We start from the raw sequence: 72,089 nt of genomic DNA on the forward strand, positions 1-72,089 counted from the left end.
AAATATCCTTGTTAATTTTCCATCTTGTTGATCTGTCTGATATTGACAGTGGGGTGTTAAAGTCTCCCACTATTACTGTGTGGGAGCCTAACCCTCTTTGTAGGTCTCTAAGAACTTGTTTTATAAGTTTGAGTGCTCCTGTATTGGGTGCATATATATTTAGGATAATTAGCTCTTCCTGTTTAATTGATCCCTTTACCATTACGTAATGCCCTTCTTCATCTTTTTTGATCTTTATAAGTTTAAAGTCTGTTTTATCAGAGACTAGGTGTGCAACCCCTGCTTTTTATCTATCTATCTATCTATCTATCTATCTATCTATCTATCTATCTATCTATCTATCTATCTATTTATGTTTTTGCTTTCATTTGCTTGGTAAATTTTCCTCAATCTCTCTATTTTGAGCCTACGTGTGTCTTGGAATGTGAGATGGGTCTCCTGAATATGGTACACCTATGGGTCTTGACTCTTCATCCAATTTGCCAGTCTGTGTCTTTTAAATGGAACATTTAGCTCATTTATATTCAAAGTTAGCATTGTTAGGTGTAAATCTGTTCCTGTCATCATGATGCTATCTGTTTTGTTTGTTTCACACTGGTTGATGGAGTTTCTTCATAGCGTCATTGGTCTTTATACTCTGATGCATTTTTGCAGTGGCTGGTACCAGCTTTTCCTTTCCATATTTAGCATTTCTTTCAGGAGCTCTTTCAAGGCAGGCCTGGTAGTAACGAAATCCCTCAGCATTTGCTTGTCTGGAAAGGATTTTATTTCTCCTTTGCTTATGAAGCTTAGTTTGGCTGGATGTGAAATTCTAGGCCGAAAATTCTTTCCTTTAAGAACATTGAATATTGGCCCCCAATCTCTTCTGGCTTGTAGAGTTTCTGCTGAGATGTTCACTGTTAGTTTGTTGGGCTTCTCTTTATAGGTGACCTGGCTTTTCTCTCTGGCTGCCCCCAACATGTTTTTTTCCTTCATTTTGATCTTAGAGAATCTGATGATTATGTGTCTCAGGGTTGATCTTCTTGTGGAGTATCTTAGTGGTGTTCCCTGTATTTCCTGAATTTGTATGTTGGCCTGTCTTGCTAGGTTAGGGAACTTCTCCTGGATGATATCCCGAAGTGTGTTTTTCACTTTGTTTCCATTCTCCCCGTCTCCTCCAGGTACTCCAATCAATCGTCAGTTTGGTATTTTTACTAAGTCCCATATTTCTTGGAGGCTTTGTTCATTCCTTTTCATTCTTTTTTCTCTAATCTTGTCTGCATGCCTTATTTCAGCAAGGTGGTCTTCAAACTCTGATATTCTTTCTTCTGCTTGGTTGATTCGGCTATTGATACTTGTGTATGTTTCACAAAATTCTCCTGCTGTGTTTTTCAGCTTCTTCAGGTTATTTATGTTCCTGTCTAAACTGGTTGTTCTAGTTAGCAGCTCCTCTAACATTTTATCAAGGTTCTTAGCTTCTTTGCATTGGATTAGAACATGCTCCTTTATCTCAGCATAGTTTTTAATTACCCGTCTTCTGAAGCCTACTTCTTTCAATTCATCTATCTCATCCTCCATCCACCTCTGAGCCCTTGCTGGACAGATGTGATCATCTGGAAAAGAAGCACTCTGGCCTTTGGGTGTTCAGTGTTTCTTCATTTATTCTTTCTCATCTTCGTGAGTTTGTCTAGTTTCGATCTTTGAGGCTGCCGACCCTTGGATGGGGTTGTTGTGGGGACTTTTTGTTGTTGTCAATGCTGTTGTTGTTGCTTTCTGTTTGTTTGTTTTTCTTTCAATAGTCATGTCCCTCTTCTGTAGGGCTATTGCAGTTTGCTAGGAATTCACTTCAGGCCCTATTTATCTGGTTAGCTTCCATGCCTGGAGATGTTACTCAAGGAGGATGGAGAAAATCAAAGATCTGTGCCTGCTCCTCCTTCTGGGATCTCTGACCTCGAGTGGCACAAACCTGATGCCAGTAGGATCGCTCCTGTATAGGGTATCTGATAACTACTGTGAAAGAGTCTCATCCCGTTGAATAGCACAAGGAACAGGACCCGTTTAATGAAGCACTTTGTCCTTTGGTGGAGGAGCTGTGGTTCACTGGGGGGAAACCCACTTGTCTGGGCTGCCTAGATTCCTCAGAATTACCAGGAAGAAAGGCTAAGGCTGCTGGTTCACAGATACTGTGGCCTCTCCTCCCTCTAGGGCCTCAGGCCCAGGGAGATCTGGGTTCTGTCCCTGAGCCTCTGGCTGGAGTTGTTGCAGTTCCTGCAGGGAATTCCCTCCAGTGAGGAAGGATGAGTCAGGGTCAGGCCTGAAGAGGCGCTCTGGCTGCAGTCTGCCACAGCCAGTGTGTTGAGTTGTGAGGGACACTTTTTGGGACCAAGCCGTCCTGCCTCCCCAGCTCCAGCAGGGGAAAAGTGTGGCCTGGAGCTATAAAGATGGATGCCACTCTTCCCCTGCCCAGTGAGCTTAGCGTGTTAGGCAGTTGTGAGACCCAGTGCTGGCTGCTGCCCCTCCCCCAAGGATCTCAACTGACTTAGACAGCAGGCAGTCACAGCTGTGTTGCTGATCGCCCTCCCCTTGGGAGCTCTGCAGGCTTAAGCAGATTCTAGCTGAGAGGCTGATGAGAATGTGCGCAGCTCCGAGGTTGGAGCCCTAGGCCCCAGTGATGTGGGATCACCAGTGGGATCTCCCACTCTGTGGGTTGAGCAGTTCCATGAAAAAGCATGATTTCCCTGGCTGGGTAGCACGCTCAGTCTCCACCTCTCCTGCCCCATATCACTCTCAGGTGGGTCGCTGCACCACTCTGCTCTTTCTTCCTCTCCGTGGATCACACCAGCCGCCTAGTCAGTTCCAATGAAAGAACCTGGATAGCTTGGTTGCTGGGGAAGAATTCACACCCTAATGATGGTTCTTTGATCACTGCTGTTTCTAGTCAGCCATCTTGACCCCACCCCAATAGGTCCATTCTTCTAAAGCATTTATTCTCAAACTCTAGTCTATCTTCAGAATCACCTAGAATCATCTACAGAGTTTCTGATTCAGTAGATCTGGTGTGGGGACTGACAATTTTACATGTATAACAAGTTTTCAGGTGATGCTCTTGCTGCTGGTTTGTGACAAAACTTCGAGTAACCCATGTTTTGAGCATATACCAGGTCTTACTGTACAAAGATAACCAGGACTCACCTCCTATCTGTAGTGTGAGCTCATTTTTCAGTCAATCTGGCAGACTTCCTTCTGTCTGCTGAAAGAACTACCTATATATGCCAACTAGGTCTATTTCTGAAAGAGACATTAAGGCTTCATTGGGTAGAGGGGTTTTCTTTATTAGCCATATTCCTGATGAGTAAATGAATGGAGTATAGAAAAAGTATAAGTAACCTAACCCTTGCCCGAGTTTTAAAAGAATAGTTAAATTTAGGATGAACACTAAAGAATAGAAGAATTCTGAGAGACAGAAATGGAGATAAAGTGAGTGACCTAGTAAGATCACTCTTTTGTTGTCCATTGCAGAACATTCTTGACCTCCAGATTAAAAAGGAGAAAGAGAAGGAGAAGAAGGAGGAGAAGGAGAAGGAGAGGAAGAGGAGGAGGAGGAGGAGGAGGACGAGGAGGAGGATGAGGAGGAGGAGGAGGAGGAGGAGGAGGAGGAGGAGGAGGAGAAACCTAAAAGACCAATTAACACCATGGAAAGCACTTCGGAATTGCTTTCTAAACTTGCTATAATGAAAACAAATGAACGTTTTGATTAAATGGATATCATTAGGATGGCATGTTATGATCTCAACCCCTGGTTTAATGATCTTATTAAGACCAAGAAAAATTCATTATGGACTCTCAGTTAAAATAATTCATTTTACAGAGCTAAGGAAAAAAGACTACCTGTTTGCTCAGGAGAGAAAGACTGTCTTGAATGTAAGAAAAAAAAAAAAAAGAAATTCAGCACTGAATAGTGTATATAACTATCTTTATTTCCAAGTGGGGAAAAGTGTAGTCAAAGACAACAACAGTGAAAAGCACAGACTGGGGTGGAAAAAATGTAGGTCATGGAGGAGCTTTTGCTTCCAATCATTCTTTGCCATATTTTGCCTCAGCTCATCCACCCCAAAAGGAGGAACTGTGTGATGATGTGATAGGGTAGACAAACTGGGATAATCACAACCTCATCATTTTTACTTGGATTAAGGAAGAGGATTAAGACAAAATTGTCAAGGAGTGTAACGAAGGCACATTACAGACAGGAAATCAGGAGAAGCAGTGATGAGTGACTGGAAGAGAATAGCCTGAGAACCAAAATAGGAGAAGGAAGTGGAAATGGAATGGATCAAAATTAAATCAGGGAGCATCCATGAGATTCATAAAGAATGCTACATGTCAGCAGGAGACAGTGTTTGCCCCCAAAATGCTATCATTGAGACCTGTACTATAAGGACTAGTTACATTGAGAAAGATGATGGAATGTCTTTTGGCTGAAGTCTTCACCTAAATATTTGAAGAAAAAAAAAAAATCCTATTAGACTACTGAGGAACTCCCACTTGAAAGTGTTTAAGATCAATTCACTTAAAACCTTAAGGACAAAAATTTAACAACACAGCCTGTGGCCTTGCCAATGGCAATCTATTTTCTGTGTCTTGTCAGGGGACACTGAAGGGAGGTTATAGCTAACTGCTGGCAGTCTTCTTTCATGTCTCTCTCAAACACAATACTGCAACCCAAACCATTTTGACATTGCTTTATCTGTTCAGACTTGACTACATACAACATTAAGACCTCAGCCACATGAACAGAGAAGGGAAAAGATAGAGGTTGAATCAGGCAAGACAATGGATAGAAAAATTAGACTAACTGTAAAGCAGCGCCTTTAGAGTAGTCAACTACTGTGCCAACTTTGTAAATTCTGCTTGATTAGATTAAGAATTAACGTCTGAGAATGTTCAATGCTGAGTGAGGTCCATCCAGTAAATTATGCTCAAACTCAAATCAATGGGATGCTACACATTTTTATTATGAGTGGAAACAATGGCTTAGGTTAGAGAGCAGGGGATGATAAAATACAACTAGAGGATAAAAAATGAGCACAATGTCAAAACTCTACCCTTTGAATAGAGCAATAAATGAGGATAATAGCTCAATCAAAATAACTGGGCCACATGACAGAGGAGTATATAAAGTTTGTGACCTTACATACTGACAGATGCTAAGGTTTTCCCCTCTGGCACAATGGAATGGTGATAGGTTCGCTATCTAGAGAACTGAGCCTGTTGATATCTTTTTGCCCATTTCCCATCTAGTTGAGATGGAAAAAGCATCCATGGCTAATGGGAAAGGCAGTAGTTGACAGAACACACTACCACATTTGATATAGGTCATTGCCTCTGCTTCTTTCTGCTGATGGGACTTCTTCTCTGCTAAACTAGACAGTCCCATGTGTTGTGTAATTACTTCTTCCAGTCACTTGTATATTACCTTGTTACCATTTCCTTCACAGCCAGGTTGCAGAGGGATCTTCTGTCTTTCCTGAAGACTGAATTTCATAACAATCTTCCCAGGAGACCTTGTGGAACAGTAGGGAAAGCACAAGTTTTAGAGCCCAGCAGAAATTGTATTTAAATTACATAAATGCTATTTGGGTTCTGTGTTTAACCTAAGGCTCAGCTCCTCATCTGTGAATGGATATAGTATTGTCTATCTTAGTGTGTTATTGAGATAATTAAATGAGAAAGAAAACATTTAAAATCTCTAGCTCACTGGCTGACACTCAACAAGTGTGAATTTCCTCCACTCCACCCTATATCATCTTTGCCCTTCTCTTACATAGGGTTTCATGGGACTAACCTTCTGCCGGTTAATGTACTCCATCTTTGTGGTCCTCCATGGCATCTTACCTTCAAGCACAACACATGCCATTGGGTATTGTTTTACTCAAGGATGGCCAGGTGTGTGCCTCTAATGGCTCATGGGGAAAAACAATCTCTCTGTTTAATCAAGGGTGTCATTACCAACCAGATGGTTGAATATCTAGAATTAATCAGTTATTTGGTACCTGTAGAACTTAAAAAACAGAAGGCTGCCAAGTTAAGACAGCCTTGACAACTTGTATATACCTTGAAATTTTGTATACACATTGGCAGATGTAATATAAACTTTACATCATTTCCATCTTATTATAGAGTTGATACTAATTGGATCTCACTAAGCCTTGACTCTCGTTAAATGATGCAAATATAACCTATTTTCTTTCCCTTGCCAAGGTTTTTTTTTTTTTTTTTCCTGTTGTTGTTGTTGTTTGTTTTGAGGTGTTTTATATTATTTTGTATTATTTGATTTTGCCATATGATGGTTACAAAGAGAAGAGGCTAAAATATTCTTGAAAATGAATCAATAAATAATTTCTGTTGTCTCTTAATCAAATAACATGAGTCAGGATGTTTGCATTTAGAATGTTACTGTGGCATTGTTAAAAATAATATAAATTTGCTGACTGGTAGCTGTGTCTCAGGGAATATGCCAAGTCTGAGAAGAAGTAACCTTTACAAACATTTAGGACTATGTAAAACCCTGAGTAATGCTTGAGAAGTAGTCACAGAGCTGGGCTAGTCAATTTAAATCAAAATATATAAAGGAGGTCCCAGAACTTCTTTTGATAGCAGAGATAAAATAGTTTACCTACAGAAGTAGGTGTGTTCAGTTTCAATGGAAATATGGTAAGAAGCATTCAGAGAACCTAAATCCTTACTAGAAGAAAAACTAGAAAATAATTATATTGTGAGATAATAGTAAGACATATGGGTATCTAATGAGGAAGCCTATTGAACTGCATACCAAAGAAACCAGCCTCTCATGGTGATGGGGCCCTCAGAATAAAATGAAGAGGAAGCTCCTAGGTAGGAATATCATCAAGTTGGAGAAATCGGCATGGAGCCCTAGTTGTCTTACAAGCAGGGCTTGAGCTTTCTGAGAGTATTGTTTCATTGTTTTTCCCGTTGAAAGTTTAATGCAGTATCTCTGGAGTTTCACATTGACTCAGAGAACCCGCAAAACCTCCTGGACTCCAGGGTGGGGCCAGGATGAGACTTTTCAGCAGGAGTGAGCCTCTGAAATTGAAAGGGTATCAGGGGACTATGTAGGAGTTTAGGGGTAAAGCTACTGGGATGATTTCAGGGTTCCTCTTCTCTAGAAGTTTTAGGAGAAATGCAAGCGAAAAAATATTTCTTGAGTTATTGACATAACACCTAGGGACAAACAGTGTCACATACCCTCTGAACATAATATTTATGAAATTCCCCTTCACATTGTATAGTGATCCACTGATAAGGAGGAAAATTATTATATGTCTCTTCATAAAGTGGGTTGAGTGGTAAAGAATAAACATGAGTGTCTTATTTCTACAAAATATGTGGGCTATTTCTGGATGTAAAAAATCTAGTTTTTCTAAGGTAGCACTATCTCATAGAAATATAACACATGGCCCATATGAAATTTTAAATTTTCTAGTAGTAACATCAAAAATGAAAAAATAAACAGGTACAAATTTTAGTTAATATTTGACTTAGAGATAATAGCAAATTCATATGCAGTTGTAAGAAATAATATATTAAGATCCCTGTACCCTATATCCAGTTTCCCCCACAGATATCTTAGTACAATATCACAACCAGGATATTAATATTGATACAATCCATGAATTTTATTCTCATTTCCCCAGTTTTACTTGTACTCATTTATGTGTGAGTGAGTGTGTGTGTGTGTGAATTAGTTTTATGCAGTTTTATCACATTGGTTCATGAGTCCACCACTGCAGTCAATACACAACAGTTCCTTCACCAGAAGCATCCTTCCTGCTATCCTGTTGTAACCACAACCACCTCCCACTACCTCTCCTGTCTCACATTCCTAACCTCTGGCAACCACTAGCCAGTACTTCATGCCTATAATTTTGCCTGGTACAGTTAATTAATTTTAATAACACAATTTATTTAACCTAGTATATCCAAACTATTACCATTTTAACATGTATCATTATAGAAATATTAAGATATTTTATAACCTTTATATAATACCAAGTATTTAAAACTGAGCTGTATTTTTATAGTACATATCAATTTAGTGATAATTTGAGTGCTCAATGGCTACATGTGTCTTATGGCTACTGTATTTAGTTCAGATCTAGGAGATGGATTTTTGCCCTAAATCTACCATGTCATCCAATTTAGAGGTGTAAAATCTAGGGAAATGTAGAAATCAGGGAATGTTGGAGAGCTGAAAACAATCTTAATGTTTAGCATTAGGAATCTTACGTAAAAGGTTGTACAATACCCTAAAAACATTAAAATTATGTTTACAAAGAAGACAAAATAACCTGATACAGGGTGACTACATATTTCAGTTTGCCTGGGACTAAGGAGTTCCTTGAGACATGGGCTTTTCACTGCTATATAACCCCATGGGAACCCTAATGCTAACTTGATGGGAAAATCCTTGTAATGGTTAATATACATATGTACATATGTAATATATATCAATATATGCACATAGATATGAATGATTTATATATGTTCTATACACAAGAGATCAGCAAAAATATTCATAGAGAAGTATTTTAGAAATCAATGTAGTAAATAGGGAATCATTTTTAAAAGTAAAGCTGAGGTATCACATTAAAATAATTGGCCTATGCAAAGCAGGCATAGAACAATAGGGACTTGGGAGGGCTCTCAATTTTTTCATTGTAGAATTACAAATGGGACTAGAAAATCTTAACATCTCCTCCACTTTTAAAATTCTGCAATGATAATTCCAAATAAGCCTTTGTACAGCCCATAATTACTACCGAAATCAGGAAGCAATTTCAATATTCATGAAAATGTTCATAGACTATCTGTGAAGCAAATATGACTTTGAAAGACAGGTGAATTTGGTCTATGCGAATGGAAAAAGGGAGGTAATTCCCAGAAAATGAACAATAAGGAACTCAACAAGACACAGAAATGAAACAATTGAGCTAAAGTCTTTCTAGGAAACACTTCAAACATGAAAAAAAATTATTCTAAAAGAATTTTATTGATCACCCTTAAATAATTTCTCTCTGTATTAACAACTGAAGTTTACATTTGCCAAATATTTTATAAACACAAGGTATGAGTTTAAGGGAAATGGTCACTTGTTTTAAAATTTATTTTGGTTTAGATCACATATCATTCAAAGTCTTTATCTATGTAGATAATTAATAATAAATAGCTTTTGATGCTGGTGGGAGATGTGGGAAAGGGAAACTTGCCTTTCATTATTACGTCAGTTCCAAAAAGTTAATTTTTCTAGTACACCATTGTTCAAGTTCATGTTTTTATCTACAAAGACTTTGATAACAGTCATAACAAAAGTTTCACCGGTACCCGGACAAGTCATTCCTTCACTGTTTCTGTGAAATAATTGTACCCAGTTACTTTTTCAAAACATATAAAGATATTGAATCTTCCTATCCATGATCACAGAATGTTTTTCCACTTACATGTGTCCTCTCTTATTTCTCTGAGCAGTGGTTTGTAGTTCTCCTTGAAGAGGTCCTTCAGAAGCAATGTGGAAAGGATTCTCTATTTAATAAATTGTGTTGAGAAAACTAGCCATAGTTTTCTCAGAAAACTGAAACTGGACCCCTTCCTTATGCCTTATTTAAAAATAAACTCAAGGTGGATTAAAGACTTAAACATAAGACCTAAAACCATAAAAACCCTAGAAGAAAACCTAGGCAAAACCACTCAGGACATAGGCATGGGCAAAGACTTCATGACTAAAACACCAAAAGCAATGGCAACAAAAGCCAAAATTGACAAATGGAATCTAATTAAACTGAAGAGCTTCTGCACAGCAAAAGAAACTATCATCATAGTGAACAGGCAACCTAGAGAATGGGAGAAAATTTTTGCAATCTATCTGTTTGACAAAGGGCTAATAATCAGAATCTCCAAGGAACTTAAACAAATTTAAAAAAAAAAAAAAAACAAGAAAAAAAAACCTATCAAAAAGTAGCTGAAGGATATGAGCAGACATTTCTCTAAAGAAGACATTTATGCAGCCAACAAACATATGAAAAAAAAAAACTCATCATCACTGGTCATTAGAGAAATGTAAATCAAAACCACAATGAGATACTATCTCATGCTAGTTAGAATGGCGATCATTAAAAAGTCAGGAAACAACAGATGCTGGAGAGGATGTGGAGAAACAGGAACGCTTTTACACAGTTGTTGGGTAAGTTCAGTGTAAATAAGTTCAACAAAAGACAGTGTGGCAATTCCTCAAGGATCTAGAACCAGAAATACCATCTGACCCAGCAATCCCATTACTGGGTATATATCCAAAGGATTATAAATCATTCTACTACAAAGACACATGCACACATATGTTTATTGTGATACTGTTCACAATAGCAAAGACTTGGAGCCAACCCAAATGCCCATCAATGAAAGACTGGATAAAGAAAATGTGGTACATATACACCATGGAATACCATGCAGCTATAACAAAGGATGAGTTCATGTCCTTTGCAGGGACAGGGATGAAGCTAGAAACCATCATTCTCAGCAAACTAACACAGGAAGAGAAAACCAAACAGTGCATATTCTCACTCATAAGTGGGAGTTGAACAATGAGAACATATGAGCAGAGAGAGGGGAACATCACACACTGTGACCTGTCAGGGGGTGGGGGGCTAGGGGAGGGATAGCAGTAAGAGGAATATCTAATGTAGATGATGGGTGCAGCAAACCACCATGACACGTGTATACCTATGTAACAAACCTGCACGTTCTACACATGTATTCCAGAACTTAAGAGTATAATAAAAAAAGAGGAAGAAAAAAAAGTATAAAGAGAAACAGACAGAGACAGAGACATAAACAGAGACAGAGATAGGAAGAGCAAACCTTGAAATGAAGCAATTTAGTTAGGTTCTAAATTGTGAGCAAGAGAAGAAAAGAAAGATGAGGAGTGATGATCAAGGTCCTAAATTTAGAATGAGATTCATATGTGGGAAGTGAAAAGACTGGCTTCTCTAAGTAAAAGATTCTTTAGAGAGTTGGAATGATAGAATAGGACCAGATTGAGGAAGGTCACATCAATCTGAATAGTTTGGAATTTATCTTCTAGGTAGTAACAAAGTACATGAATTGTACATGAAGTGACATCATGGGAGTGGCATTTACTCTCAGGCTGGTTTAATGCACTGCTTATTTCTCAAATCAGAAAAATTCTTTTCATTGACATTCTTTAAAATTATTTAAGAAGAGCCAATGCTGATAAAACAAACTCCTTTGGCCATCATTTTATCCTTGGATGAGAGTTTTTTACTCAATACATGCCTCAGTTTTAGAAAAATGGCTCCATTCATGGTAAGACATTTTCACTTCATTAATTTTGTTGCAATATTTTGGCAAATTTGAACACCTTAAAGCATTAGAGTATATTTTGATATATCACAGGAAACAATGTATTCTTAACGTTGGATAGTATAATACATAGCAGACACCACAGAGCCAAGTCATAATCCTTTACAGAAAAAGCACATTCAAACACGTTTGAAATTTCAATTAAATACCCCCACTGCAGCCCAGACCACCAGTTATCATTAGAAGGCAACAAGTCAAGCTTGAACCTTAGAAACGATTATAGTAGTAAAAATAACAGAAGTCAAATAAAATTACATCTCCACCTATTCAACATGTGAATGAAAATTTAAGGTAAAAATCCGTAATTCTATTTATCCAGATCTGTGGATGATGCTTCTTTTAACATCCCAAATTCACAAAGTAAAAATAACACATACCTTCTTATGAAATAAAAGTAAATTGTGATTAAGAGGAGACAAAGTAAAAAATGCATGATTATTGCTTGACGAAATAACAGCAATAAAAAATTGTCTCCAACGTACTCTTTGGAAGAGAATTTCTTCCAGTTTGCTAGAATATTATGGCTCAACGCCTGTATAAACACATTCAAGAATGTGTGCAAAATTCATTCAAAAACTTTATTAATTCCTTGATTCAAATATTCATTAAACATTCATTATATGTCAGGCATTGTACAAAGTGTGGGGATACAAGGATATAATACCATTTATCTGAACTTTGACAAGTGTGAAAACTCTGAATAATTAAACCCTATGGGAAGAAGTGTCTAGATTTTCAAATTAATGAAATGAAGTATGAATATACTGGATATATGAATAATACTGACACTTTTGTCATTAATCTAGAGAAATAAGCATTTGCAATATTATTTTCTGCTTATCTTCTGCTTACTGATCTAGCTTGAGAAGGGAGTAACTGACAATGCCATCTCACCCAATCCTCCCATTTTTTTCTTTGTAAATTACCCATTTCAACTCATGAAATAGGCTCCTATAGCCGTATCGTAAATATGACTCTACCCTTTCTTGACCACTCTTATTGGAGTGAAGGAGGACACCTGATGTAGGAAAAGCAACTCCATTACATAGGCTTAGCCAATCAGATTTTCTCTTCTGGAAATTTCTATTGGGCCTCAAAACATAGCTCAGTAGCTACAGACAATAAACTAACAAGAACATGTAATGTTGGAGATAGAGTGGTTGTGTTTGGGTTATGCTGAAATGTAAGAGTAAGTAATCTGCAGGAACAGAGAACCCTGACATGCAACAGATTGGGGAGGCATGTTTCCAGAAGTCATACTTCTGCTAGTCAAAATGGAAAATGGTCCATGGCCACTAAGGCATTGGTCGGCTGAGGCATGTAACGAGATAGTGAAATCTGCAGTCAGTAGGAAAAACAAACAAACAAACTACAATTGGACGTTTTATTATAGTGTCGCTATCATCCATGATCTTTAAATGGACTAAAGTGGACTATGGAAATATGCTCTCTGGGTTGTTTTCACTGAATCAAGAATTTCCAACAATATCTCTTTAGAACTGCATCTCTTCATTCACAAGGTCATTTCTTCTAGGTGACATGGTTGTCTTTGGCAGGCAGAATGACAGAGGTCAAGCATATGGTGTGTGTCAAACAGGTTTTGTAGGATGCAGAGGTAATAAAAACTTACTCATAAGTCAGCGTTACCTCTAGATTTGGAATACTTTTAGAAAGAAAAATTGGGTCTTCATTTACTGTAGAAGAAATTTGCTCTTAAGCAACTCTGATATTAAAAAATCCAGGTGTGTTGGGTTTCCTTTACAAGAAGGCATGTTGCAGCATCTGCCCCAGGGCCAAATAATTTCATCTCAAGCAATTTATTTTCCAACTAAGAATGAATGAAGACATGGTGGTAAAAGTATGCTGGGTAATATGACAACAGGCTGGGCATTGAATTCAGTTCTTTCTGTGCCCGTATGCAAGAGGTTGGTGTTCATGAGCTTGCCAAAGGACATAGACATTCCTCTTCTTCTAAACATCTGTGGGTGATCCATTCCCCCCCAAATGACAGTATCTGTCTTCCTGCTAGCTGGTTGGAGAGCTAGTGTGCCAGACTCTCACAGCTGTGGGGGCACAGCTGACTATCCATCTTCAAAATGCACCACATGCCAGTGGTTTGAAATAGCTTGGAAAAGTCACTTCTTACAAAGAAAAGTTTATCTGAGAGCTGAGCTTCTCATAAGGACTATGTTTCACTTTCCCCTCCACTTCTGCTCACAAAGAGGGCAGCCCAGGTAGGAAGTACCTTTTATCAGATAATGACCTTGCCTCTGTGGACTCTTTCCATCAGATTTCAACAGCATGACTGAGTCACCTGGGCTGCATGCTTTGAGAAACATTCACCACCCTGAATAAAGGTCATCCTCATTTTCCAAACATGATGGCAGCTAGATATTTTTAAAATTACAGTTATGTCCCATAAAAACTTCCCCTATTTTTGCTCACAGGAAGAATATGAATTTATAGAAATTCCCATTTTGATATGAATGAATCGATTATAGGTATTCATTTGTTTAACTTATTTGCTGCTATTTCAAATTCTATGTTATATTTTGAGGAGAACTCCTTATATTTATGTTTTAAATATTAATGTGCATAGAATCTAATCATTTAGCAAAATGTGCCCCAAGGCATCCAAACAAGTAATAGGAGATATATATATATACACACACACACACATATATGTGTGTATATATATGTATATGTCTGTATATATACATATATATGTGTGTGTGTATATATATAGGGGAAAAATAGGGGAAGTTTTTAAGGGACGTAACTGTAATTTTAAAAATGTCTAGCTGCCATCATGTTTGGAAAACGAGGATGACCTTTATTCACACACATGTATTTATATATTTACATATGTATATATACATATATATGTAAAAACACACATGTATTCATATAGTGTGTGTATTCAGGCATATAAAGATACATATGTACTCTGTAACCTATACAAAAATACTGTTTTATTAAGTAACATGACATTTAATGCCCTAATTATATGATTCATCTGGAGGTTTTACATACATCTCCATGGCAATATCGCCCTACTTTTTTTAAGTACAAATTAATCAATGCAAAGTGTGCAGATAACAAGGGATCGATGTAATTTCTAGTACCTTAAATTATGGCTAGGTTCATAAGATTGACAAATGCATTGATTGACAGTTCCCTAAGTTAACTGGTTCTTTGAAAAAATTGATGAATCTTGCCCAATAACAGATAACTACTTCTCCACTCAACAAATGGCTCTTCTTACAGGCAAGAGTGTTTTTTGATTTACCTAGTGAATATGATTTCTCAGTTCATATCTCAGATTATTTACAAATGCATCTTAAGGTCTAGTGCTCATTTAGTAATAGAATAGGAAAAGTAAAAAGGTTTATAATAAATAAGCATTTATATTTTGATACTTTTTTTTGTAAAATTAAAAGTTCCATTATATGTAAATTATTTGGCATAGTGCCATAGTTTTGTTTTTTTTGAGACAGAGTCTCACTCTTGTTGCCCAGGCTGGAGTGCAATGGTGTGGTCTCAGCTCACTGCAACTCCACCTCCTGGGCTCAAGTGATTCTCCTGCCTCAGACTCCCTAGTAGCTGGGATTATAGGCTCACATCACCATGCCCAGCTAATTTTTGTATTTTTAGTAGGGACAGGGTTTTACCATGTTGACTAGGATGGTCTTGAACTCCTGACCTCACGTGATCCGCCTGCCTCCGCCTCCCAAAATGCTGGAATAATAGGTGTGAGCCACCGTGCCCAACTGGCATAGTTTTTTGCACAGAGAAAGTGCCAGTGAATGTTTGTTATTTTGTTTCATTAAAATGATGAGGTACCATGATAGCCATGTCAGAAAGGCCAAATGTCATGTTCTGCTTTCTCTGCGTTAGGGGGACTGAGAACTGAATATGCTTCACATATGGATCCATTAAATGGGTCCATGTATATTCCAAAAGATTCATGCTGGCGTCCAACAGAGGTAAAAGAGCAGAGAATCGCAAATAAATCGTTGATTTTAGGTAGATATGTCTGGAAATTATTTAAGAGATGGGATAAAAAACATGAACTGATTTAAAACTCTTGTAGTTGTTATCCCCATCTAAGTAATATTGTCTCTTCAGTGGTTGAATCTTTAAAGAAAAATGCCATGTTTTAATACATAAAATCTATTTTTGGTAATGAGATTACCGTTTTATTTACATGTCTTGCTTTTTGAAGTTTTACATTAGATATTTGAAAAATTAAAAGAAAGACATTTGTTTCAGTTAAAACATTTAAAAAATCAGTTTTTCATACCAGTATATATAATATACTAGTCTAGTCTAAACACTAGTAATTATCTTATTATGAATAAAATTACACTAGTAATTATCTAGTAATTACTATACTAAAAGTAAATGCATACACAGTATGTAACATTAAAAAAAGGCAAGACAGAAAGTTTTGCATAGTTTAAATAAAAAATGAGAGAACATCTACCTCTCTTTTTACACACATCAGGTTGACCAAATGTGAATTGAGAGAGATTATCAAAAGTATTTTATATATGAAAAATACGCTATTTATAAGTATCTTGTTTTAAAAACAATTGGAAGTGCGGGGCTGCTTAGGATAGTATTTTGGTGCCTAGTTCTATTAATTTCCTAAGGACAATAATTGCTTATATTTGTGTATTCATAATATGTCAAAACACTTTCACATATCTTATATTTTTCTGTTTCTCAAAAGAGTCATATAATATGGCGAATATTTATAATTAAACTAATTTTGAATGAGTAAGTGGAACCATAGGAAATAGACATAGTTTACCAGAGCTTACAGAGCAAATTACTTTCTAGAGCTGTTCTAGGGACCTGGAAAGGGACAGACACCCCCAGGGGCATCTTCCCATCAGAAATGGAAAGTTCTGCTTTGCCCCAACCTGCATCTGAAATACTGATTAATGTACTAGTTTTCTCTCTCCAGACACTTTTTCAGATAGCATCTGTCAAAAGCTGCCTTGGACAAAGCTCAGAAGGAAACTTGTGTATGCAAATCCTTTTCTTTAGAGGAGAGAGGGAGGGAGGGTATCTGTATGACGTGGGTGTCTCTTCTCTCTCAGACTGATATCTCTATCTCCATTTGAGTTCTCCTCTGAACAATGACGGATACTATCTCAAAACCAGCTTTTCCCTCCTCGGCTGACCTACAGACACAATAACTACAACAAACTCCCAGTGAAAGGAGTGTGTCCTTTTCCTTTTGACTGATAAGAGTTCACAGCATTTTCAGAATAAGCGGCAATTTTCTATTGTCTGTGTTAGGAGTATGCTGAATGTGTATGGGGCAATAAAGATGGGGATAAACAGAGGAGATGGGCCACAGGGACTTGCTTAGGAGAGAACTGGGCTGTCGTTTGAGGAAGAGGATAAAACAGATGGTAACAAAGGGTCTTCTCTTCTGAAAATCATCCTTCTTTAGTATGTTGAAAAACTTCAAAATAAGAAGAGCAGCTTTGCCTCTTTAGCACTTTAATTTTCTGTAATTTTCTTTGATGGAACAGCTGATCCACATAGTCACCTCAGGTATTATCTAAGTGGAGATTGAATTACTTTTATACTACTACCAAATGTAAAAAAAAAAAAAAAAAAAAAAAAAAAAGAATTAAAAAATAAAAATTCATAAACTTTATTTTCACCACCATTTTCTTTCCTTATGCTTGTTTGGAATAGTAATTACTTATTCTAATCCTGTTTAAACTGCCTTTCGACAAATATACTAAATATAAAATTTAAACACTTAGACAGAATTAGAAGATGCCATTGAGCAAAGCTGTGTTCATTATCTAACCAATGAAAAGAAGTTCAGAAGAAAAAAAAAAAGCAGCCACAAATGGCAAGACTTTGAAGAATCTACTTATCTTTTCCACTCCAGTGATTTTAGACTTTCCCAACAAATTGAAACACCGTTTTCTAAACAATAATGTAATGTCTTTTTGACATCACAAAAGAATGCTTTTAAGGCTAAAAAATGCATTTCCCTTATGTAATCAAAAACAAAAACCCTATAAATTATAATGCAATGAACAGATCAATTCCTCTATTGAATATATTTAAAGGTTATGTGCTGATTAAGCTCTTTGTCATTTGTGTTAACTGTCTAGTGAAAGCTTTCTGAATCTGGTTTAACCCATATTTAAATGCCCTAGTGGTAGCCCTGAAATAAAAACGTGGAAAAGTAATTTTAGCCTTTGTTCCCTTATATATTTTAATAAATGTTGTTGCAGGTTTCTAATAACATTTACGTCTTACACAGAATGCCAAATGGTTGAGTCTTTCAGGTGAAATCCCAAGAACAAATTTACACATTAAAATGTAAAGCAAGTTGACAATGAGAGCAATGTTTTCCAGAGGAAGATGATGTGATTTTTCTGTTTCATAATAACTCTTTGTAGTCATTTCAGTTTTACCTATAGATAGGCTTTGCTAAGACTTTGCAGAGTATCTTTATTTTCCCTTTGTTATCCTCTGCATGACTGAGAGTCTTAAAACTATCTTGTGCTTTCACAGATGAATAGATTCCACTTCTTTAACATAATCATTTGCAAGTTGATAGAAACATTTGCTAGATAAAACAGATGGAATGTGATTCAATCACCTTTGCATGAAACTTCTGCACAGAGAGAAAAACCAATCAATCAATCAATTAATAAAAATAAAGAGAAGACCCTAAAGTATTATTAGTGGGGATGCATTTGCATAACAGAAGATACCAGAAGACATTGCTGCAGTTTTTGAGGTGGCCGTATTTGAGACATCGTTAAATGAGGATAAAATAAAGGCGCCTGACGACCAAAGGCTGCCCGTTGACAGTAAAACATCCAGCTTTCTAGTTGCCAACGCTTTGATTTCAGGAAAAGGAACAGGGGGACAACCATAATGTAGATTTAGTTTTCATACTTAAAAATGTAACTGTCTTTGGGAAACAAAAATGCAGCAAGCTCAGTTTATTATAGTTTAATAAGTCTAAAACAGAAAATTAAGCAGGAGGCTCCTTTCCATGATAAATGTCTGCTGCCCAGTTAAGTGGTAAAAGTGGAAACAAAAGAACATCCAATAAACATGGATATGTATAGAGAAGGATGAGCACATGGGGACAACTATCAATCCTGTTCATGGACTCTGTAAATTCGGACAGGTTCTTTAAATGATCTAGGTCTCACACTGTAAGTGTTTTGGAATACAGTGAAGCATGAAGATCTCTTCCAGCATTAAGATTTTTATTTCTGAGACTATCCCACCTGTTGTTGGGATGTCAAGTAAAATCTGAAGGTCTTCCTTGAACTGTGCCTCAGTCTCACAGCAGGGACAGAATTTTGGGCTGGAGAACCAAAGTTCCAACCATATGAAATATTAAGGATGTTTTCCAACCTGGAAACTGTGCTACAGCCCTTCTTTCTCCACCCTAGAAATAACTTGCCATCTATGGTGTCTTCAGGCTAGGGATCTGTCTGGTTTTTAGACTGGGTAAGTGAAATAAGCCTACCTATTTTCAACGATGTAGATGACTCTGAAGCAAGTAAAACTTTCTTATTCCCCCTGAATACTCATTCTTTTGTGCTTATAACTTTTCCTCTACATTGTTTCTTCTTCCAGTTCCTCAATTCTTTCCATTCTTAATATCCAAATTTATAGAATACGTATGGTAGATATTTAAGAGAAAATATGATATCAAGTAAGTCATCAACTCCTGTTTTTGTGTGAAAATAGATCTGATTTTAGTAGTAGTATAAGAAAGCTGACTCTCTTATACTACTTATATGTTCTTCTTATGAGAAGACTAATACAAATAAAATGAGCATTTAAAAAAATACGAAAAAGAAGTAAAAGAAATCAATCAATTGATATATAGCACATGGAAATGTTTTGTATGCTATTTCTCCTTTAAATTAATGCCTTGCTGATATGATAATGCACAAAGTACCATTGACTCTCATTTATTGAACATTTACTGTGTGTTAAGGGCATGAGCTCTGAAGCCAGAGCACTTTTTTTGAATCTTCACTCTGCCACGTAGTGGCCTTCAGTTATTCATCTTCTCTGTGTCTTACATTCCATTTACAGTTTGGAAAGAAATGAGTAAAAATAATATAGACCTCACAGGATTATTGAGAATATCAACTAAAGTGATATTTATGAAACAGTTAGCATTGTTCCTGAAACAAAGGTAATATGAAAATATAATTAACAATTATTATCAATACTATTACTGTTATAATTATTTGCACACAGTATGCATTACTGACTTTAGTATTATCCTAGTTAATTCTCCTCTGAACTCTATGAGTTAAATACCATTAAAACCTTCATTTTAGATATGAGGAAAATAAAGCATAAAGGAAGTAAGTATATTGTGGAAGGTTGGAAAATAAATGGTAAATCTCAGACCTGCTCAGAAATTCTCCTTTGTCCTGTCCCCCTTTGAGTTCTCTCTGGTTGGCCTACTCTTCACAATCCACACTTCTCCTTTGGTCTCTGCCTAGGACTGTGGATTATACCAGTGAACCTGTCTGATTTTCAGAACTGTGTCTCTTTACATATGACCTGTTTAGTTTTGAGGACCATCAATCTAAAAGCATAAGAAAAGAAATGCTAGTATTTCCTAGACTTCTTGAAAACATTTAAGTAACTCTTAAATATAATACCCTAGAATTCTTGAAAACATTTAAGTAATTCTTTTTCACTCTCAGAAATTTAGTGTTTATCACTTGCCACTGTCCATAATCAGAGATTATAGTTTGTCATTTTAGAAGATAATTCTACACGCATGTGCATGCACACACTCACACACACATTAAATCCTAATGGTGGATTTTTAGCTTGTATATTAGGGTAGAAATTTGTGGTTAATTTTTATTTATGAAATATCATTTGTTTCATTCCTGAAAATACTAGATAAGCTTCAATGCATATCAGAAATACTGGAATTATGTAATGTAACCATGAAACTCCTTGAAACACAGAAGGTTTTAAAATAGTTTCTTTTACCTGTTCTTGTTCAATATCTGAATGAAAATAAACAGTGATAATTCCCCTGCTCTTCCCAATTTTACGATTTATCTCCTAGGGGTTGGTTGACAACTGCAGATCTGACCACCTCTTCCCCTACTGCTGTTTTGCAAAATGAGGGCGTGCTGGTATGTCTGAAGTAGGATCACCCACGCCTCCTCCATGGGCTAATAACCACTATGCTGTAGTAAAGAATTTGCACTACTTGTAGTCAAAGTACACTCTGACTTTTGATCTCTCTTTTTATTCACCAAGCCTCCTGCAATACAGTTCTTCAAAGTGTTTATAATTCAACCCTGTCTCTACTAAAAAAAAAATACAAAAAACTAGCTGGGCGTGGTGGCGGATGCCTGTAGTCCCAGCTACTCGGGAGGCTGAGGCAGGAGAATGGCGTGAACCTGGGAGGCGGAGCTTGCAGTGAGCTGAGATCCGGCCACTGCACTCCAGCCTGGGCGACAGAGCGAGACTCCGTCTCAAAAAAAAAAAACCAAAGTGTTTATAATTCAATGCAACTCCCTTTCTTTTACTTTTTGTTCGATTTTTTAATGTTAGTAAAATACACTTACCACAAAATTTACCATTTAGACATCTTTAAGTTTACCATTCAGTGGCTTTAAGTACATTTATATTGTTACATAACCATCACCACCCTCTATCTCCACAACTTTTTAAACTTCCCAAACTCAAACTCCACAATAATTAGACAACTCCTTATTGCCTCCTCCTCCTAGCCATGTGAAACTGGCATTCTACTTACTGTCTCTATGAACTGGACTACTTCAAGTTATGTCCTATACATGGAATCATAGTGTTTGCCCTTTTGTCACTGGTTTATTTCACTTAGCACAATGTCCTCAGGTTTCACCCATGTTGTTGCATGATCTAAGGCTGAATATCATTTTATGTAGACAGTCATGTGCCTCATAACAACTTTTCAGTCAATGTCAGACTGCATATACAAAGGTGGTCCCGTAAAATTATAATGGAGCTGAAGAATTCTTATCACCTAGTGACAAGGTAGCTGTCATAATATGGTAACACAATGTGTTACTCATGTGTTTGTGGTGATGCTGATGTTAACACATCTATCACCTTGCCAGTTGTATAAAAGCCTGGGACATACAATCATGTAAAATACAGAATACCTGATAAAGACTATAAGTGACTATGTCATTGGTTTATGTTTTTACTATACTATATTTTTAATCATTAAAGTATAATCCTTCTGTGTGTGTGTGTGTGTGTGTGTGTGTGTGTGTGTGTGTGTATATTTAAAAAGTTAACTGTAAAACAGCCTTAGACAGGTCCTTTAGGAGGTATTCCAGAAGAAAGAATTGCTGTCATAGGAGATGACAGCTCCATGCATGCTAATTGCCCCTGAAGATCTTCCAAGTGGGACAAGATATGGAGGTGGAAGACAGTCATACTGATGATCATGACCCTGTATAGGCCATGGCCAAATGTTCGTTTGCATGCTAGTTTTTAACTAAATAGTCCAAAAATTTTGAAAAAAAATAGAAGCTTTTTGAATAATTATTCAAAGAAAGAAAATATTTTTGAACAACTTCACAAGGTATTTATATTTTAAGCTAAGCGTTACTATAAAAGAGTCAAAAACTTTTAAAAGTTTTTAAAGTAAAAGAAATGTAATAAGCCAAGCTTAATTGCCTATTGAGGAAACATAAATATTTAAAATGAGTGTAGCGTAAGCGTACAATGTACTGTGTTTATAAAGTCTACTTTGTAGAGTATGCCATATTTTACTATTTTAATATCAAATGTTAATATAATATATATTTTAATATTTCCTCAGCTATTTCATGCTTATATTAACTATATTTTAATTGCTTATACAAGATTCTTATGGTGTCTCAAGGAGACCTCATGAAAAGTAACCAAGATGGAATTTAATGATCTGATTCATGATTTTTAATAGCACCTTCATCCTGGGTAATTTAATAGTCTAACTGTAGACTTTCTGTGTATTTCGTCAATTGCCACATTAAAAATGTAGGGCACTCAAGTTAAAGATATAAACAATTGCAAATATGTATACCAGTATTTGAAGTATGCTTTCTCTTTTCTCTAGTTACAACACAGGTGATGCTCAAAGGTGTTCTGGCTCCCTGAGAATTCATCTTCTCCATCTTAGAAATCTATTCCATGTCTGAAATCCAATCAAGAAGAAAAAGCCATACCTTTGAAGAGTACCCCACGTGAGTCAGCTGTAGTGAGAATATGACACAACTCAGAAAATAAGGAAGTTGGAGCTATACATGTGTGTTAATTACTCATTAGAACCATGGACTCATCTGGAATTTCCAGTGTGAATCATTTTGACCGAAGAACAGGCCATCCACCAAAAGCTATTTGTTTGCTCGCTTTTTATTTTGTATGCAGTTTACAAGAATCAGGGGGGAAAATGAAATAAGTATTAATGACAATAAAAATCAAGATTCTGCTAGACCATTTACGGGGAAAAGCAACTGTAAATAGATTGGAAAGTGCCACCAAAGAACTTCAGTGTGCCTGTTCCTCTCTGTCTCTGTCTTTCTCTCTCTCTCTGCTTTTAAGGATGCTCCTCCCAACTTCAGCAATCAAGGCAAAAGTAATCCCTCAGGGAATTCATAACTCTCTATGAAAGAAAGTAATTTTTACTTTAAAAGGGAACATTGGTTTTTCAAATTGGTAGACAGACAGACATATAATGAAGGTAAAATGGTCCATACTGTTACAGCCCCATCTCACCACTCACTCACTCACTTGTGATTTACCCTGGGTAAATAGGATGTTTCCTCAGTGGTAATTTAAACATTTGCTGCTCCCACTTCCGAAATTGCTATATGTCTTCAATCACATTTTGACTATGAATGGATGGGAGCATCTGAACTTATTGGTTTCCACTGCTAGCTTTAAAAATTGTTGTATAAATCTCATATATGTAACAGCATTCAAATAATGGTAAAAAACAAATAGTAACACAAAATCGCTTATTAATATACCAGAATTTTGGATTAGGAAAAAATAAACATCATGTTACCTTCAGTGCCTCATCTGGAAGAGTTTCTACTTTTGGAAAAAGATGTTAAGGAAAGTACTTCAGTTGACTGCCAATCTAAAGTCAAGTTAGATAGCAAGGACCCTACGTAGTAGCATTTCACTCTGTCTCTGTCACTCAGAGGCAATCACTGCATCATAAGCTAATAGTTCTGATAGTTCCTTCTTTTTTAAAAAAATAATAATAATGGCTACCAACCTTCAACTCTTCACTATTTTTTCTGAGAAAGACAATGCACCTTAATAATTTCTGAAGTCATCTTGAATGATACAATATTGAGAATAATCACCATTGAAATGTGTATTAAAGGTTTAAACATTTGTCCAGACATTACCAATAGTAATATTATAATAGTAACATTAAAGCAGCATAGATACTACCTGAGGAGATGTAACACAATTAAAAACCAATGTATAACATTTTTTATTTCTAAGTCTATATCCATCCATATGAATTCTACATCTTGTGTTCATTTTGTTAAACTAATCCAACAAACATTATTTATCCCTAATAATGCTTCTTTCATATGTGCATGTCTACTCATAAAATGCTACAAATAAGTATTTAAGCATCAGATTTAAGAGTATGATTAAGGAGCTGGAAATATGTTTAAAAATTCCTTAATATCACTCTAGAAGTTTACATCTATATCACTTAAAATCCTGTCAAAACTTTGAAAACAAAATGTAAAACTTTCTTGAACCTATACTTAATATTCTTATTTTACTTGTTCATGTAAATTTTGTTTAAAATTTTAATTGAAAAGTAATATATGACTTCTCTGGATAAAAAGGAATATATTATTTATTGCAGAAAATGTAGATCATCAAAAAGGCAGAAAAAAACAAATCAGTACTGTGTTAGTCAGTGTTCTCTAGAAAACAGAGCCAATATGTAAGAAGAAATTTACTATGAAAAATTGGCTCGTATGATTATGGAAACTGAAACATTCTGTGATTTTCCTGCAAGCTGAAAACTCAGGAAAGCCAGTGGTGCCATTCAGTCCGAGTTTAAAGACCTGAGGATTGGGTGATGCCCACTCAGAACCACATCTGGAAGGGTAATCTACTAAGTCTATGCAAGATTTAAATGCTAATCTCATTTGGAAACAACCTCACAAATACACCCAGAAATAACTTTGAACTCATTTTGATATCTCTAGCGGCTGTTAGGCTGTTGATTTTTACCGTAATTGTAGGCTGATTTTCAAGACTACCATCAGCTGAATGGGGGGTGGGTGGTGTGGAAACAGGGATCATAAGATGCTATTAATCTCACTGTTCTTTTTTATTATTATTATACTTTAAGTTCTGGGTTACATGCGCACATCGTACAGTTTTGTTATATAGGTATACAAGTGCCTTGATGGTTGTTTTTACACTGTTGGTGGGGGGTGTAAATTAGTTCAACCATTGTGGAAGACAGTGTGGCGAATCTCACTGTTCCTTTTTTTTTTTTTTTTTTTTTGAGACGGAGTCTGGCTCTGTCGCCCGGGCTGGAGTGCAGTGGCCGGATCTCAGCTCACTGCAAGCTCCGCCCCCCGGGTTCCCGCCATTCTCCTGACTCAGCCTCCCGAGTAGCTGGGACTACAGGCGCCGCCACCACGCCCGGCTAGTTTTTTGTATTTTTTTTTAGTAGAGACGGGGTTTCACCGTGTTCGCCAGGATGGTCTCGATCTCCTAACCTCGTGATCCGCCCGTCTCGGCCTCCCAAAGTGCTGGGATTACAGGCTTGAGCCACCGCGCCCGGCCCTCACTGTTCTTAAAATAATCAACCGTTTTTCTTGAATTACTGCTTCTTCAATTGTTGGAAGCCTCTGATTAATTTCCAGAGTTCTGAAAAAGTTGATTTGAATAATCTTGCCAGTTTTCTTGTTTTTATGGATAAGAAAATTTGGGGGACTTTAATTGATCATTCTTGCTGACCACACATTTAGCTTTATTTTTTATTATTTTTATTTAATTTTTCCTAGTTTTAAGTATAATTGACAAATAAACATTTATGTATTCACAGTGTACAATGTGATGATTTGATAGATTTGTACATTTTGAAATGATTACTATAATCAAATCATTTAACACATCTATCACCACACATAATTAGCTGTGTGTGTGTGTCTATGATGAGGAAACTTGAGATCTCTCTTAGCAAATTTCAAGTAAGCAATAGACCATCATTAACTATAGTCACTAAGCTGTGGATTAGATCCCTAGAATTTATTCATCTTGTAACTGGAAGTTTTCACCCCTTGACCAACATCTCCCCAATTTCACCCACTCCTGGGCCCTGGCAACCACCACTTTATTCTCTGCTTCTATGAGTTTGAGTTTTTTACATTCCACATGTAAATGAGACCATTTGTTTTTCTGTTTGACTTATTTCATTTAGCATAATGTCCATGGTTATCCATGTTGTTGCAAATGGCAAGATTATTTTCTTTTTTATGGCTGAATAATATTCGTGTGTGTGTGTGTGTGTGTGTGTGTGTATGTATGCATCACTGTTACTTTATCTATTTATCCATAGACAAACACTTAGATTGTTTCCATATCTTGACTATTATAAATAATGTGGCAATGAACATGGGAGCAAAGATGTATCTACAATATATCCTTTAGATATACAAGAGATATATACCCAAAGGAAAGGAGATCAGGACTTTCTTTCCTTTGGATATATATCTAGAAGCAAGATTGTCGAATCATATGTCAGTTCCATTTTTAACGTCTGACGAATCTCCATAGTGTTTTCATAATGGCTCTATCAATTTATATTACCACCAGCAGCATGCAAGTGTTCTCTTTTCTCCATACCGCAGTCAACATTTGTTGTCTCTTGTCTTATTGATAATGGTCATCTTAACAGATGTAAAGGAATATTTCATAGTGGTTTTGATTTGCACCTCCCTGAAGATTACTGACACTGAGGGCCTTTTCCTATACCTATTAACCATTTTTTATGTATTCTTTGGAAAAAATGTCTATTCAAGTCCTTTGCCCATTTTATAACCAAATTATTACTTTTTGTATTATTTAGTTGTATTTTTAAATATAATTTAGATATATTAAAACCTTTTATCAAATATATGGTTTGCAGATATTTTCTTCTGTTCTGTAGATTTAATTTTCATTTCGTTGTTTGCTGTGCAGAAGCTTTTTCGTTTGATGTAGTCCCACTGCTAAATTTTTCTCTTGTTGCCAGAGATTTGGTGTCATATCCAAAAAAATGACTGCTGAGACCTCTTGCTTTATTTTTAATAAACACTCATTTTAACTTCAATATTAATTGATGACTGTTTTTTATGTAAAAATTGGCATTATAAAAAAATTTCTTTTCAAAATATATCTGGGGAAGGTTGTTGATTTTATTTCTGTAACTAAAAATCAAAAATATAAACTTTCCAAAATGTAATTTTTTAAATATTTTTAATGCATGGTCCTCCTCGTTGGTTAAATTGTCTTAGTTTCTGATTGGTTTTTTTTGGTGGTAATTATTAGATGGCAATAACCACCCACTGATATTCTCACAGACTTTCTCAGAGCCAAAGAGATGTCCCCCTTTCTCAAACAAGATATAAACAAATTACTTGTATAAAAAGCCATAGCACAGAATGAGCAACCTGCTTTAACTAAGGAAGGGGCAAGGCTGATAACCAGTGGAAACCACAAATCAAGCTGCATTCACAGACAGAACCTCATAGAATCACCGAAGTAGAGAGTAACCAGACTCCAAGAAAGAAATCTTATGTGCACATGGGATTAGATAAGTTTTATTGTTTTTCTTTTTAATAAATAAACAAAATGAAATAACTGTATTCTTTGGTGGGCACTTTATAGCTCCACTTTGGTTAGGGGTTGCTTCTTTTTTGTTCAAAAATATGAACTTAGGAAAAGCCAATTTCACATGCTGTTAATTTAATTCTCAACAATAAAACATTACTTCTACTCATGCAAAATGAAATTACCCTCTCTACACCCTTCTTATCTGTCAAATAAACGATTTTTACCCCAAAATAAACTCTGAAGATTTGTCCTATATCCTCGTTTTGCAGCAAAATTAAAAATAGACAAGAAGTAATATATTGTGATGAATCTAGCCAGTCCTGTCACTTAAAGATGTTGGTACAATGACCCTGAAAGCCACCTTCTCAAGATTCACACCTCCAGTGAGATGATAGCTTTTTATGGGGATATGTGGTGTTAACTCTGCATTTAATGGAGTATGTAGAAGCATGCTAATTTTGGGGGGCAATTATGTAGAGTAAAATTACCTACAATGTTTTAATCCGGCTTTAAGAGGTTTTATATACCTCTATCTCATCATCTTCAGCGTTCTTGACAGAAAAAAGTCAAGAAGGTGAGTTTATGAAATAGGAAAATTTGTCAGATATCTGCTTCTATATAGTATTTTATATAAAATACTGTATATTTATATATTAATATTAAATATTTAAAATATTATTAAATATTATATAAATAGTAATATTAAGTATTATATTTAATATAAATATACAGTATTTTATATAAATATATTATATAATACATATATTAAATATATAAATATACAGTATTTTATATAGAAATACTATATACTTGTATATATTATATATTACATAATATATATAATACTATATAATTATAATGCTATATATACTATACTTCATATAGTTATACTATATATACTATATGACATAGTTATACTATATATAATATATACTACATAGAAACTATAAACTATTATATGATAATTATATATTATATTAATAGTATATAATATACTATATATTATATATGTAGTATATATTATAGTATATTTCTATACATTATTATATACTATATACTATTACAGTATTATACTATATAGAAACGGATTCTTTCCCATTCAATTAAATGTTGTCCACGTGATTTCAAAGTATTTTAACTAAGAATGCACACCAAATATGTACAAACAAATAAACATTAATATGAAATATTCAAACTTCTAAAGGTCCAAAGTTCTTGTTCTCCCTATAGGCTTCAGATGTGGGGACATAGAGAAATCTATACCTACAAGTGTGTATATGTGAGTGTGTGCATACATTTTAAATACAGGGCTTTGAAAAGAGCTGTTCAATAGATACTCCTTTGCTAACCTATATTGGGGCAAAAAGAGGGAAAAATACTCAAAGTATAATTTTAATTAAATGTAAAAGAACATAAAAACACAGATATAAAATAAGATACATAAAATTATATGGCAATAATTCTGAAAATTTAGAAAAGGTCAATAATTTTCTGAAAACATCATAATTAGCAAAGTTAAGTTCAGAAAAACAGGTAACTTGTATAAACCAGCTGCCTTATGGAGACTGGAATGGCAATTAAAGTCTGCCAATTACACTCCCACCAATGGTGTAAAAGCGTTCCTATTTCTCCACATCCTCTCCAGCATCTGCTGTTTCCTGACTTTTTAATGATCAACATTCTAACTGGAGTGAGATGGTATCTCATTGTGGTTTTGATTTGCATTTCTCTAATGACCAGTGATGATGAGATTTTTTTCATATGTTTGTTGGCCACATAAATATCTTCTTTTGAGAAGTGTCTGTTCATATACTTTGCCCACTTTTTGATGGGGTTGTTTGTTTTTTTCTTGTAAATTTGTTTTAAGTTCCTTGTAGATTCTGGATATTAGACCTTTGTCAGATGGATAGATAGTAAAAATTTTCTCCCATTCTGTAGGTTGCCTGTTCACTCTGATGATAGTTTCTTTGGCTATGCAGAAGCTCTTTAGTTTATTAGATCCTATTTGTAAATTTTAGCTTTTGTTGCCACTGCTTTTGGTGTTTTAGTCACGAAATATTTTCTCATGCCTATGTCCTGAATGGTAATGCTCAGGTTTTATTCTAGGGTTTTTATGGTTTTAGGTCTTACGTTTAAGTCTTTAATTTATCTTGAGTTAATTTTTGTATAACGTGTAAGGAAGCAGTCCAGTTTCAGTTTTCTGTATATGGTTAGCCAGTTTTCCCAATACCATTTATTAAATAGTGAATCCTGTCCCCATTGCTTGCTTTTCTCAGGGTTGTCAAAGATCAGATGGCTGTAGTTGTGTAGTGTTATTTCTGAGGCCTCTGTTCTGTTCCATTGGTCTATATATCTGTTTTGGTACCAGTACCATGCTGTTTTGGTTACTGTAGCCTTGCAGTATAGTTTGAAGTCACGTAGCGTGATGCCTCCAGCTTTGTTCTTTTTGCTTACGATTGTCTTGTCTATATGGGCTCTTTTTTGGTGCCATATGAAATTTAAAGTAGTTTTTTCTAATTCTGTGAAGAAAGTCAATGGTAGCTTGATGGGGATAGCACTGAATCTGTAAATTACTTTGGGCAGTATGTCCATTTTCATGATACTGATTCTTCCTATCCATGAGCATGGACTGTTTTTCCATATTTGTGTCCTCTCTTATTTCCTTGCGCAGTGGTTTGTAGTTCTCCTTGAGGAGATCCTTCACATCCCTTGGTATTCCTAGGTATTTTATTCTCTTTGTAGCAATTATGAATGGGAGTTTACTCATGATTTGTCTGTTTGTCTATTATTGATGTATAGGAATGTTTGTGAATTTTGCACATTGATTTTGTATCCTGAGATTTGCTGAAGTTGCTTATAAGCTTAAGGAGATTTGGGGCTAAGATGTTGAAGTTTTCTAAATATACAATCATGTTATCTGCAAACAGAGACAATTTGACTTCCTCTCTTCCTATTTGAATATCCTTTATTTCTTTCTATTGCCTGATTGTCCTGGCCCGAAATTCCAATACGATGTTGAATAGGAGTGGTTAGAGAGGGCATCCTTGTCTTGTGCCAGTTTTCAAAGGGAATGCTTCCAGCTTTTGTCCATTCAGTATGATATTGGCTCGACCATTGTGGAAGGCAGTGTAGTGATTCCTTAAGGATCTAGAACCAGAAATACCATTTGACTCAGCAATCCCATTACTGGGTATATACCCAAAGGATTATAAATCATTCTACTATAAAGACACATGCACACATGTGTTTATTTTAGCACTATTCACAATAGCAAAGACTTGGAACCAACCCAAATGTCCATCAATGACAGACTGGATGAAGAAAATATGGCACATATACACCATGGAATACTATGCAGCCATAAAAAAGGACGAGTTCATGTCCTTTGAAGGGACACGGATTAAGTTGGAAACCATCATTCTCAGCAAACTAACACAAGAACAGAAGGGATAGTATTAGGAGAAATGCCTAATGTAGATGACAGGTTGATGAGTGCAGCAAACCACCATGTCAGTGTACACCTATGTAACAAACTCATATGTTCTGCACCTGTATCCTGAAACTTAAAGTATAATTGAAAAAAAAACTGTGCAAGCGAAAACAGCCAAAGAACGGCTGGTTTTACTATGAATTTTAAGTTTTAATGATTATACAATTTTAACAACACTTTAACTGTCATAAGTGTTATAACACAATAGATATTTTGTGAAGTCATTTTCTGAAGGCAGTGTAATTTCAATTAAAAAAACTAACAAAAATAAAACTAAAAAACAAAAATAATCTTAGCAAGGCAATCTTAATTATAATTTTCTATGGAATTATTTGTCATGTAATATTAACAGATATAATGTAATGGTATATAAAAATGCTATGCCAAAATATTTATTCCAGAAACACAAGAATGATTGATTCAATATTAAGAAATCAACCAGGGTGAGATGGCTGATGCCTATAATCCCAAAACTTCGGGATGCTGAGGCCAAGAGGATTGCTTGAGACCAGGAGTTGGAAACTGGCCTGGTCAAACTAGTGAGACAACCATCTCTACAATAAATAAAGGCCAGGCGCAGTGGCTCACACCTGTAATCCCAGCACTCTGGGAGGCCGAGGCGGGCAGATCACGAGGTCAGGAGATCAAGATTATCCTGGCTAACACGGTGAAATCCCGTCTTTACTAAAAATACAAAAAAATTAGCTGGGCGTGGTGGTGGGCGCCTGTGGTCCCAGCTACTCAGGAGCCTGAGGCAGGAGAATGTTGTGAACCTAGGAGACGCAGCTTGCAGTGAGCCGAGATCAGGCCACTGTACTCCAGCCTGGGCAACAGAGTGAGACTCGTTCTCAAAAAATAATAATTAAATAAATAAATAAATAAATAAATAAATAAATAAAATTAGCCAGGTGTGGTAGTGTAAGCATGTAGTCCCTGCCGTTGTGCTATTTGGGAGGCTGAGGCAGGAAAGTCACTTGAACCCAAGAGTTACAGGTGCACTGAGCTATGATCACGTCATTTAACTGCAGTGTAGGAGACAGAGTGAGACTCTGTCCCAAGGAAAAGGAAAAAGGAAAAAGGAAAGGAAAAGAAAGGAAGAAAGAAGGAAGAAAGAAAGAAAGGAAGAAGGGAAGAAAGGAAGCCAAACACTGCATGTCCTCACTCATAAGTGGGAGCTGAACAATGAGAACACATGGACACAGAGATGGGAACATCACATGCCGGGGCCTGTCGGAGTTCAGGGGCCAGGGGAGTGATAGGAGAAATACCTAATGTAGATGACGGGTTGATGGGTGTAGCAAACCACCATGGCATGTGTATACCTATGTAACAAATCTGCCATTCTGCACATGTACCCCAGAACTTAAAGTCTAATTAAGACAGACAGACAGACAGACAGACAGAAAGAAAGAAGGAAAAAAAGAAAGAAAGAAAGAGAGAGAGAGAGATGCATGTAATACATAAGGAAATTGGAGGTGAAAAATATAATTAAATAACAAATACTGAAAAGCAATTATTCATGGCATCTATCACTGAAAAAAAACCCACAAAATAAAACACATGCACACACACACAGGCACACCAAACAAAGCAAAAGTCTCCAGGTAAACAGAAATCTAAGTGCAGCATGTTAATTTTTATGAATACTTTTTGTTGTATGATTAAATATTCTTTTTCACAGAGGAATGATGCAATTTTCATTAAATCAGCAACAAAAAGGAGAAGCCCTCCATTAACTATGATATTTAATCATCATGGTTTTAACAATTCTAAACCAATCATTTATTCATTCAACAAATACCAATTGCAGACTTGGTATGTACCAGACACTGAGAATACTGCAGTGAGTAAATGATCCTATCTTGAGTTCTTATAAAACTATTTTTTCTAGTGAGAAAAACAGAAAATAAAGAAAGAACAGACGATATAAGATAAGTGCTATGGTGAAAACCAAAACAAGAAAACCAATCTTGCAAATGTTTCTTAAAATTAATATATAGATATTCTTCAACCTATTAATAGATATCCACTCCTGGAAATCTATTTCCCACAAACAAAATAGCAAACAAATTAATGTCTACACAAAAAATATAAAGACTGAAGAAATTGTGGCAAGTTCTTTCCAAGGAGTATTATTCAATCATTTAAGTGAATGAATTGGATTTCTACCTTTTGACTTGAAAAAAAAAATCACCTCTTCTAATTAAGAAAAGGAATAAAGACACAGGTAGAATATTCTATTCTTTTGATGGAACAAATAGTCAAGGCAGGCAGATCACTTGAGGTTAGGAGTTCGAGAACAGCCTGTCCAACATGGTGAAAATCCGTTTCTACTAAAAATATAAAACTTAGCTGAGGGTGGGGTCTCACTCCTGTAATCCCAGCTACTCACTCAGGAGGCAGACGCAGGATAATTGCTTAAACCTGTGGGCAGAGGTTGCAGTGAGCCACAACTGCACCACTGCACTCCAGCCTGGGCAACGGAGAGACGTCCTGTATTAGAAAAAAAAAAAAAAAAAAAAGCAATAACAAATAAACAACTATATTGCCTATGTGTGTGGTTTATAGATCTATCTATATACATAGATAGATGCCTATTTAAGATTATATGAGGGTTAGGAGAACATCTAATAGATAGCAAACAATGGTAACCTGGTGGATGAAGTTAATGATTGTGAAAGTAAGCAAAACAACAAAGCCAAAAAATCCAGATAAGAGCTGTGTGGTTTAGTATTTGTCCTTTTATGGGGTTTATGAGGATGTGTGAAAAGATTGTTATGAAATGTTCACAGTGGTAGTCTCAGGATGGTATGATTTTAAGTTGTTTTCCCATGTATCTTGTTTGCTATATTATTAAATACTAATAATTGAAATTAAACACAATCCCACTAATTTGCTGATGTGGTACAAATGAGTTTCTGATTTTAGTGCAATATTTCATGTAATGTAAAGTGTTACTTAAGAAGTCCTTGCTCTGAAGAGTGAATAAAAGTAAAAATCTATGCTGCCTGTATTAGTCCATTTTCACACTGCTGATAAAGATGTACCCGTGACTGGGCAATTTACAAAAGAAAGAGGTTTAATGGACTTACAGTTCCACATGGCTGAGGAGGGAGACCTCACAATCATGGCGGAAGGGAAGGCAGAGCAAGTCACATTTTACATGGATAGCAGCACGCAAAGCTTGTGTAGGGAAACTGACATTTTTAAAACCAACAGATCTTCTGAGATGTATTTACTATCATGAGAAAAGCATGGAGAAGATCCACCCCATGATTCAATTACCTCCCACTGGGTTCCTCTCAGAACACATGGAAATTGTGGGAGTTAAAATTCAAGATGAGATTTGTGTGGAAACACAGCCAAACCATATCACTACCCAAGAGAATACTTCAAGAAACATGTATTTTTCACATACCTTTAACCTACAATGAGATTCCAGTCTGGAAGCTCAAATAGAGAGATGAGATATTTTGTCCACCCTTGATGTCCCACCTTCCCTTCAGCCTTAACAAGACCAAATTAAGCAGAATAGCTTTATAAGTTGAAAAATCAACTTGCCTTTGCATCCCTTTAAGACATTCCAAGCATGAATTTCAGTTACAGGATTTGTTACTCCAGAAATGGCTAGAGTAAATCATGCTGTTTAAGGTGAAAAATATAGCCTGCACACCACCATTGCTCTCTTGCTGCAACCTCAGTTCAGGTTTTTTTCTTCCTCATCAAAATGCAAAATACTGTTTCAAAAATTAAGCTAGGCTCTGAGTGTTTATCACGAAGTATATTTGTATTGTCAGCTCTCAGATGCATTAGGCAGTTGGCCTAGTCTGAGTAGATTCCTCAGTGTTTACAGATCACCCACCACCTTGAGAGGTAACAAGAGCGTGCCAGCAGTCTACCTACAGGGGAAGCTCCATGAATACACATCACTCTCCCACTCATGACTAATAATTTAGTTGGTTTCAAATCGTAAGTATAATAACAACCCCACATTAAAAGTCTGCACATCAGACAAACTGGTGGTTATTTCAGCCTCCCAATTCACCTACCATGTTTTAGAGAAGAGAGACCATGAAGCAGGTAAGTCCCATGTCAGACACAGTCCTGGGATATGTATTCATCTGTAACTTTAATGAGAACCTCTCATGATAAAATCCAATATGGTACCATGCAATGTAATACAATACAAAGCAGCACAATACAGTACAATACAATACATTTTCCCTTGGTTGTGGAAAAAAGTGTTTAACAAGAAATCTATTTTTTTAAATCTTACATTTCTATAATATAAATGTTTCTTAGGGTAGTGAGCTGTGAGTAAAGTATCTAAGTAGTGTAAGTAAACAATAGTCATATCCTGAGAATAGTCAAAATCAAACAGTTTTTTCTGAGCAAGGATTTTTCAATCTCCACATGGGTTCTGCACACAACTCTGAAGCAGGATGCATTTGTTTCTAGCTTCCATTTCATCCAGTTCGCACACCCCTTGTGATGTTAGTTCAGGTGTTTTCAGTGTCCTCATAATAATAATAGTAGTGTGGAAGTCCTGTCACTATGTGATTGTTCGTCAGCTAATTATAAAAGACAATTATAGCTGGAAAACTATTTTAAATATACATAATCATATATTTATAACTTTTTAAAGATTTTAGGGATATTGCTGCCAATTCCACGTTTTTTTATTCTCTAAATTTGATCCAATTCTTCTAAAGATCCTGCTCAGAGATTATTTTCAAAGACATATTATATAACATTTAATTAAATTAATGCTGACATAAAATCCAACCCAATTTAATCTTGGTAAGTGTAGAATTCACCTGGTAGAAGCAGAGAAGCACACGGTTTAGAGAGAAACCCACTGGTCTCAGCCATCGTGTGAGCATTAGTCCACAGTTTGACGGGGAATGAGAAACATCAGTTAATTTAGAAGGTAGAAGTCACTTCTGAAAGAGCCTGGTATAGTAAAAGGGTAAAAATCATAATAATAATAAAGAGCATATATTATGTATTAGGTGCTGTGCTAAACCTTTTACACATCCAAAGCCTTTTTATATTAATGGAGCTAACTCTTCGCAGTTTGATATCCACATTGCATTCCCAATATCTGCTCTTGGTCTAGACACCATTCACTAAAATCCACATAAACTTATTCACATCCACTTGCAAACATTTTTTTTCTGGTTAATAGTGAAAAATCTTATTTTTGTTTGTTTGCTTTACATTTCTTTTATAATTTCAGTGGACAAGACACTGAAGAATTCGAAATTGCATCTCACTTCCCAATCAACACATTGAAGAACAATCTACATCAGAAAGTTCGTGCTGGCATTTGGAATAAGAAAAGATAGAACACATTTCTGAAATCTGTTGGATGAAGAAGAACCAGGCAAGGACTCAAGTTAAGGGCAAGGGATTTTTCCAGTGGGGTTAAATTAACTGTAAACCTCGTTCTCTTCAAATAGGATCTCGCACATATTCTTTGTTTTTCTTATATAAACGTAAAACGCAAAAATATAATTGTTCTATTTTGTGTAGAGCTCACCAAGAAAAATGAGCTTCTAGAAAAGCAAATGCAATTTTGACAGAAGGCAGAGAAGGCCCCCTCCCTCCAGTGGAAAGAAAGGCCATCCTTGGAATCGTCCTACAAATGAACTGTGTGTCTTAGATGGCACCAATATCTTTCCCAGTATAGCATCCATATACAGAGCTTTCACTCAAGAATATTTTGAGTGGAATCTACAATGTCACTGCAAGTAATGGTATGATTAAAATAATTAAAACCAAGTCAAGATAAATCAGACATTGTAACGATATCCCCTATGACTCATCACTGCAAAGTTAAGAAGGCTGGACAGGTTTCAGGGAAGAGAAGGGAGAAAATTCTTGAGGTGAAGGATGATTAGGACCCTAGGATGTGTATCAGGGCTTTGAGGCACAACTGATAAAGGAGGAGGCCAAGATTGTGGTGATTAATCCCATTTACCTGCTGCTTTTAGGAGAGCCATTCCAGTTTTCTTATATTTTAAGTATAGATAAGAATTTCTTTTATGTCTACATTAAAAAAGAAAAAAAAATGAAACCACTATTACTTAAATAAAAAATCAACACTCTTATCCTCACCTCTCATCTAAGATTTTAGAAACTTGTTAAAAATGCAAAGACCACACTTCTAGAGATTCTAGTTCACAGATCTGAAGTGGGCGTCGAAAAACTTATTTTGCTGTTTTCTTTGGTTCTTTAGTTTAAATAAACCCTTTGGTTGATACTGATAAAGGTGGTCCCAGACCACACTTGGAGAAATACCTCTCATGAAGCTCTATGTTTTCAAATTAAGACTAATGCTCATCTCCCAACACTTCCAACACATTTTATGTCCTGAAGCTCCCCTTTATCTGATGCAGATCTTTTTGCCTTCTCTAGACATATAAGAAATCTTATTTATTGGCTACGAACAAAATCAACTCCCACCATTTTACCAATGAGAGAAATCTATCTCCCTGAAGATTTGTTAATTATTTGTTTGTGTACCTTTTATATAATAGAGGCTTTGCTTATGAATATTTACATAATTCTGTATCTCTGTAATTGAGATTGTGCCTACGTCATTTCCAAATAAATTTCTAATATATTTTATACTGTTTCTGTCTACATATCCATATTGCTATGATGATATTGAGAAAAATCAATGTTTTTTGTTTAGGTTTCTGGTTACCTATTTATCTAAAACACATTAGTGGTTTTAAAACCTTTGTATAGCATGATAATTTTCATATAAAATTGCAATAGGGACCTCAATATTGGAAAAAATACATAAATTCCCTAGAGGCATTAATTGTTGGTTGTTGAAAAGGCCCATCTCCATGGGCATGCTCAAGCATCCCCATGGAACCCTAACTTTCTTCATAGAACAATTGGAAATTATTGCCTACGATTTTACAGCTTCTGTATTTCTATCTGAAAAATGGGCTTTGCCAGCATGCTGCTTCTACACAGGCTTTTCCAAGGACATTCAGTTAAGCTGTACATAATGCCAAGGATTTCCAGTGAGTCTGGAAATAGCAACACACGAGAATTTCTTTTTTAGTCAATGTAAATCATAAACTTAAATTCTCTCTTGCTCGTCCTCTGCCCACCTTACGTCCACATGTGTGAGTTGGGAGAAACACATAAAGGGGACTGTTCATTAGGAAAAGAAAACTACAGCCCTTAAATCATGAATTTATGCAATTTTTAACTGTTTTTAACAAGCACAAAATGGTTCACGGGAATTATGCAAGTATAGATCATTTTAATTTGAATCATTGTGGAATCATAAAAGACTCAGTTCTTTCATTTTGTGCCTTCAAGTCAGCTACTTTGATTAAAAAATAATAAAGCATGAGAGCCGTAGGGTCCTCACAGGTTCTCGGCACTATCGTGGCTCCCTGATCTTCCGTGCTAATTCTCCTCATTAATATTAATAAAAGGCTGATAGGCCATTGCAAAGCATGATACGAAAAGCCAGCAATTAATTGCTTGTAGTAGTTTTATGCTTATTTTGCACAATGAAAATAATGCCTGTGGACTGACTATCAGCAAATCAATAATATCAACTGTGTTGAAAATGAACACCTTTGGTTTATTTTTTATACATGTCCCTTAAATCTGAGAAACATAAACATCCAGTGTTTTTTTTTTAATTTATAGACTGAAAAATAAAGTATTTTATTTTATCTGGCACTCTTCTACTGGGGAGATGAAATGCCATGCATATACACATGTATATTTCAGATTGTCCAATCAGTTCAATTAGTACATTCTAGGTTGTTGTGCCCTTATTTAGATGCAGTTGAAAATTAGAAGACTGAACACATGGTGAGCTGGATAAGCCATTTTGGAGACTGTAGATCAATCTTTTCAATTGATTTGATATATTAACCAGTTTTACTGATTTTTAAAAGCATTTTATTGGCCGGGCGCGGTGGCTCAAGCCTGTAATCCCAGTACTTTGGGAGGCCGAGGCGGGTGGATCACGAAGTCAGGAGATCGAGACCATCCTGGCTAACATGGTGAAACCCTGTCTCTACTAAAAATACAAAAAACTAGCCGGGCGTGGTGGCGGGCGCCTGTAGTCCCAGCTACTCGGAGGCTGAGGCAGGAGAATGGCGTAAACCCGGGAGGCGGAGCTTGCAGTGAGCCGAGATCGCGCCACTGCACTCCAGCCTGGGTGACACAGCGAGACTCCGTCTCAAAAAAAAAAAAAAAAAAAAAAAAAATCATTTTATTAATCAATCACCTGATACTTTAAGGTCAAATTCCCTTCTTGTCAGAGGAGTTTTAAAAGTTCTATCCAGGTTTAAAATGTCCTAGATTTAGAGGCAATAAGCATCCCTTCTTCTTACCAGAGACTGGAGAAGAATACTTCTGCTTCTGGTTTCTTACTTATGAAAACTGCACAAGGTCTGCTATAACTTTATCATTAACAAATTTGTGTTAAATATATAAGTTTACTTAGACTCTTTCCGTGTTGGGGCCCTATTCCTTTCCTCTGACATTCTACTTTGGTGTCATGACAATGATTCCTGTGCTGTACCTCATAAATCTAATCATAGGTGTTTAATCAATAAATCAAGTTGTCTACATATGTGCATACATATTGTTTAGAAGAAAATACATCAAATAAATGATTTTCATGGAAACATTTTCTAAGAAATGTAGCTTTAAAAATATGCATTTTTAATAAAATAATCAACATAACAAATATGCACAGACAACATAGTTCGTTTAAATATCATGGTACTCAAAATAACTTGACCCAAAATTCTGATACGAAATCAATAGAGTAATAAAATGAAAATTTTAATTCAGCAAAAATAATGTTCTTCACATGGGATCTCTTCATGTCAGTACATGTCAATGAGGGTAACCATTTCTAAGTATAAGAATAGTTACTGAGTAGAAGTCTATATCAGTTGAAAGCCAAACTGTCAAATTAAAAACGATACAATTCCAATATAAGAACTGGCAATGCAGGCTTCCTGTCACTTGCTCACGTGTTACTTCAATTCACAACCAAAGAGAGCCACAGAGTGAGGAACACTGTAGGATGATGCAGAGAAGAGTTATTTGCAAAGACTGAGGACTGAGGCAAATACCAAATTTTCTCAGCATCTAAATGGCGTAATTTATAAAATGGCCATCTAAAGATTGTTTGTTTTTTACATTAAAGTTCTACACTTCCAAGAGGTTACCATCAGGTGATTCACGGCATTGCAGATTTAGAGCTTTGACTTACTCATTGTGTCTTAGAGATAAATGGTTATGAATCAAACACTGGATTTAAAGTCCTTTAAAAAAACATAACATTATTAATGCACTAAGCAACTCATCACAATGAAAAATGTTAAAATAAAGAAAAGTTGTAGAAAGCACCACCAGCAATGTGACCACTTTTTTCTACTCTTCTTCTATAATAGATAATAAATCACTAATTCTTCACTTATCTATATTTCTGCACTTTCCATAAACATTGAGATATTGATATAATCAATAGAAAAAACTGTGTATATATGTTTATATACACACACTGTGTATGTATATATATACTGTGTGTATATATTTATATTTATACACTGTGCATGTGTATAAATATATGTATATAGATATATATAAACCATAGGAAAAACTGTGTTTGTGTATGAATACATATATACACACACAAAGTTTATATATATATGCACACAGTTTTTTCTATTGTTTATTCCCACAAAAGCATACACACACACACCCCCACCCCACACACTTGAAAATCTAAAATCCCATCTCCAAAAGCAGAAGGTCCCTGTGAAGTGCTTCTTAGTGTTATTGAAAGCTGCATTTTACTCTAAGTTTCCTAAAATCTAATTTAATTTCTAAGTGTTTCAGAAACTAATGTAAAAGGAAAACATTTTATGGTGTATAACTTTCATTTTCTTATAAAGTATAATTCGAAAATTAGTCTCCAGAAATAATTTTTCCTTCCAGAAACTAAACTCAACTAATGGATTAATCTTAGATCGCACTATTTCTCAGATGAATTTTTAGAGGGTGCAAAAAACTTTTTGTATTTGTTAGAGATTCAAACATTTTTAAAGCTGAAAAGTAATTTAGAAGGCCATCTATTTCTACCTGATGTTTTATGAACAGGTGAACTGAGTCTATGAAAAATAGATAGTTTTTTTCTAAGAACATTCATCTGATCAGTAGTAGAAGCTCACCTGGAAGTCCCTGGTCCCCGATCTTCCTTATATCCCCATTTTATCCTTCCTTATTTGGTCTCAGATCTTGACAGTGCATCTCAGTGTCCCCGTCTACTCAGCTTGTTCTTCTCTCTTCCACTTGTCTTAAGTTCTGGCTAATAAGTCACTGCAGGTGCTTTTATGTAACTGCTCCCCTTATTAGATTGTGGCATAACTCTCCTCTCCCTCTAGCTAAGCAATCTCAACTCATCTTCCCACAAAAGCATTTTTTTCTTTTGCTTTTAGATTCTAAGTCTTGCCTCTTTCTGACTTCTTTCAGCTGCATTAAAACATACTGGCTTCCCCCTCCTAGACAGCCCACCTGCCCTAGACCCAGATTTTTCCATTTACTATGATCATTACTGTATTTTTACCCAAATGGGTGGAAGCCTTTACTAGTAAACCTATGTATAGATTGTCTATGGAATGGCTTAGTATTGTTCAGGACAAATATTAATACATATCTGAGACATACTAGAACTCAAACTGAATTGTATTAGCTTCTTTTATATCTACGCTTCACTTTGCCATGAGAAGACCAAGTTAATGTTTCAGCATTCAGTAAGTGTAACGATGTGTAGCTTACGTTTAAGGATATCCACAGTGGAGAATAATACAGGCAGTAAAAGATCTATATCCTCAAATAGAAAACTAACTCAACAAGGTAAGATTTAGATATATGCCACGCAAAAGTTGGCAACTAAATATTATGCAGGAAGAGAGGAGGGGTCTGTTACTTTTGCTGAAGGTAAAGAGAATATTTACAGGTTGGATAATTTTTTCACAGTACTATTTTCAGTGATTAAAATGACAGTTACGTAAGATTGAGTTGAAGTGCCATTTCTTCCTGTCTTCCAATGGAAGCAACTCTTTATGCCTCTCTTTCCCATGAAATGTTGAGATAATTGTGATGATATTAGCAGGCTTTTTGTTTATCGTCTAATATTCTCTTTGGATTTTTCCGTTCTATTGTTATCTGATGATGTTTGTAAGTACTTAATGCATACAACACGGCTCCGATATGGACTGAATGTGCTCCCAGTGGATAACATGTAAGGGACAGCCTAAACCAGGGGTGTCACATCTCTGTGGGCCAAATAATATCACATTTTCACTCTTTTTAAAAATGTCACTAAATGAAGCTTTCAAGATCCTGAAACAATAATGACTGATCAAAATGTGGTCATCATCTTTTATTCTTTCTCAAATGTGGCACCAAATAACACCTCGTTAATACCTATATTGCTCTAGCTTTTGTCGTAACAGTAGTATGTTTTAATTGTCTTAACAAACTTGGCCCCAAGGTTAACACATAACCAAGGAGTTATCTTGATGTAATAGTGTCTGCAGGGACCAAGAGAGGAACCAGCCAGAGTTAGGGCAGGAGATGGAGATTGGAAAAGGGTTCTTGGCTTTTTATTATTTCCAATGGAAATGTCTAATGCAGCAGTCTTTGTTGGTCTGTTTAACCTATTTTTCAGATCTTAAAGATGATTTTTATTCCTAATGTATTTATAAAATATGATAGACAAAATAATTTAAGCCAGGGAATTTGCAACAGATGGTTTGCAAATATGTGTTCCATTTGTTTCTCACAGATAAGCCCTTCTAAACATGTCTTTCATGAGCCTCACTGAGGCAAAGTCAGGGTCAGTGTCAGTCAACTTCACCTTCCTCACAAAATAGGGAGATCATGGAAGAAAGTGGTTATGGCTTTAGATAACTTAGAAATTTTCTGAAAGTTTTTCCTTGCACACACGCACCCACAGGCACGCATGTGTGTGCATGCACGTGCACACACACACACGCACACACGGTACTTCCAGAGAAAGTTTTACTTTTCAAATGCACAGAGATAACAATTCTCCTATGCAAGTATATCCAATTTAACTCTTGCTTTTGCTGGACTCTTTTATTAAACACAATGGGTTGTTTAGGAGGGGACATTTTATAGTTTTGGTTTCCTATAGCTTTCTTTGACAGGTCATCTCAACAATGTCAAGAATGCATAAATGAGGGAAATCAAAGGGTAGAGAGAACACAGAGATGAGGGGAAAAACTTCAACACTGTTACAATCTGCCCATTTCCACCTTAAGCTAGCCTTACCTACTCAATAAAGTGTTCTGTATATAAAGCAAAAAGAAAGTTTCATTCAATTATGAATAGAATGAATCAATATTTGTGCATGTTGTTGGTGGTGATGGTAATAGTGATGATATGAAATGTTCAAAAAATGGAGGGGTCATAAATCCCAAATAGGCACAAGTGCCTATCTTGTAAGAAAATGCTATATCTTAAGGTTAATGCCTCAACCTTGTTCCCTTCAGTGACTTTTGCTTTGAAAGGTCTTTGAAAATTTTGCTTACAGTGAGTTTTCAGCCTTAGAGTTTTACAGCACAGATAGCCTTCCCAAGATATCAACATCTTCAGGCTGACCTTGACATCATTCAGGTGGCAACATTATACCCTTGACATCCATACAAGAACAGCTATACGTGACTACACAGTAAACTCACATTCAAGTTTGGCAGTGTCACTTCTTAAAACGTTACAGTAAAAAATATTATGGATTTCATGTGTCTATCATGTGTGGCTGGATTCCATAGTACTTTTCCACTTCAAGTCTGGCCTTGTTGACGAGAGAAGAGCAATTTGAAAGGGGAAAACACCAAAATTTCCAAATGTTAAAACTTCATATGAATTTGGTCACAAGGCATAGGATTTGTCTCTAATCATTTTTTTTATTAATAGAAGTAGTAAAAAATAGTCTTTATTCAGTTATCTTATTTGTAAAATATCGCAATACTGATAAAGTGTTATTTTCAGCTTGCTGTGAATGGAAGAAAGTACCACGACAAAATCAATCAAAATGAAGATAAAGTCACTAATTGTGACTCAGAGTGATCTCTAACCTCTAATACTAGAAACTCAATTCTTTCATGAATAGTTCTTAAGCCAAGAAGAGTAAACTGTTGATTCATGTCAGCACTTTGTCTATAAAACGTAACATAATGTGTACTTGGGTACTTGGGAATAGCTATTTTTTTTAAAGGTTGCCATCACCCAATTTCCCACCACAATAACAAGAAAATCTAGTTTCTAGACATTGTGCCATAGCACACTGTTGCTATAATTACAACCCATGACACTCTTGGCGAGTCTACTGGGTACCCCATCTGTTTGTCAACAGCATCCTTGAAGTAGAATATTGCAGTAAAGCACATAAAGCTTCCATGATCCCATTGTTACTGTAGGTCCACAAGAAATGTTCTTTGAACTCAGCTCTTAATTAAAACGTAGTAGGGATGGAATTGAGTACAAATGACCAAAGTCAGCTACCTGGCTCTTATTTCTTGGGAGAGCTGCCTGATATCTAGCACCAAGAATAGCAACTGCTTTGTAGAAATCCCCATTAGTATTAGCATATTCACATGGAAGCAAGACGGCCTTCTATCAATATATGCATAAAAAGCATCCTCTCAGTGGAAAAACTGCAATAATATTTAAGAAAGAAAGCAATTCATGTTTTGTATGTCAATGCAAGGTAGCATTTAATAAATGGCATAGGAATGGAGAAATTATGTACCATGGACTTCAAAGTAAGTAAGATTAATTCCACCTGGGAAGACTCAAAGAGGCATCATGAAAAAGGTAAAATTTGATGTATGTTTTAGAGAACAGAGATGCCAAATACGTGTCTGTGAAACTTGCATATGTTTGTATGGCAAATGTAGGAAATGTGCTCTGAGCAGTTTTTCTTACATCAATCAAGAATGGGAATAGGATTGCTGCTAACTTTTGTGGACCTATACATAGTCCAAGCAAGCTTATCTGTGGGGATTCATTTCATGAGAAGCATAAGAGGCTTGACGGTGTGTTTGGGAATGAAACCTATTATTTGGGAGCAATCTCATAAAAATTAAACTCATTAGTGCTTTAGAAAGATTAATGGATACATTGGCTAAAAAGAGAAGACACGGCATTAGCTCAGTATTCTGTATATGAGATCATAGTGATTTGAACCAAAGCGTTGGTGACAGATATTGGAAAAAGAAAGAGAAGCAAAAGAAATTTCAGATTAAAAATTGTAAGCAAACTGCAGAGGATATAAGTAGAGATTAGATTTATGAACGAGGAAACCATAAGAAAGTAAGAAGTCTGTGTGGATAAATGTTATTTTTGATGAACACTTGAATTGTGGTTTAGATAAGAATTTAGAAAATGATATTAATCTGTCTTGGGAATTTGAAGTTTTAAGTAAAGTAAAGCATACTTTTTTTTTTTTTTTTTGTCTTTTACACCCTTACTGATGAAAATGGTCTCTACACTGACAAGAAAAACATTATTTGAGGTTTTTTAATGTGTTGGCGTATACCCTCAATTTAGTATTTCATTGCATTATAGCCTACGGAAGCATCTTCTGAATACCAAAAATCTCCGTACAACAGTAAGAGCTGCAAAGTTTACAAAAATGCTCATTAAAGTAATTAGGAAATTAGAAAGAGAAACAGGCCATGTTCATGAAAAAAAGTGAATGATAAAAAAAATTTGAATTTGCAATTCCTTGCATTATTTAGATTAAAATGTACTCTATTATACTGGATATGTATTTTAATTCAATTATTGCATTTTTTATTTTTTCACAATTCTCTATCTTATTCATATATGCTTACAACTAATCCAGTCTTTTAAAATTTATCTTTTTTTTTTTTTTTTTTTTTTTTTTTTTCTGTGCTCAAAGGAAGCAACCATAAAATAGGGCAAAAATTCTTAACTTGAAATCAGTAGACTGAGGTGGGCAGATCACCTAAGGTCAGGAGTTCGAGACCAGCCCGGCCAACATGGTGAAACCCCATCTCTACTAAAAATACAAAAATTACCAGGGCATGGTGGTACATACCTGCAACCCCAGCTACTAGGGAGGCTGAGGCAGAATTGCGTGAACGTGGGAGGCGGACGTCGCAGTAAGCTGAGATTGAACCACTGCACTACAGCCTGGACAAAGAGCAAGATCCTGTCTCAAAAAAAAAAAAAAAAGAAAGAAAGAAAGAAAGAAAGAAAAACAAAAGGAAAGAAAGAGATGTATCAGTAGACAAATGATGCCTAGGGTACCTAGGAGGGAGCATGCAAAATGTTGTCCAGGAGTCAGTTTCCCGGGCAGATCTTTCTGCAGATTATAAAAATAGTCGTCAGTTTTTTGCACGAGTACATGTTTGTCTATGTACCACTCACAGCACGAAAATGAGTTTTAACTTTCTTATGAAGTGGGGAGCAGAATTTTGTCTCTGCAAATGGTTAAGTAGTAATCGCAATAAATTCTAACAGCTAACTCCTAAAGGCCCCCTTTGACATTTCCCACTCTAAACACAGGTCCAGTTCAGTCCACAAAATTGGTGACTGTCCTCTTGTTATAATATTACTTCTTGAAAATTCTTCTCCTACTAGGTTGGCTCATTATGTGAAGTATCATTTGATGCCGTGGTGAAGAGAGTTACGTTAGGATAAATTTCCTCCTTTAATTAACGCTTTACCTGCACTCCTGCCCTCTTTCCTCCTCAGCATACTGGTTGCATGATATGCTCCCATTCTTTCATAACAAATTTTTATCCTAAGCATTTACATTTCCTCAGGTCTCACATTTGAAAAATACTGCAAAACAGAATTCCTCCCTTGACTCACACATTTCCCCATAAAGCTTTATTTTTTATCTCCTCTTTAAAGTCAGAATTTTCCAGGTGTCAGAAAATGTCACCTCTACTTTCTCATCTTCCATTGCATAATCACCTATCCCATTGAAATTCCATTCTGTTCCCACTCTACCAATAAATCTACCCTTTTGAAGAATGCCAGGTACCTCCTTGTTGCTGAATCAAATGGGTATTGATCTCAGTTCTAGCATTACTTGATTTCTAGGTTACATTTGGCATTGTTGGCATGTCTCCTCCTTCTTCCAATACTTTCTTCCTATAGCTCGTGTAACATTTCTGATTTATTTTCTTCTACTACATGTGACTGGTCCATCCCAATCTCATTTGCAGGCTCCTCTTCCTCTGGGCATTCATAAAACTCTTACGTTCTTCAAGGTTAAATCCTAGACCCACCTTTCTTCTCCCTCTTTACATTTTCTCACATTCAGCAATCCATAAAGACAGGGAAAACAATAGGAGCAGTTGGAAGACAGCAAGACAGCAGTGCAGGTGAAGAGATTTGGAGACTTAGAGGGAGTTATGCTATTTGCTGTATCTCTGTTCTATTTATTGAGATAGAAAATATGATAGGAGGACTGGGTACAGTGGTTCATGCCTGTAATTCCAGCACTTTGGGAGGCCGAGGAGGGTGGATCACTTCAGCTCACGAGTTTGAGACTAGTCTGGGGAACATAGCGAGACACAGTTTCCAAAAATAATAAATTTCTGTATTTTTAAAAATTAGCCAGGTGCAGCCCTGGGGTTTATGGTTGCTACTTCAGAGTCAGTCATCCCGAAGCTCTATATCACATGAATGGTATAAAGAACACAGTGGGCACTCACTCAATTTTGCTTAAAGAATGAATAGATGAAATTGTGTTGTTTTTATCATTGCTGCTGTTGTGGCATATATAATACTTAATATGACCTTGATTACTCTGAATTCTCATCCTGACTCCTTGAAATAATGAAAGCTGCAGAAAGTTCACTGTTCAGAGAACGAGTAACGTTGTTCTTATCCTCCTGCCCACTCCCCAAAAAGTCATCCTTGATTCTGCTGGGTATTTTGTTATCACAAAGAAATGCATTTAATCAAATACTTTCTGCACATGGGACACAGATAGTCAATATGTGGTAAACAAGTCTGTTTCAATATAAAGCGGGGACACTGTGTTTCTGAGAAATGCATTGATCTCAAATGGCAGAGTTAGTCTTCTTTTGTGAGAAGAATCTTTCAAATAAAGCTAGTTAAACGTTTGAAGGTGTCAACACTTTGATGTTTCAAAGCCTCAATTATTCAAGTACCACAGAGCTGAGCATTGTATGTCTGCCAATGTCACATTTAAAAAGCTCAGATGGCTAAGATGCCATGTTCCGTTCAAGTCTTCTGATATTTGAAATTAAGAGAAGAGCCCTTTCATTTCAGCAACTCCTAAGGCTTTCCCATTCTTCATGCTGTCGCTCTGAAACTCAGCATTCATTAAATACTTGCTTGTAATTTGAATACATTGTTAATAGAGTGGACAGCTTCCGAGGTTGGAAGTTCAACATATACTCTAGGGCAGAGGAAAACTTTTGATAGCTCTGATTGAGATTGGTTGTTGAATCAAGGGCCTGATTTGGAGCCAGAGTTGTATTAGACAAGTTATCCAAGAGGAGTACGTAGAATGTTTTTATCCTTTGCAGCATCTGCCCAAGCTACAACCATGCTTCAGCATATGGCATTCAAAAAATATGCTGCCCTTCTCCCAGATGGGCTTGATAATCTTTCTCAAGAAATTAGTGCAAATACTGTGATATTCTAACACCATTATAAAGCATTGCTTTATACCATTCATGTGATGTAAAGCTTCGGGGCCACTGGCTCTGAAGTAACAACTATAAACCGCAGGGCTGCACCACCTTTCGTATGCCAAATACTTTTAAATAAATCTCTAGTGTAATTTGTTTCAAAGGTATACTTCCGTAGCCTCAAAGCATCTGTCATTTGCATTGGTCTGAAGTTGCCTGAAAATGACATTGGATTGAATAGACCTTGTGGTAAAAATTAATTTTAAGTATTTTGGGGAAATAATACAAGAAGCATATTAGATGTGTGTTCAGTCATACTGACGAATGAAGTTGCGATCTCCAACTTTTACATTCAGTTGCCTGAAAACTCCAGGTTTTAATAGGTACTGAATAGGAAATTGCTTGATCAGGAAGTTTAAAAAGTATCTACACTAAACATTATTGTAAAATGATTTCTCCCAGACACAATTTTCAAAAATGCCTAAAAGTAAACATTCAAATTATCTATCTATACTACCATTATTTTTTGATGCCATACTTACGTCTTTTCCAGTCCGAGATGCATTTTCCTACCTTTGAGGCTCTGCTCACCATAATGCTCAGATCCACATCAGCTTCTCTGCTGTAATAGACCTCACCTACTCTTTGGGAATCTGCTAGAATGAGTCTTCTACAAAGGATTTTCTTACTATCCAAACCAGAATAATCTCTCCTGCCTCACATTTATATTACTTACCATCCGCTGCATTTATTTGGCATTAAGGCATCCATTGCCTTGTGACATCTGTTCTATTTTTGGCTGATATTGCTGTTGACCTTTTTATGTACGTATCTTGTCTCTCTAACTGGATGGAATGCTCCTTGAGGACAGGGTCATGAATTGAATCATAGATTCTTACACCTTGAAGAAACTTTAAAGATCAAACAGTTCAACACCTCATTTTATAAATGAGAAAAAAAGAGTCTGCTAGAAGTTAAATAACTGATTTAAGGTCAAACGATCATTTAGTTAAGAGGGCTGGAAATAGAGTTCCTGGCTTAAAATATCTTGCTGTCCACAGTGTGCTCCACTATAACTTTCACAATGTATTAGAGTTGAAATGGGCATTCGTAATCCAACCTCCTCAATTTAAAGAGTGGGAAACTGAAACCCAGAGAGGCTGTGAAATATTTGCCTATGCCATATATTGAGTTAATTCTAGAAGTCCTGGGGCTACAATTCAGATTTTCTGTTAGCACAATGCTTTGCCCACTGACCTAAACTCCCTTCATCTTCTGTATTTCTCAAACTTCTATATACAGAGTAAATACCTATTAAGCATCTACTAAAATTTATACATAAATGATGTAATTGTCTTTTATACACAACTTGAATCTCCTAAGACAAAATAGAGTGAAAAACAGAGAAAGACTAGCTGTATGTAAAAATGGGTAAATTCAGGGATACCAGTGTTTGCTGAAAAAAATATGCTGCCTTTCCTATAGCTTTTTCTGGAGTCAGAGTCTCACTTTTGTTTATGCCAGCAGGTCTATTTTTTCACAGAACCCTCAATCTGTTTAGGATTCAGGTGGGGTTATCTGTTCCTTTTCAACTTATCTTCACCCAGTGGTTTTTGCTTAAGTATGAAGAATTCTTACTTTCCGAATCTCATATGCAGAAAAAGCCTACACCAGGAGTACATAATCCTTTGCCAGGTGAAGTGCATAAGAGGGTGCCAATTGTCATCACCATGACAATGCACTTAGCTGCCAGAAACACCTAAAGTTTTCAGGGTTTTTTAATATTAACATCATAAAATGAAAACTCCATCTTTTCAACTCCCAAAAATCCATCATTCTTTCCACTTAAACTTGATTTATAAATTGTGTTTTGTTAATCCCTTATGTTTAATAAAACTGAATACTGGATTCAGAAATTTATTGCAGGCCGGGCGCGGTGGCTCAAGCCTGTAATCCCAGCACTTTGGGAGGCCGAGACGGGCGGATCACGAGGTCAGGAGATCGAGACCATCCTGGCTAACCCCGTGAAACCCCGTCTCTACTAAAAAATACAAAAAAAAACTAGCCGGGCGAGGTGGCGGGCGCCTGTAGTCCCAGCTACTCGGGAGGCTGAGGCAGGAGAATGGCGTGAACCCGGGAGGCGGAGCTTGTAGTGAGCTGAGATCCGGCCACTGCACTCCAGCCTGGGCAACAGAGCGAGACTCTGTCTCAAAAAAAAAAAAAAAAAAAAAAAGAAATTTATTGTGATCCTGAGAAGGAACTGCATCTTATAAAAAGAAGCAGCTCTGTCACTGATTAACTGGGCAATTTTAACCAAGTCATAAATATCTCTGGGCTTATTCCTTCATACGGCTAAAACAAACAAAAACAGACAAACGCAAATGCAAATGTTTGACGAAAGGATCTCTGTTCCTTCTCTCTTGATAGCTGGATCAAAATGGTAGACTGAAGATTTAAATCTACCTTCCCACTTGGCAAAAACATTGAAAATGGTAGAAAACTTATTTTATACATTTCAATCCAAGGAGTTCTAGTAATAATGAAAGTTATATTCGGAATGCCAGAGGATGTTAGGAGATCTTGGAAGATAGCAGCTAACATTTGTGGAGGACTTACAGTTGCTTTATCTAATTAATCTAGCACAGCAATTGCATGAGGCAGTAGCTGTTATCCTCATTTACAGGTGAAAAATTGGAAGCCCTGGGTTTGAAATAATATGTCCCAGAGTGTACAGTGAGTTAGTCACAAGCTGTGCTTTGCAGTCAGATTCAGGTATCAGAGCCTGTACTCTCAACCCTTGTTTCCAATTGTCTCTCAGGGACAATCTCTGGACAGCCCATGTGTTCAGGCTGCTGTAGAAAGGAGATCAGAATGACCTAAAGCTTCCCTCTTCACAAAAGAAAACAACTTCAACGTAAGAAAGTGTCCAGACTCACTATAAAGAACTAGAAGGCAGGTAGGAGGGTGGACTGCTGTGGATACAAAGTGTTTGGTTAAAACCGACGTAATCATTAACAATTCTACTTGAAACTTCAGGATGCTAGATCTAAGCCTGATGTTTATTTTCAGTGAGGATATTCATTCTCTTTATTCCGTTCTCAGTTGATATTCTGTTTTCTGTGCATTACATCCTGCGACCATTTTCACCCATCTCTTAGTGTCCTCTACCTTCCTTTGAATAATTTACTGAAGAATAATTGAGAATTCCAGTGTATACCCATCACTACCCTAGCTTCTATCTACAAGCAATGCAAAATAAATATGAGACAAATACAGAATTCACAAATGTTATGATTTCATCTGGAGAAAGAAAGCCTTTGCTAGAGGACAATTGCACTGTGGCATGAAAACTTGAGTGGGACCTTATGTTTTGGTTGTTGTTGGTGGTGGTGTTTTTGAGATGTCACTCAGGCTGGAGTGCAGTGGCACAATCTTGGCTCACTGCAGCCTCCACCTCCCAAGCTCAAGTGATTCTCCTGCCTCAGCTTTTCAAACTAGCTGGGAGTTAAGATACATGCCACCATGTCCAGTTAATTTTTTGTACTTTTTAGTAGAGATGGGGTTTTGCCACGTTCTCCAGGCTGGTCTCAAACTCCTGATCTCAGGTGATCCACCCTCCTCAGCCTCCCAAGGTGCTGGGATTACAGGCGTGAGCCACGGCACCTGGCCTGTTATGCTGTAAATTCCATGATTGGAATATTGATCCAAATGACATATAGTCATGTCTCTGATATTGAGAATCACCTAACTGGCTGAGACCTAGTTACTTTATTTGTGAAATGGGGAAACTGGACTAGTTTATCTCTAAAATTTATCCCTTCAAGTTTTTGTTACATCTTGAAGGCACCATTTTTATTGTCTCTATTTAGTTGCATTACATATAAAGTTTATAGTAGATAATGTTCAAAGTTTTTGGTAAAGTATTTGGGGTTCCTCAAATAAATTGCAATTTGCAGAGGCGGAGCTCTTCAGGAAATGGTCTGCCATTCTGTAGCTAAAATTAATTTTTTCTAATGACTTACTTAGGAGAAGAGCTTGACTCTTTCAAGTGCTCTTTGCCCAGTGAGGGGAACCTATAATTTTTAGAATAGCTTAGTAGATGTTGAGAGCTTGTTTTCCTTAAAGTAAATGACAGAGTTGATGGCTGCATCCTCTAAGGTCTATGCTGCTTATTGATTACCTCATCTTTAAATGCCCAGTCTATTCATGTTTTTATCCATTTCATTTTGGCTTCAAATGTCTTAGTCCTTTGTTCCTTTATCTTGATTTGTTCTCCCTTTCTCTCCCACATCATATTTAGTCTTTGAGCATTCTTAAGTCTTAGCTATTGTTTTGGCACTACTCAAAAGAAGTTGAGTGGAAATTTGCTCTTTTCTATTGTAATTATCCTTGCTCAAAATCTTTGATGCCAGATCCTCATATATTTCATTTGTTTATATGTATTATTACGTATAATGAATAATTTTGGATTCATAGCTTTCACATTATAGGTTTTCATTTTGCAGTTCACCTGTATCAAGTGCTTACCTTCTAGTACTTTGGATTTAGACACAGGAGTACGACACATGTTCGCTATAGCTGTACATGTACTTCAAGGTTTGAAGCCTTGCTGAAGATAATTTTGTTAAATTGAGTTTATTCTTTTTTTATTGTTAATGGGAGCCATCAGAATAAAAGGGTTTATTTGGAATGACAAGAAGGAGTATTTGACAAAATTTCCAGCTTAAGACTATAAAATAAATCCCAGGAATCATAATTATTAAGTATTAATATAATTCTTCAAAACTGATTAGCTCTACCAGGCAGTGAATTCCACACAACCACTAAGAGATTCCTTAATACTCTGTGGCTAGTAATACAAAACCATGACTTGCCATTTCCAAAAATAATTCAACACTAAGGTTTCAATTGCTAATCAGAAAAATGTGAGGATTAAGATAAATTATAAATGCATTTTTTCAAATCTCTTGCATTTCTATTTATTGAATCCATGCTTCTGTGTACTAACAGGCTTAATTTGTCTAAACTAGAGTCCATCTACAAATTTACCCTAAAAGAACTATTTAAATAGAGAATAGAGATACTTGTGATTTATTATATACTCTCTCTCTCTCAAAAAAAAAAAAGCTTAGTTAATTAAAAAAGCTCCGGGTCACTATAAGTTTTAATTAAGTTTTAGCCATAATTTTAGATTGTTAAAAAGGCCAGGGGAAGGTAGAAAATAAATATAGCCAGCAAGCTAGAGCCACTTTAATATTCCTGGTTTATTAAAATCTATTCAAGTCTTTGATGGTCTATGAAATCATAGAGTTCTATCAGTTATGATCTCAAAAGATTTCTGAAACATTTTTTAAGCAAGAAGTAAGCAAATTATGGGTTTGTCTTTTAAAATGTGTTTTATTATGTCATTACTTCAAATAATGTCAGTAACTCAGTACCAGTTTGAATGGTTATGGAACATTTGTAATTCAAGGGGGTGTGATTATCATTGTATATTCTGGTATAAAAAAAGACTTTAGCCAGATTACTTTTTATCGGCTCATGAATTTAGATGCAGTTCTTTTAGTTCCATAATGCAGCTGTCTAGGGGTAGATATATGCAACTCTCCAGATTGGCTGCCATTGAAAACTTGTAGTCTGAAATTTGATAGTTCAGGGCAGGGAGGCATTGCAGGCTCTCATAGGGAAAACATTTTGAAACAAATAGCTACAACAATGACAAAAAAATGAGATTTGAGTTAGCTGTTTCCCAGGTGATATTTTTGTTCTCCATCTATACATATAATACAGCGGAAAAAAGCAGCCGTCTTTGCGTTTATTTCTACTGCCAGTCTGTATATGATAAATGTCAATTTCTCCAAACATCCAACAGAAAGGGCCTCCTTGACACTAAGAATCATTCACTTAACTGACAAATTCACACTGTCCATTTAATGTGGCTTTATTAGCATTAGCAGTCAGCAATTCTGAGTCCATCGGCTGATAAAGAATGACGCATTCTCCTTTCATTAAAGCTCATTTAAGAAAATAATTCCTTATCTTCAAAGGCTAACAAGCACACTGTATACTCTTTTCTTAAAAAGGTGTACAACGAGTAAAAACAAAGAAACAGATTTGATTATACCCTCTGAATCAGGGGTCCCCAACCTCCCAGGCTGCAGACTGACACTGGTCTGCGGCCTGTTAGGAACTGGGCCGCACAGCAGGAGGTGAGTGGTGGGCAAGCTAGCATTACCACCTGAGCTTCGCCTCCCATCAGATCTGTACTGCCATTAGATTCTCATAAAAGTGTGAACCCTATTGTGAACTGTGCATGTGAAGGATCTAGGTTGTGCACTCCTTTTGAGAATCTAATGCCTGATGATCTGAGATAGAACAGTTTCCTCCCAAAATCATTCTCCCCTCCCCCATCCATGGAAAAACCATCTTCTATGAAACCAATCCCTGCTGCCAAAAAGGGTAGGGACCATTGCTCTGAATGATGACAGAGCACTGGTACAATGGAGGAGGACTGAGGTTCACAATTCGTTCAGCTATTGTATCTTTTCAATTTAAAAGTTTTCATGCAGTATTCTCAATCATGACTAATCACAGGTGTGCCAACTAGAAAGTAAAGCTATTGGAATTATTGATACTATAAACTGTTAAACAACAACAACAACAAAAATCACTGATACTTGCTAAAGCATGGTAAAGAAGATTTTATTCATGACCCTAGTGATAGGTATAGGGACCACTGCAATAGGATTTTGCATAGAAATTTGTCTCAACACCAAATGCAGCATGGGGAGGTAGGAACTGATAGTCAAGGAGCAGCGTAGGGGTCAGTGGATAGAAAATTACTAAGAGGAAACATCAGGGGTAAATGGGATTCTGGCTAAACTGACCTTCAACAGTCTTGCTGAAGACAAGTGAGGATGATCTTCCATATTTATATCAACCAGTATAGTCTACTACACCCCTAGCCTATTGACCCTCCTCCATTACTGAAAACCTATATGGAAACCTTTATAGGCACAAACCTATACAGCATGTTACTATACTCAATACTTTAGGCTGTAGGAGAATGAGGAAACTAATTAGATATCAAGAGTGCTCAGATAGCAAGAGTGAGATGTTCTTGCTAAGTTAACTTGGCAGGTAGACTGAAGTTTGCTCAAAGGATCTTTGTCAAAGTCACATATGAGAGAGAGAAGTCATAGCAAGACTATCAGTGAGACTAGACTGTAATAAAATAAGACATCAGATGTGTGGCTTTAAGGCCTTGAAATCCTCAATCTGAGACTTCTTTGGCATACTTGTCCCCCATCTTTCCTCTCCTTGTAGAATCTAGTAGCCTTCTGTTCTTATACTAGATGAGAGATATCTAACGAAGGCCCGATTGATGGGAGAGGGAATCCAAGGTGAACAAAGTCTGCAATTTTTTTTGAAGGGCAATGGAATTTGCTGCATAGTAGTAGCTGGGAAATTAAAAAGCAAGCAGTAATGTCAAAGGATAGAGCCTGAATGTTAGCAAAGAGGTAGAAATCACACATGAGAAGAGAAGAGCAAGCCCTACTGCCAAAGGATATACACTGATATGCCACATGACTTTTCAGTCAACAGTGGACTGCAAATATGGAATTGGTCCCATATGATTATAATACTGTATTTTTACTGTATCTTTTCTGTTTAGATATGTTTAGATGCATACTCACCATTATGTTTCAATTTCCTAAGATATTTAATACAGTAATACGCTCTATAGGTTTGGGCCAAGGATCAATAGGTTGTACAATATAGCCTGGGGTGTATTAAGCTATACTACACAGGTTGATATAAGATTGGAACATGATGTTCACACAATGAAATCGCCTAAGGACACGTTTCTCAGAACTCCTCGCAATCGTTAAGCGATATATGACCATAGTGTCATCATTAACATCAGAAAAGTTGGCCAGGCACGGTGGCTCATGTCTGTAATCACAGTACTTTGGGAGGCCGAAACGGGCGGATCACCTGAGGTCAGGAGCTCGAGACAAGCCTCGTCAACATGGCAAAATCCCATCTCTACTAAAAGTACAAAAATTAGCTGGGTGTGGTGGTGGGCACCTGTAATCCCAGCTACTCAGGAGGCTGAGGCAGGAAAATTTCTTGAACCCAGGAGTTGGAGGTTGTAGTGAGACGAGATCGCACCACTGCACTCCAGCCTGGGCAATAAGAGCAAGACTCCATCTCAAAAATAAATAAATAAATAAATATCAAATCAGAAAAGCCATCTGTATTTTGTAGGACTATGTGGACTTTGAGAACAAACTATTTTGTTTGTATGCAATTTTGTTGGTTTGTTACTTTTTTTGCTATTATTAAGTAGGTATTTTGGTCAATGTTAAGAATATGTTGTATTATATGAAATTTGATTCAAACCTTGTGGAGGTATGGTATCAGCCCTCTCTCTTTTTAATTTTTTTTTTTATTTTTTGAGACTGGGTCTCCCACTGTCACCCAAGCTGGAGTGCAGGGGAGTGAACACAGTTCACCACAGGCTCGACTTCCTGGGCCCAAGAGATCCTCCTGCCTCAGCCTTCTGTGTGGCTGGGACCACAGGTGCATGCCATCACACCGGGCTAATTTTTTGATTTTTTGTAGAGATAAGGTCTCATTATGTTGCCCAGGCTGATCTCAAATGTTTGGGCTTAAGTGGTCCTCCCACCTCAGCCTCTCAAAGTGCTGGAATTACAAGTGTGAGTCACTACACTTGGAAGCTCTCTGAAAAAAAAAAAAAAATCCAATTCACTGAGAAGAAGTGACTAGCTGGAGGCTCACAGCCAGTCAGTGGTGGACATGCAACTTGAGTCTAAGTCTAAGCATTTAATTTTTCCCTCTGAGCATGGAGCTTGCTAGGAGGGATGGTAAAAAACTGCCGTCGGAGAAAATCTCTTCACAGGCTGGAATGCTTGGCCAAATAAAATGTAATCACAGAAAAGACGTTTAGTTAAAATACAAAGTACAAAAGCATATCATAAAGGTGGAAGACTTAAAAACCAATATGTCAAAAAAAAGATAAAAGCCTTTAATTCACCACATGCTCAATGTATGCCAAATGTGCAATATACTTCTTGAAAAGTAGCTGTTCTCCAGATTAATGCACTTGGTATTCTAAGCATGATTCCAAGAGATTTGGTCAGGGAATGATGAGGAGGTAGTCAAGACCTGATACTGATATGGTACCTGACTCCTGGGCAAGATAGTGATGTAGAAAATGACCCAAATATAGAAACTACCTGTGTTGGCTTAGCCAAGCAGGACACTACAGCTGACCAGTACTATAAGGGAAAGGCAAAGTAAGGAATGGTTCAGAAAATAGCCAACATACGGGTTTCCAATTATGAAGGAGGAAAATCCAGCTCATGGTTTGGATTCAGGAGACTTAAGAATATGTAACCCTCTTTTGGGGGATGCAATGTTCCTTCTCTACAAGTAACTAGGAGGGGAATGAAGATTTTGAAATGTCTCCATTCCAGAGTGATGGACAGAATAAGGCAAGATGGGAGGTTTTCTTACCCCTCAGTAGTAGTTGTGGTAGACTTCCTGTCTTTGAAACGATCTAAGATACCTGGATGAATAAATGTATATCAAGGTCTATGGACATTTCTATAAACTGTATTAACCCCAAGAGAAACCATATGTAACAACTTTAGGGGACCCTGGCGTTATTACCTGAACAAGTTGTCACGTAAAATTAGGCATGATACGGCCAATGAAAATGCAACAAAGAATTTTAAGTAAAACTGTCGAAGAACCATCATTCAAAGAAACAGTGTGAAATACTTAAGTGGGAGAACAAAATATATTTATGTGTTTCTATGTCACTTAAAAGAAAAGAAAGTAACAAAACTCAGAAAACTTGAAAATCCTTTAGGTATGATCAGTTGTGATTTCAGCTGCGAAAGAGGGATCCTGTTAAGTCTTTTTTTAATAAATGAGAAGCAGCAGAGAAATCATTGTAACACTATCTTAAATATAATAACTGGAATGTAGACAATTTTTAGGTGGGGGCATTAAGGAAAAGATTGGAGAACCATGTAATTATGGTGACAGAGGAAAGAAGATGAAGAAACAGAATTCTGATTTTAGCCTGCAGTAATAGAAGTGTAACACCTATAAGAAGAGCAATAACTCTCCCAGTTTGCTCACATAGGTGAGATCACATTGGTTGCATTAATTGCAAGGCACTATGCTCATTTCCAATCTCTACAATATCATAAACCATGGCTGGTAGTGTTTTGGTGGCCTACTTGTCATAGCTGTAAAAAAAAAAAAAACTTTCTAATGGTTAAGCATATATATTACCTGTTAACGTATGTCTCAAAGGTTAGAATTAGACACACCATGGCATCTAAGACTTACTACCACATTTGACTGTATCTTGTGATGCCAATGCCTGTGTATGGCAGGAACTTAATACACTGCTCTCTCATTTCCTCAAGGTATTGGGAGCACGTGATAAGCACACCAACACCAAGCAAGGAAAGAAAAACATCATGCTATACTTTTGTCTAGTTTCTTTGCATTTTTTAGAAGGACTACACAGAAAAGGTGATGATGATTAACGGTAGAATGAAATAGTAAATTTTTAGACACCATGACATGTTGCTGAAAAAGGAACTCCTTCAAAATGTCCCTGAAATGACTCCAAAGAGGTATCTAGTTCCTCTTATTATATATAAAATGGTCCTAATAGAAACTGAGGATGCATTATGAATAATGAGGCTGAATTTTAATAAAAAACATGTCTTTACTGATCTAAATGTCCATTCCATCAAGCTGAAAACAATGTTAATCTAAGTGCTATTCTCCTGACACTTGGAAGCCTTGATTTATCCTATTAAGATTCCTCTCTACTCTTTCAATGCCCTAAAATAACAGAGAAACTGTGTTTATTTTTTAAGCAAATAAGGAATTTTTTTAATGCAATCTTTATAGGGAATGTTTCCATGTATTCGTAAAATACAGGAAAGTCCCTACCATAATAAAACACCAACATAGTCTACAATTGTACAATTTAGGATATCGGCTGGAGGAATAATGTTCTTTTCTCAATTCAGTCAAAGTAGTTATAGGTTAAAAATTATATGCATAATATTTGGCTGGGTTCTTCACAATATAGTATCCACCTTCAAGGAGCATAAACTCTACTTGAGGAAACAAGATATTATAATAAAATCAGGTAAATCATCACATAAAGCAGTGTAATAACAAATGTTATACGTAATTCATTATTCACAAAAACAACTAACCTAACATTTCCAGGGTCAAGAGCAAGCATACAAATAGAGACCCACATACTATGTGTGTAGGTATTTAAGAGGTATAAACTCTCATAACAACCCAGAGGGCCAAGTTTGAATTCGGGATTTTCAGAGTCCATGTAGTCCCTTTAGGATGCTGGGCTCAGAGAGAGCCCACTAACAGCCCATCTTCTACTGCAGTCTTTTTTCTATGCACTGCTGGCTTTTCACCATACTTCAAGTGACACCTCTTCTGCCAAAATAAAGTTACTACCTTAGTTCACTTACTAAATCTCCTTCCTCACTCTGCACAAACCACTACTCTTTGGTCAATGCACATGCCGGTGGCAGGAGCTACATTATGGAAGGAGGATCTGGAGAAGAGACTAGCTTTCTGCCTGAATTGAATATAGAAGCGGATCTCAAAAGACCAGGACTTGTCCATTGCAAACAGAGCAAAACCCATCATCAAAACCATAGAAAGCTATTATTGCATTAGATACTGAGGCTGTAGGTGCTTTTCTTTTTAAATTGACTGACAAGAGCAGAGAGTTCATATTAGGAAACAGTGGCAATTAACACAAAAATTATTCTTTAATGATCCTGCCCATTAGCTACAAAATTTTGTTACAAAGAAAATCCTTGGAATTAAAGTAAAAATTTCTCCACAATCGAATTCTAGAATATGTTTTCTCCCTCACTGACCATTATTTTCTTGTCCCTTAAGTCTTTTTTCTTTTCCTGAAAAAACAACATGATATTTTACTTGACAATAAAATTTCGCACTTAAATCTAGCAAAAGCTTAGATAGATATGTCAATATACATTTATATTCTATATAACCTTTCACATAAGTTTAACTCACTATTTTTCACTCATGCAATTTTTGACCTTCACATTTTAAGTTATGATGTTTTTATAGGTCAAATATATATACCTCATGTACTATTTAGCAAGCTTTCCAAACCTTTACAGTTCATCTCAAATACTGACAAATCATAGAAACCTTTCTAATTTCCATGGAAAAATAAATGGGTCTTTATTCTCATAAAAATGTGTTTGACTAACACAAGAACAGAAAACCAAACACCGCATGTTCTCACTCCTAAGTCGGAGTTGAACAATGAGAACACATGGACACGGCGGGGGCGGAGGCATCACACACTGGGGCCTGTCGGGGGTTGGAGGCTAGGGGAGAGATAGCATTAGGAGAAATACCTAATGTGGATGACGGGTTGATGGGTGCAGCAAACCACCATGGGACATGTATACCTATGTAACAAACCTGCACATTCTGCACATGTACCCCAGAACTTAAATTATAATTAAAAAAAATGCTTGAATCATCCCATATATCTAAATACATCTTATAACTATTGGACTGTAAATGCCTTAAAGGAGAAGATCATGTCATATATTCAAATGCCAAAGCACTTGACATAATCTCTGATATATTAAGAATAATTATCAACACAGTTTGTAGTTGTTCAATAAAAACTAAGGATGATGGACATTTTAATTTAATCTTGGTATAATAAATGATGCCATAAACTCTTAAGTAATTAAGCCCTGTGGAACATACAAGGGTCATGGGGTACTTACTTCCTGAATCACATTTCTTAAAAGTGCCAAGAAAACAGTTCATCTATTTATAATCAGTCTTATATTCAGCAACAAATCCTAAAAGATTCTTCATCCCAGGAACTTAATACTGTTTCAGTGTGGCTGTGGAGTTGGTTTGAGGGAGATCCCACTGTAGTTTATGGTGCCTTCTCTAGTTTATGTCCTATTTATTACTAGATTCCACCTTATTTAAGGAAAACCACCAACAAACTGAATCGCTGCCTGTCACTCTGTTACAAACTTCACAGAGCTTCAGCCATGACAGCAAACATCAACAAGCTCCATGAAGTGATTGGCACTGCCCATCAATCATGGCTCGGGTGCAAAGTGAAGGGGAGGTTTTTCTTTATAGTGAATATACTAGAGAGAAAACATGGTCATTTTGGGTGAATTTGTCTATAAATATCATGCCTCAATACTGTCAACACAAATGACTTCCACCTTCATTTTTTTTCTTGTGAATTGTTCGTTTTGCTTCATCAAAGATAATAAAATATTAAATGGCATAAATAGATTTGAGGCCAGAAGGTAGCAACTCTGCTGATAATGCTGTTGGAATGAGTATATTCAATATGAGAGGATCATACTTACAAGTTTAATGTGCTTCTGTTTCTGAATTTTTATGAAAATTGGATACAGGTATAAATTATCACAATGCAGCATTTTAAATTTCCAACGATCACTTTCCCTGAAGTTTGCACGAACTGTATAACTTTTTGACAATAAGGACATTACCTCTTGTTGCTTTATATTACTTTCCTCTCTTTTACTTTGGCTGGGATTGAGATTTTTAAAGAATTTTCATTTCCTTTTGTAGGAATCAGTCTAGAATTTTGATTGGCCGAGTGTGGTGGCTCACACCTCTAATTCCAACAGTTTGGGAGGCCAAGACAGGCAGATGACCTGAGGTCAGGAGTTCAAGACCAGCCTAACCAGCATGGTGAAACCCCATCCCTACTAAAAATAAAATAAAATAAAACATAAAATTAGCTGGGTGCAGTGGTGCATGCCTGTAATCCCAGCTACTTGGCAGGCTGAGGCAGGAGAATCACTTGAACCCAGGAGGCAGAGGTTGCAGTAAGCTGAGATCACACCATTGTACTCCAGCCTGGGCAACAACAGCAAAACTCCATCTCAAAAAAAAAAAAAAAAAAAAGACAAAAGAAACTGACTAGAAATTTAAACTGATAGCCAGCTTCTACCTTTGTCTCCATAATACCAAAATTACATAACGTAAAGATTCACAAAACAGGAATATGAAACTACAAACTAACAAGTTTGTGTGTGTGAAATATGTGTGTTTTTCACATCCTGCTCTTCATCCAAATTTCCAGCATGAGGGAGATAAGATGTATGAGACATAGAAGAGAGAATAAACATTTCATTTTATCAGTGTTGACGTATAGTTAATAAGTAATTAATTGGCCGGGCGCGGTGGCTCAAGCCTGTAATCCCAGCACTTTGGGAGGCCGAGACGGGCGGATCACGAGGTCAGGAGATCGAGACCATCCTGGCTAACACGGTGAAACCCCGTCTCTACTAAAAAATACAAAAAACTAGCCGGGCGAGGTGGCGGGCGCCTGTAGTCCCAGCTACTCGGGAGGCTGAGGCAGGAGAATGGCGTAAACCCGGGAGGCGGAGCTTGCAGTGAGCCGAGATCGCGCCACTGCACTCCAGCCTGGGTGACAGAGCCAGACTCCGTCTCAAAAAAAAAAAAAAAAGTAATTAATTAAATTTCTGGGACCATACAGCCATTTAAAACCAAAAGTAAAAATAGGGTCTAGAAATGTGACTCTCACTGTGGCCAGTTTGGCATTTTGCATTAAAAAGCTATATCAATATCTATTTTTTAAATAAACTTTTTTATGAGCCTAATGAAGTAAGATTTACAGTTTGAGTACTATTGTGCAGGTATTTTAGTTTTTTTCTCTTTCACTAATACAAACCATATCACCCCTGACCATAGGGCTTACAAATGACAGGGGCAACACTAAAGATAAGGTATAGATGACTCAAGGTCATTCTGTCCTCATTACTGGATAAAGGTCCCCAAACCCACCCACAACTGCCACAGGATCAGTCACCTCAACTTCATATTCAAAGGAAAAAATATATAACATACAACCCTCAATGTTGTTTCTATACTATGTGGCCAAATCTACCATATCACTTGGGTCTCTGTCTATGACTGACAGAAAACTCTGAGCAAAAAATAAACTTTTTGTTACTGAACGTACTTTTGACCTCTAGACCCTTTTTGGCCTTTGCATTGAAATTGTGTGTGTGGCACATGAATGAAAATCAGAGAAAACTGCAAGGTCATCAGGGGATGACAGAAAGCAAAACAGTATCTGGGAGAGGGAAGATGCTGAAACACAGGGAGCGCTGCTCTCTTCAGATAAACAGTCCCTCTTGGCTCTTCCCTTCCCCATCACTGTGAATGACAGGCATCGCATGATCTCATAGAGAGGAAGGAGATAAGCAACTAGGGAACAGGGAAATACAAGTGTTTTTGGAAGAATTTAGTACCTAGCTATGTGATTTCTGGCTTGCTCAAATATGAACAAAAGGTAGGTAGTGGGACAAAGGTTAAAAGTGTGTCTTTTTCATACCAATAACTCTTTATTTAAAAAGAGTTTCTATAAACCCTTTCACTTATTCTCTAAATTTAAACGTAAAAGGTATCCAATGCTCTGGTTTTACCTCAGAGATGTGGAGAGTGAAAAAGATCCTCGCTCCCACCCTTACAGCAAGAAACAAGCTGAGCAAACCATAAAGTAATAGTTTTTCTTGAATCCATCAGTTAACTAAGGTGGTAGTGTAACTATCCCCAAATCTTAGGGAAGATGGGCGCCTCCAGGGATCAGATCTTGAGCACTTGTTGACTGAGGACAGGTGCCTTAGCAAAGGGATGTTTCTGTTTTCTTTCAGATGTTTTCTCCCACAAATCCCACCAGGAATTCTCAGGGAAAATCTGGAAGAATACTGAGACAACTCCCCTGTGGTCCATGGTGCTGGCTAGAGGAGGGGCACAGAGGTTACTAAAGAAAAACTGCTGGCACCCTTGTCCCTGTCTCCCCTACAGGACAAAAGCCTTCGACCACTTGTAGAAACACACAAAGTTGTAGAAGAGGAAAGGTGGGGGGGGGGGAACTTTCTGCATTGATCCAATATAGAGCAGAGGAAAAGAAGGTGAATTCAAGAGGGGTTTACCCTGAGACTCAGAAATATAGTATTTACCTAAGACTGAAGCTAAATCAGAACATCAGAGAACATCCTTTCCTTCTCCCACTCTTCATTACTAGATTAACAAGCATAGGGTAAAAATGTCGTGGAATACAGCTGGGAGAGATACAAGAGGCACAGCGCTTCAGGAACACAGTACAAAGGGACAGATCCAAAGACAAGCCTGAGGTGATGGCAGACATTGAGAAAATCACCTCTAGGAATACAGCACATACCTTTAACATAAGAAATCATTAGAGGAGTATAAAATAAGTACACACACTAACTGTGCAGCAACAGGAAGTTTTGTTCATCTGTATCTATTACAAAAAATGTATCTAAGTATTTACTATGTTACGTAAGTTGTCCGATTTTCAATAAAAAAAAAGTCATAAACCATATGAGGCAGAAAATAAACACACTTGTAAGAGACAAAAAAAAAAAAGGTCACCAGGTGTTAGAACGATCAGAACGTAAACTGTAAATAAAAGTTATTAAGATACTAAAAGTTCTAATGGAAAATAAAGACAACATTCAAAATTCGGTGGGCAACTGTAGCAGAAAGACGGGCACCATACGAAATAACCAAATGAAAATGCTAAAAATGAAAAGCATATTAACAAATTATCTTCAATGACTTTATCAGTAGATTCAACACAGCTGATGGAAGAATCAGTGAACTTGAAGATATATCAATATAAATTACCCACAACAGAGAGGAAGAGGAAATGGTTGTTCAAAAAAATTACAAACAAACAAATCCAAGACTTGTGTATCCAAGCAATTCCAGATGCTTTAATATACATGAAATTGGAATTCTGTAAGAAGAGGTAGAAAACTGAGAAGATGAAGTTTCCAAAATTAGTGGCAAACCGCAACCCACAGATGCAAGAAGCTCAGAGAACTAAAAACAGAATAATCTTTTCCCTTTCGTCCTTATATACCTAGGCATATCAAGTTCAAAACTGGTAAAACCACAGGTGAAAAGAAAATCCTGAAAGAAGACAGAGGAAAAGAGCACTTTACCAACAAAATAACAAGTGAAATAATTATAGCTGGCTTTTCTTGAGAAATTATGCAAACAGGAAGACAATGAAGGGACATACTTAAAATGCTGAAAGCAAAAGAAAGGAAACATGACAAAACAAAACCTGTCAGCCTAGAATTCTCTAACCAGCAAAAATATTCTTCAAAAGTAAAGGAGAAGTAAGAACTTGCTCAGACAAACAAAAACTCAGAGAATTTATTGGCAGCAGTCTCACTCTGTAAGAAAGGTTAAAGAAGTTCTCCAGGAAGAACACAATAGAGAGAAAAGAAACTATACAATAAATAAAGAGGCCTGGAAATGGAACAAGAAAAGGTAAAATAAAATTTGTTTATATAAATTTTTACTTAAATTTTATTTACATAAAATAAAATTTATGTTATACAAATACTCCTAATATATAATCATCTAAGCAAAAATAGACGATTTTTACATAGTGTTTTACATAGTGTTTACAGCATATGTAAAAGCAAAATACACGAAAACAACAGCACATGGATATAAAGAATAGTTGAAAATTCACTATCGCAAAGTCCTTATGCTGCATGGGAAGCAGTATAACATTACTCGAAGGTAATCTTAAATTAATTAAAAATATTTAAGCCCTAGGGTAAACATTAAAAAATAAAAGTAGGTATAAATAATAAGTCAGTAGAAGAAATAAAATAGAATATTAAAAATGTTCAATTGGCCCCGGGGGCAGAAAGAGAAAATATTAAAAAAGAAACAACAGATGAAATTTAAAAATACCTAGCAAGGCAGATTTTTAAAAGATATCCAAATGAAAATGACAATCAGTAGAAAGATGTTTTTAAAGAAATCCCTAAGGGTAACACACAGGAATTCTGAAGTTTTATCTGTTATTTCTTTATCTTATTTTTTTTCTCGGGGGGACAGGGTTTCACCTCTGTTGCCCAGGCAGGAGTGCAGTGGCGCAATCTCAGCTCACTGCAACTTTTGCCTCTGGTGTTAAAGTGATTCTCCCACCTCAGCCTCCCAGAGTAGCTGGGACTACAGGGAGTCACCACCATGCCCGGCTAATTTTTGTAATTTTGTAGAGGTGGGATTTTGCCATGGTGCCCAAGCAGGAAATTATCTGTTAATTCTTGTATAGAATATATTAATCTATTTTTTTCCCATTAAATTGTGGCAGTGGATATTGTTTGTACCCTGTCAGGTCTGATAACATGGGAATGCACGTTTCCTTATATAACTTAGGAACACAGTATTTCACTACACCCAAATTATATTACTTTAAATAATATAATTATTTAATTATATATTTATATAATTATATAATTATTTAACATGTCAAAAACTGTTCTTACAATAATATAGTATTTGAAACGGCTGTCGCATGATGTGACATCTGAGATCATATGTTAGCTTTGCAATGTACACGCTGTGTGTTATTGAAGATGCTCCTTAACCATTTTTAAGGTATGTTTTCTCAGAGGTAAAATGGAGATTGTAATATATGTGTCTATCAGGGCTGCTTTCAAAATCGAATTAGACCAATTATCTGAAAATGTCTCATACAAGTCATGGAATGAACCAACACAATCCTATTAAGGCTGAATTTAATTATTTTTAAATTTAATTTAATTGTAAATAATTAAGTTTATTTCTATAAAAAGAGATAAATTGAGGCAGCTTTTGGGCTAGTATACTAAAAAGGCTTCTCCCTCTTGGACTTTTTTATTCCTTAACAAAGGGTATAGCTAAAATAAGTGTGAGTTAGTTTAACTACTGGATTTACTCTGTTTAAATGTACATTGCTTAATTTTCCTCAATCATTGGATCATAAAACATTAGCCTTTGAAGTAAAAGGTTGATATTACCTTTTCTAGACTCTTTGTAAGTAATGAATACCCTCTATCAAATCTCTAAAAGTCATTCAGCATCTACTTGAAGACATTAGTAGTCAGTAACTTACTATTATACGGAGTTGTTCCATTTTGAACCATTATTAATCATTCATTTTCTCAATGAATTTTGCACATACACAGTGTAAAAATTATAAACCTGTAGGGAGGAAGAGATGGTATACTGGTTTTACTTACTGAGCCTAGAATTAATTCTGAGAAAGAAAAAGGATGCCAGTAGGAAGAGGGAATGGCAGCAAGGGAAGGAATGAGAAGATGGGCTGGAGGAGGGTAGGGGCCCTGAGTCCAGTTAGCACATTCAGCACTTTTATGCGCCTGTGATATTTGGTTTTGATATACTCAAAAATGGCTAATTCCTCACTAGTTAAACACAGTCAGAAGAGACCTGAAATAATATGCATTTAGCTCGAAGTTTGATTTCACCATTATATAAAACCTGGGCTTTCTGAACAATCCTGTTGTGAGATTAATCCTTAGATTAATGATAGTTTTCAGGACCTGTGGGCATGGATGTATACAGAAGCATTCATTTTAGAAATTAATTTGGTTCAATCAAATATTTATTAAAAGTCTACCATTTGCAAACTAAATGCAGTCAGTCAAATGGTTGGTTAGTCCAGAAACAGCATCTTATGAGACTAATGATTTGATTAAATAAACTGGATCAGCTGGGGAGCTGGTACCATGTGCAATGAACAGTATTCATTTTTCCCAGAGGCACCAACTTTAGAGTTTGTGGTGAACTTGCAATCCTAGAATCCTTTCAGAAATATGAACATTTTGACTGTACATTCACGAGTCTATGAAGCCCATTTGAATTCGAGTCCTGTTAATTTTACCTAAAAATATGTTGCAACTCTGTTCACATCTCTCCACATCCTACACTCTAGTTACACAACATCATCTCCTTCCTGGACAATTGCAGTATTTCCTACCTGGTATTGAGAGGTGACAACGTGCTAGCAGCCCTCACTCTTGGCGCCTCCTCGGCTTCTGCGTCCACTCTGGCGGTGCTTGAGGAGCCCTTCAGCCCGCCACTGCACTGTGGGATCCCCTCTCTAGGCTGGCCAAGGCCGGAGCCGGCCCCCTCTGCTTGCCAGGAGGTGTGGAGGGAGAGGCACGGGCTGGAACCCAGGCTGCGGGCCGCGCTCACAGGCCAGCGCGAGTTCCGGCGGGTGCAGGCTTCTGCTCCGCGGGCCCCGCACTGGGAGCGGCCTGCCGGCACCGCCCGCCCAGGGCAGTGAGGTGCTTAGCACTGCTGGCCCAGGTGCACCGCTCTTGAATTCTCGCCAGGCCTCAGCCACCTCCCGCGGAGCAGGGCTGCGGACCTGCCGCCCGCCATGTCCGAGCCCCACCCCGCCTCCTCTATGGGCTCCCGCCCAGGCAGCCGGAGGCTCCACGAGGGGCAACGCCCCCTGCTCCGAAGCCCCTGGTCCCATCAACCGCTCAAGGGCTGAGGAGCGCAGGCGCGGCTGGGACTGGCAGGCAACTCTGCCTATAGCCCTGGTGGGGGATCCACTGGGTGAAGCCAGCTGGGCTCCTGAGTCTAATGAGGACTTGGAGAACCTTTATGCCCAGCTAAGGGATTGTGAATGCACCAATCAGCACTCTGTGTCTAGCTCAGGGTTTGTAAGTACACCAATCAGTATTCTGTATCTAGCTAACCTACTGGGGACTTGGAGAACTTTTCTATCACTGTGTCTAGCTAAAGGACTGTAAATGCACCAATCAGCACTCTGTGTCTAGCTCAAGGTTTGTAAACACACCAATCAGTGCTCTGTGTCTAGCTAATCTAGTGAGGACTTTGAGAACTTTTATGTTTAGCTAGAGGATTGTAAATTCAACAGTCAGCACTCTATGTCTAGCTCAGGGATTGTAAATGCACCAATCAGCACCCTTTCAAAATGGTCCAATCAGCTCTGTGTAAAACAGACCAATCAGCTCTCTGTAAAACAGACCAATCAGCTCTCTGTAAAACAGACCAATCAGCTCTCTGTAAAACGGACCAATCAGTAATCTCTAAAATAGACCAATCGGCTCTGTAAAATGGACCAATCAGTAGGATGTGGGTGGGGTTCAGATAAGGGAATAAAAGCAGGCTGCCTGAACTAGCCTGTTGCAACCTGCTCCTGTCTGCTTCCCGCGTGTGGAAGCTTTATTCTTTTGTCTTTGCGGTAAATCCCGTTGCTGTTCCCTTTTTGGGTCCATGCTGACTGTAAAAAGCTATAACACTCACCGGGAAGGTCTGAAGCTTCACTCCTGAAGCCAGTGAGTCCACGAACCCACCGGGAGTATGAGCAACTTAAGACGCGCTGCCTTTGAGAGCTGTAACCTTCACCGCGAAGGTATGCAGCTTTACTCCTGTCAGTGAGACCATTAACCTACCGGAAGGAAGAAGTTCTAGACGCATGCAAACGTCTGAAGGAACAAATTCCGGACACACAATCTTTAAGAACTGTAGCACTCACCGTGAAGGTCCCTGGCTTCATTCTTCAAGTCAGCGAGATCAAGAACCCACGAATTCCGGACACGGTATGTTTCCTTTAACTCTTACCTCCTTCTCCTATAGTTTTTTCTCATCAATGCATCCGGAAATGATTTTCTTTAAAATCGGATATGATTCAGGTCCCTGACTCTCTGCTTTGATTATTAAATGATTTCCCCTTTGTATTAGAATAAAATCCAAACTGTAAAACATGGCCCAATGATCCTGCATGCTTGAGTCCCACATACTACTTCAGTATCTTGTGCCTATGTCTCCCATGGTCACAATGCTTAAGCAAATTGGCTTTTCTTCAAATTCTCCAACATCCCCAATTACGTTCTGTATTACTCAGCATTCTTTGGAGAAACTGAACCAATAGAAAGGATAGATAGATAGATAATTTATTACAAGGATTTGGCTAATAAAATTGTGGAGTCTGACTCGCCCCAAGATCTACATTTGGCAAGTTGGAGAACGGGAGGGCCAATGGTGTAGAGCTAGAACAATTCTGAAGGCCTGAGGATCAGGAACACTCATGAGTTTTACCAACAAAGGCTGGCATGCTTGAGACCTGGGAAGAGCCAGTTTCAACATGAATGTGGAAGCAGGAAAAAACTGACGTTCCAGATTCAGAGCACTTAATAGAGAAGGAATTTCCCCTTATTCCCAGCAAAGTCAACCTTTTGTTCTATTCAGGCTTTCAACCTTTTGGGTGAGGCCCACCCACATTAGGAAAGGCAATGTGCTTTATTCAGCCTGTTGATTTAAATGTCAATCTCATCCAAAAACATCTTCACGGAAACACCCAGAATGCTGTTTTACCAATGGACACCCAATGATCCAATCAAGTTGATACATGAAATTAACGATCACACTTTCTCAAGTTGAAAACTTTCCTATGCCTGGAAAGCTCTTTTCTAAACTGTTGGGAGGATGGCCCATGCCCATATTCTTCCTTCAGAATCACTTCCTTAGTGAGGACATCCCTAACTCCCCAGTGCCTCCTGGGTTCTCCCAGTTATCCACTCCCATAGTGCTCCCTGTTTTCTGTTATAGAGTAAATCATGTTCACCTTAGAGTTAAGTGTTTATCTTTTGAGCTTATTTATGTAATGTCTACCGTCTTTCCTAGACATTTAAATTCATGAGGAAACATACTATATATATTAAATATATATAATTATATGTATAATATATATATAGGTCTTCAATTGTTAAATCCTGTTTAAAAAAAGATGAAAGAGCAGCATCGCTATAGAGACATCCGTGCTGGAGCATTGTTTGATGGTGACTTCTTATTCCATACCTTTAAAGCAGTGTCACTATTTGAGCCAAGTCTTGTGGAATCAAGCTGCTTTAAACTCCTTCAGTCAAGCAGGGTGGGCTGTGGTGCCAGTCTTTCCAAATTCTACGGATGATTCAAGTGAACTGCATTCGTTTACTTCAGTCCCTTCAGGCCTGAAGTTAGTAGCAATTTAGTGCTGTTCCCTATCTATATACATATGTCACACATACAGATATAGTATATATACTGTATATACATACACATATATAGCATATATTGTATGTATCTACCAGATATATATGTGTATCACTGTAATCTGTCAATGGTTAGCATAAAGTATGCATTCGGTGAATGTTTGTTGAGTAAATAAATGTGAAGATTAAAGAGCTAGCAAGACCATTATGAAAGAGAGAAGAATGTGCCATTCATTACCTGTTTGCTTTCAGATTCATTCGTTACCTTTTCCCTGTTTCATTTTCATCATGGTGGCCACTGCGGACTGCATTTTTCAAACTAAACTATTACCTGAGTATATTTTGGCCAGTATCAGGCACTGGCCAGAGATAGACAGTTGAGAGACAGGGAGCAGCCAGGATATCTCTCTCCATTTGCACCTCCTTTATGGCTCCAGCTCCTACCAGTCAGGACCTGTGTGGTAGAACTAGTTCTGATACTACCACCTCTTAAAGTGTCCCTTCAGGCCTGAAGTTAGTAGCAATTTA

The 72,089-nt window shown here is 36.8% G+C and overlaps 1 long non-coding RNA gene across 1 annotated transcript; it reads right to left on the reverse strand.

Moving 5' to 3' along the window:
• Nucleotides 1–22,981: 22,981 nt before the first annotated feature.
• On the reverse strand, nt 22,982–36,908 carry LOC105499259 (uncharacterized). The gene is made up of 5 exons (XR_011616732.1): nt 36,798–36,908; nt 35,632–35,767; nt 34,864–34,941; nt 33,207–33,307; nt 22,982–23,119 (listed from the first exon to the last, which is right to left on the reverse strand). It is a non-coding gene; the product is annotated as an uncharacterized lncRNA (long non-coding RNA).
• Between the last annotated feature and the right edge of the window lie 35,181 nt (nt 36,909–72,089).

Source organism: Macaca nemestrina, chromosome 19 (genome assembly GCF_043159975.1).
Source record: "Macaca nemestrina isolate mMacNem1 chromosome 19, mMacNem.hap1, whole genome shotgun sequence".
NCBI classification, from domain to species: domain Eukaryota; kingdom Metazoa; phylum Chordata; class Mammalia; order Primates; family Cercopithecidae; genus Macaca; species Macaca nemestrina.